This window comes from Babylonia areolata, chromosome 13 (genome assembly GCF_041734735.1).
Source record: "Babylonia areolata isolate BAREFJ2019XMU chromosome 13, ASM4173473v1, whole genome shotgun sequence".
Classification (NCBI taxonomy): domain Eukaryota; kingdom Metazoa; phylum Mollusca; class Gastropoda; order Neogastropoda; family Buccinidae; genus Babylonia; species Babylonia areolata.
This window is the reverse complement of record NC_134888.1, coordinates 13,143,217-13,211,442: the sequence shown is the minus strand read 5'-3', so window position 1 is coordinate 13,211,442 and position 68,226 is coordinate 13,143,217. Positions and strand designations below refer to the sequence as shown.

At 41.7% G+C, this 68,226-nt stretch overlaps 2 protein-coding genes across 4 annotated transcripts; one reads left to right on the top strand and one right to left on the bottom strand.

Annotated features, from left to right (window-relative positions):
* Positions 1 to 9,950: 9,950 nt before the first annotated feature.
* On the bottom strand, positions 9,951 to 25,259 carry LOC143289068 (ragulator complex protein LAMTOR4-like). Of its 3 annotated transcripts, none has more exons than XM_076597890.1 (4): positions 25,165 to 25,259; positions 14,770 to 14,883; positions 13,106 to 13,223; positions 9,951 to 12,038 (listed from the first exon to the last, which is right to left on the bottom strand). In XM_076597890.1, exons 2-4 carry the CDS (start codon positions 14,845 to 14,847, stop codon positions 11,941 to 11,943), a joined length of 294 nt encoding a protein of 97 aa, XP_076454005.1. In that variant the 5' UTR covers positions 14,848 to 14,883; positions 25,165 to 25,259; the 3' UTR covers positions 9,951 to 11,940. The 3 variants fall into 3 exon arrangements, with proteins under 3 accessions (XP_076454005.1, XP_076454006.1, XP_076454007.1); XM_076597891.1 differs by lacking the exon at positions 25,165 to 25,259 and adding an exon at positions 25,100 to 25,163; XM_076597892.1 differs by lacking the exon at positions 25,165 to 25,259 and adding an exon at positions 23,389 to 23,412.
* Positions 25,260 to 25,408: 149 nt separating this feature from the next.
* LOC143289067 (UV radiation resistance-associated gene protein-like) lies at positions 25,409 to 62,985 on the top strand. Its single transcript, XM_076597889.1, has 16 exons — positions 25,409 to 25,568; positions 27,758 to 27,878; positions 37,693 to 37,727; positions 38,290 to 38,353; positions 39,715 to 39,812; positions 40,551 to 40,664; positions 43,255 to 43,352; positions 45,338 to 45,443; positions 47,857 to 47,983; positions 48,996 to 49,080; positions 52,264 to 52,354; positions 53,131 to 53,188; positions 54,501 to 54,666; positions 55,839 to 55,917; positions 56,752 to 56,840; positions 58,069 to 62,985. The coding sequence occupies exons 1-16, from the start codon at positions 25,497 to 25,499 to the stop codon at positions 58,925 to 58,927; spliced, it is 2,262 nt and encodes a 753-aa protein (XP_076454004.1). The 5' UTR covers positions 25,409 to 25,496; the 3' UTR covers positions 58,928 to 62,985.
* Positions 62,986 to 68,226: the final 5,241 nt, after the last annotated feature.

Sequence of the window (68,226 nt, the reverse complement as noted above, 5' to 3'; positions counted from 1 at the left end):
TCTCTCCCTTTATTCTCTTTCTCTTCGATCCCGGGTTTCTCTCTCTCTCTCTCTCTCTCTCTCTCTCTCCCCCCCCCCCTCTCTCTCTCCCCGGTCCCTTGTTTCTATAATAATAATAATAATGATAATGGTATTTATATTGCGCTGAATCCTGTGCAGAGACAAATCAAAGCGCTTTCGCACCAGTCATTCACACGCACGCATAACTCTAGGGCAGGCAAGGGAGGCTATTTTAGGAAGAGTTGGGTTTAAGGCCAGACTTGAAAGAGCTGAGTGTGGAGACTTGACGAAGCGAAAGAGGAAGTTCATTTCAATCGCAAGGTCCAGAGACAGAGAAAGACCGGCGGCCAACAGTCGAGTGTTTGAATCTGGGTATGCGTAAACAGAGTGGATCTGAAGCCGATCGTAGTGAGCGAGATGGAGTGTAGAGGTGAAGGCAGCCACAGAGATAGAAAGGGGCAGTTTTGTGAATACATCTATAACATAGAGTGCTGACGGATCTTGTACTTTATTCGGTGTGAGACAGGGAGCCAGTGGAGATGTTGCAAAAGAGGAGTGATGTGCTCTGATCTTTTCTTTCTGAGGTCGAGTCGGGCAGCAGAGTTTTGTATGCGCTGAAGGGACTGAATGGATGAAGCAGGCAAACCAGACTATAGAGAGTTACAGTAGTCAAGGCGAGAGAGAATGAGAGAAACGACAAGTCTAGATGTTGCGTCAGTGGACAGATATTTCCGGACGTCACTGATGCGCCGCAGTTGACAGTAGCAGGACTGACATGACAGTTTTTGTTTAGTTCCTATGATCATTACTTCAGTTTTGTCCGCGTTCGATTGTAACTTATTTCGAGTCATCCAGTTTTGAATGTCCAGGAAGCAGTTGGATGTTTCTTGCAAGAGCGATAACAATTTTTCAGGGGTATCACTCTTCTGGAGTTGAGTGTCATAAGCATAAGAATGATGACTGATATTATGGCGGTTGATAATTTCAGCGAGAGGAGCAGCGTACAGTGTAAAGAGCACTGGGCCTAAAACAGATCCCTGTGGGACTCCATGTTCGATTTTGGGTTCAGATTGTAAATGATCAACAATGACAGACTGGAATCGATCAGTGAGATAAGATTTGAACCAGTTTAGAACAGTGCCGTTGATACCAAATGTAAAATGAAGACGGGAAAGAAGGATTGAATGGTCTATCGTGTCAAAGGCGGCTGACAAGTCGAGAAGAGTGAGAAGGGAAATTTTTCCTGAGTCGGACGCTATCAGTAGACTGTTCAGAGTGTGTCTCTCTCCCTTTCTCTCCCCCTCCCCTCCTCCTCCTCTCTCTCTCTCTCTCTCTCCCTCCCTCTATCAGTCTAAAAAAGCCGTGGATAACGAGAGACATAGAAGACGCCATCGACTGATTTCAGAGATTTTCTTTTTTCAACTGGAACCCGAGAAGATTTTCAAAAACAAAGAAATGCAGTAAATAACTTGAAACGTTCAGCGAAAAAGAAATATTTTCAAAAGTTGATCACTTCTAAGTCTGACAGTAAGTCTTTGTGGAAATCACTTGAATAATAAGAATAGAGCCACACAAGTTACATCACTTACAGACATATCCACATATAAACTTAACTCACATTTCTGTAACATAGCTACTTCAATTATAAAATCAGACAAATCAAACCTTAACTCTCTAGATGCTCCGTTAGAATTCTGTCAATCAATAATGAAAAAAAAAAAAAAAAAAAAAAAAAAAAAAATCATCCACATTATATATTCTTTTAATGTGTGTACATGAAGTTTATAATGCTGTGATCCATTTAAAACAAACAAGTACAAGAGATCTTGATGGCATAGACGGAAAAATATTAAAACTCTCAGCTCCTATAATAGCAAAATCCCTTACATACATACATAATTCAAGTATTACAAAAAAATAAATTAAAAAAACCGCTCAAAACTGCTGAAGTTATTCCTATGTATAAGAATGGCGATCGCTCTGAACCTTCAAACTTCTATTTCTATTTTGCCAGTATTATCAAATCCCCTGGAATATCATATAAATAACATATTCTTAAGCATTTTGATAATTTTGACTTGTTCTATCCAAATCAGACTGGATTTAAAGCAAATCACTCATGTCATTCTGCACTAACAAATTTAGCAAATTTAGTAGACCAATGGCTTACTAACATTAATAATAATGAAATGTGAACACTGTAAAAAGCATCCCTAACTATAAAAACAAATATCGTGCACATTTATTGAAAAACATGTGATTATTTGACACATATCAATTATAAACAACAAACATGTATGGACTGTCAATATATGCACGCCTCTCTCCTCCCCTGTCAGTCTCTCTCTATGTGCCTTGAGTTTAGTATAGATGTAAAACATTTACTGATAACTCTTAGCAACGAAACTCCTCTGTAGTTGTCAGCTGAATGTATATCCCTTTTTTTGTAGATTGGTACTATGATGGCCTTTGCCCATTCTGTAGGATACACCCCTTTGTCAAAGATGGAGTTAAAAAGCTTTGTCAGGAAACTCACTCCTTTCCCCCCGCTGATCTTAAGCATTTCTGCGGTGATGCCGTCATCCCCACAAGCCTTTCCTGTCTTTAGTTTCCTTTCCGCTTGTTGCACCTCATCTTCTGTAATTTTTCTGTTGAGAATATTGTCTGCTTTATTTGACATCTCGTTTGGAACTGATATATAGTACTCCTTGCTTCAAAACACGCTTTTGAAGTGGTGACTCCATTCGGATATATCAATCTTTTCATTAACCTTTGATTTTGACATACCTGCTATACCCTTTAATTCTTTCCAGAAAGCAGATGAGTTATGTAGATTGTTCATCAAAGATCTGGCTTTATTTCGTCTGAATTTCCGCTTTTTGTCTCGTTTAAACCTATTGTACTCTTTCTTTGTTTCAACGAAATCTTTTCTGACTTCGACTCTTCTGTCTTGCGAAACCATCGTAATTTTTCTCTGCATTTTGTTTTTGCTGCTTTTATCAGAAATGTGTTTTGTTTGCATTTGTTTTGATTGGGGCTGTTGGCCTAAGTCATTAAAATCATTCAGTGTTCAGTGTTCTCTCTCTCTCTCTCTCTCTCTCTCTTGTTGTGAAAGGCAAAAGGGCAACCACGAGCCTTGTGAAGGCTTTTCAAAAGTATAAAGAAATGTCATATGCAGTATTTTTCAAAATATTTGATGTAAAGGTACAGCCTGTTCTGTTGTATGCATCTGAAATTTGGGGTATGAATAGACTAGAGAATGTAGAAAAAATTCATTTATTAGCATGTAAGCGATTCTTGGGAGTGCCAGTGAAAACACCAAACAAAGTGGTTTATGGTGATCTTGGTAGATATCCGTTATTTATAAACTCATTATTAAATGTTATAAGGTACTGGTTGAGAATACTACAGATGGATCAAAATAGATTGCCTTACATGGCTTATCAGATGTTGCTTGGATTAGATTTAAATGGAAAACAGTGTTGGGCTTCTCAACATAGAGAAATATTATGTACAACAGGTTTTAATTTTGTGTGGTTGCAACAGGGTGTTGGTGATGTGAAAGGATTTCTTATTACTTTCAAGCAAAGACTTATAGATATCTTCATTCAAGAATGGTCGGGTACTATTAGTGATAGAGACAGATATTCATGCTACAGATCATTCAAAGTTGTATTTGAAAAAGAAAAATACATAACAAATGCTGATGAATATTGTTTCAGAGTGGCGTTGTCTCAGGCCGATTTAATGTGCTTCCTTTAAATAACAATGTTAATATGTACACTGAAAATGATGTTTTAAAGCATTGTCCTTTTTGCCAAGGTGAACTAGAAGATGAATACCATTTGTTGTTTGTTTGTTCTGTATATAATGATTTACGGACAAAGTTTCTTCAAGACTGTTTAAACATGTCTCTTAGTTCACTTCTCCGATCGAACAACAAGCAGAGAAATTTCCATGTATCAAAATTTATTTTCCATGCGATCAAAAGGAGAAATCATATACTCAGACCTAATTAAGTAGAATTAATGTCAAGTCCATGAATATTATGATATTGTGTCATCTATTCAAGTGTTGTAATACCCCTTCCCATGCCCACCCCCAGTCCCCTGGTTTTGAATTGTGGTCCATGGCCAAAGTTCATTAAAACAATTTTGTTCGTTCTCCCCGGTCCCGGGTCTCTCTCTCTCTCTCTCTCTCTCTCTCTCTCCCCCTCTCTGTCTCTAGTCTTTTTTGTTTGATTGATATGGATACTCATATAGCGCCTATCAACGGTCGGAGACCAAGCTCTAAGCGCTTCATATTTGCACCACAGGCTGCCTACCTGCGTAGAGCCGACTGACGGCTGCCACTGGGCGCTGATCATTCGTTTCCTGTGTCATTCAATTGGCAGATTTCAGGCACGCGGCACACATACACACTAGTCAGACATGTAACATTTTACGTGTATGACCTTTAATTTAAAAAAAATTCATTTACCCTCCTTGTAGGCAGCCATACTCCGTTTTCGGGGCGGTGCATGCTGGGTATGTTCTTGTTTCCATAACCTACCGAACGCTGACATGGTTTACAGGATCTTTAACTTGCGTATTTGATCTTCTGCATGCGTATACACACGAAGGGGGTTTAGGCACTTGCACGTCTGCACATATGTTGACCTGGGAAATCGGAAAAATCTCCACCCTTTACCCACTAGGCGCCGTCACCGAGATTCGAACCCGGACACTGAGATTGAAAGTCCATCACTTAAACCATTCGGCGCCCGTCTTCGGCCACGGGTCTCGCTCTCTCCGTCTCTCTCTGGCTCCGTTACGAAAGGAAGCAGAACAAAGAACGACAGTCCCATCACATCAAGTTTCGTCTCAAATCCAAGTAGATCTCCATGGCAGCTAAGTCACTATCTCCATCCCTATCCATCATGTGATGACAGGGTTGATCCCCTCCACTTCCAGGCCCGTGTGTTAACAGCTCAGTCAGGGCCAGACCTGAAACCAGCTGGATGTAGGTACATAAAAACAACAAGAGAGGCAAGGCCTTCAAGACTCACTTGTGATGAATTAAGTCCCCTAGCATTAATTACAGAGTAATTTCCCTTTTTTACTATCTGCACCAAAACGTTTGCAAAATAAATAAAAATTCCATGCTAAGCAAAAGAAGCTCCTGTTTGAACAAAACATGATAATAATGACTCCTCTTGTTGTTGTGTCAGAATAAGAGGTCAAAGTGCCTAGTTTAGAGAATACAAATAATATAAATATAACAGTAAATGCAGTTTGCATGTAATTAGGCTTCTTTAAAAAAAAAAAAAAAAATTGTGCCCATCCCATAGGCGCAATATTGTTTTAAACAAGATGACTGGAAAGAACTGAATTTTTCCTATTTTTATGCCAAATTTGGTGTCAACTGACAAAGTATTTGCAGAGAAAATGTCAATGTTTGTTTACCACGGACACACAGACACACGGACACACGGACACACACACACACACACACAGACAACCGAACACCGGGTTAAAACATAGACTCACTTTGTTTACACAAGTGAGTCAAAAACAGAAAAGATGCAGATACTCTCTGTGGTGTGTGTTTGTTGTTGGTGTCGTTGTAAAGTTCTGTTTGTTTTGCTGTTCAAGTGGTTGTTGGTTTTTGTTGGTGGTGGGTTTTTTTCGGCCAGTGAAGAAAGACACGTGCAGAGCACGTCATAATTGAAGGACAAAATGCAACTGAGGTTACACACACACACGCGCACACACACACACTGACACACACACACACACACACCTTATTCACAGAATTATTTTGAAAAAATCCACAAGGGTAATTATGATAATTATATTCGATACATAAAGCTGACAAATGATTTGTACATTGTGGTTTATTCATACAAAAAAATAAAACAAACAAATAAAAATAAATAAAAAGATGCTCTATCAAAATCATCAGCATCATTATCGTAGCTATTGGTCTGGATTTAAATCCTGCACACGTGGGACAGCACCGATCGGCAGTGTACTAGTTCAGGTCAGAGGCTGACAGCTCGGCATCGGGCCGGCAACTTCTCCGTCTGTCTGCCTCTCTGTGTGGTAGTCTGTCTCTGTCCGTGGCTTCTCATCAGAAGACGAAGGCCATGCTTCACGAAGGCCATGCTCTGTCTGTCTGTCCCTCTGTTCGTGTCTCTCCCTATCTGTTTCTCAGTCTCTGTCCGTCTCTGTGCGTGTGCGTGTGCGTGCGTGCGTGAGTGAGTGTGTGTGTGTGTGTGTGTGTGTGTGTGTGTGTGTGTGTGTTTCCGAGTCCATCCCTGTGTTCGTGTGTGTGTGTTTCTTCCTCTTTCTGTCGGAGCAACACGGGCTCAAAAACGAGAATGAATGATGGTCAGTCAGAGGAGGCAACTGCTGTCCCAACTATTCGGGCTAAAACTGGATTAAAGCGGAGAATGTCTTGCTCGAGTTATCCCCACTCTCTCGGCAAGAGGGTTTTTGGACAGTCGGCGTTGGGATGGTTCCCACAGGCCAACTAGCCCCCAAGGCTGCAGCACGAAGAGCCAGTGCAGTCTTGCTTCCCAGTTTGAGAGTCATAGCCCTTCACAAAAGACTAAGCTATAAATGACTTCCCAGTGAAATTAGTGGAGAAACCATTGATCATACAGATCTGTCACTTTGCTGTTGGCCCAAATGTAAGCTCATGTCAATCTGTGATATAAGCTGAGCGTTGGGCTAAAAAGAAACAGCTCCAAATTTCTTGCCGAAGCACTCCACTGTAGGCAGAACTGAAAGCATTGCCAGGAGGAAAGGTGAACTGATAGGACATAAAGGAGAAAGTAAACATAATACAGACAGCTTTAAAATGCACAAATAACATACACTAGAAATACTAGCGAATAAATGAACAAATCAATGAATTAATAAATGAATCGTCTTCTTCTTCGTTCGTGGGCTGCAACTCCCACGTTCACTTGTATACATGTACGCGAGTGGGTTTCCACGTGTATGATTGATTGATTGATGTGGGTACTTATATAGCGCCTATCCGCCTCGGTCGGAGACCAAGCTCTAAGCGCTTTACAAACATAGGGTCATTTACACAACAGGCTGTCTGCCTGGGTAGAGCCGACTGACGGCTGCCATTGGGCGCTCATTTATTCGTTTCATTTGTCATTCAGTCAGATTTCAGGCACACACACATATACACTGATGTAATATTTGCCATTTTACGTGCATGCCCGTTTTTTTTATTAAAAAAAAAAAAAAATATTGTTGTTTATTTACCCCGCTGTGTAGGCAGCCATACTCCGTTTTCGGGGGTGTGCATGCTGGGTATGTTCTTGTTTCCATAACCCACCGAACGCTGACAGGGATTACAGGATCTTTATGTGCATATTTGATCTTCTGCTTGCGTATACACACGAAAGAGGTTCAGGCACTGACAGGTCTGCACATATGTTGACGTGAGAGATCAGAAAAATCTCCACCCTTTATCCACCAGGTGCCACCGAGATTCGAATCCAGGACCCTCATATTGAAAGTCAACGCTTTAACCACTCGGCTATTGCGCCATGTAGGCAGCCATACTCCGTTTTTGGGGTATAAGTGAATTATTTATGACCGTGGTGGTCCTTCATGAGAGTGTGCCCCCTCTGCTTCAAGAATACATTTCAAACATAGCATTTTCAAAAACTTCTAATAAAAAAATATATCAATGAGGAAAAACATTGAAAGCTTCTCTACTTTTTGTACACTTGTTGCACACGGTGTAGGCCTATATTGGTTCACTTTGTTTTTGTAGTCCGCCCCAAGCATGCCTACAAACACTTCATTGACAAGACGGCTGTGAATGCTTAAGTCATCACGTCATTTTATGATACCTGTCGATAAGCTTGTTTTTCGCTTCCAGTTCTTCAGATTGGATCTTCAAATTGGAAGGTCAGCCGTCATTACTGACTATTAATGACCTGTGTTCTCTGTGTGTGCGTGTTTGTACATGTGCGTGCCTGCATTTGTTCATGTGTGTGTCTGCTTCTTGCTCTGTCTTGGCCACAGTTTCCCCCAGTGTATCCCTTTCTTATACTGATCAATGATGGATGATACTGATAGTGGCCATATGGTGTAGAACACGGGACTAACGTTTTCACCCAAATTTCTGGAGTTCAATCCCCGGTTTTGGTACACCCGGTGGGTAAAGGGAGGATATTTTTTCTGATCTCCCAGGTCAACATATGTGCAGACTTGCAAGTAGTGCCTGAACCCTCTTCATGCACACACGCATGCAGAAGATCAATTCTGTATGTCAAAGATCCTGCAGACAATGTTAGTGTACAGCGGGTAGTGGAAATAAGAATACAGGGTAGGAATATATATGTATATTGCAAGCATACACCTCAAATTGAGTATGGCTGTCAGTGGCGGGAATAAAAAACCCCAGTCAAACATATAAAATTTGTACATTGATGAGTGAACGTGAGAGTTGCAGCCCACGAACACTTAAGTGTGTTTATCTGAATGTCACTCTGCGTGCGTGCGCATGATTGGTGCTTCAGTTGCCAGCATGTTCTCTCACACTCACTACTTTTCTCTGTTTCTCTCACACACATACACATACAAAACACACATGGCGGACACACACACACACACACAGATGCACACACACAAAGCATACAAATACAAGCATGAATTCATAGAAACACAGAGTGCACACATATATATGTACACATGAACACACAAATACAAACACATGGTCACACACACACATACATACACATAGAATGCACAAACACACACAATGCACAGACACACACACAATACACATACACAGGGTTCACACACATGCACGCATAAAAAAGAAATTCATCACTGGCGCCAAAAATTTAAATTGACTTCTTTATCATAAGCCATCGCAAAAACAGACCACACACATACAAACACTTATGCGGACATGCATGTGTGTGTGTGTGTGTGTGCCATTGTGCTTTTATAATACAAATGATTGTGATTTTATAACTATTATTTTATGTTTATTTGATTTGTTTTTAGATTTGTAGAGCGCTAAGCAGGTTGCTTATGTTTGTATAATGATGCTATATAAAATGTTTTTATCATTATAATTGTTACTCTTCGATTATGGTGAGGGGAGAGAATTCACAGTGTTCCCATACAATCTCAATCAACCGAATCAGTTTAATGTCATGAAAAAAATACATGGAAACATGGGTGACATCGCATCAAAATAGCTTTTTACATTCAAATTTCATATCAATCTGTATTGTGCTGCTAGCTGTCTTCCAGCAACATTTCAGTGTGTACACACATGTCAGTGATCTGCTGACAGCTAGACACCAAGTCAGTGGTTCTGCATCACATACCAGAGGCTCATGCTGCCATCAGGTACTTCAGCAAAAGCAGAGTGGGATCTTTCCCCATGCTGACGTGCATCCTCCAGTCCATTGTTTTCAAAAATGAAAAACCAATCCACTGCTTGAAATTGTTAACAGAAGTTACTCTGCCTATGCCTGTCCTCCAATCCATTGTTTTCAAACCATGAAAAGTCAACCCACCACTTGAATTTGTTAATAGAATCTCCTCTGTCTTGTTGCCCTCAAATCCATTGTTTTCAAGCTATGAAAAATCAATCTACCATTTCAATTTAATAGAAGCTCCTCTGCCTATGCTTGTCATCCAGTCCATTGTTTTCAAACTATGAAACGCCGACCCACCGATTGAATTTGTTATTAGAAGCTCCTTTGTCAATGTCTGTCTATTTCCTTGTTTGAGCAGACACTTCCTGGATTAGTTTGTGCAGTACAGATCTGGCTTTGATCACACCATTGAATGTAACCAAGGCTGCCCATGTTTTGCTCACAATGTAGTTTAATTTGTGTCCTTTCCTGGGTTACAGAATGCAAAATCAGGTTTTAGGTTTTCATGTGCAGATAAGTACATGTAAACACACAACAAAAATGATTTCTTTCATTTTTAATCAATGCAAATCTGATAATCAATGGAATAATACTTACAAATAAATCTGTGAAAAGGACAGGCACACACAACCAGGATGAAATGAAAGAAAACACAAAAATGATTAATTCTCTCCCCTTCTTTAATCATTGGTTTACACTACACTTAAACTCATGTCAGTTATAAATTGTCTCGTGAATGAAGTATGTGAAAAAAAAAAAATGTTCATCAAAAATTTCATAACTGCAAATTTTCTTTTACAAACAAACTTTGTATTCACAGAGAAAAGTTACAGACTTACAATATTTCCATCTTCCACTTTACTCTTTTTTTCATCTCCCAGCTCTCCCAGACATTTCAAGACTTGCTAAATAAATTATGGTGCTCTGAGCCTACCGACCACTAACACAATCTCAAGGCTATGGGAGACTTGCTAAAATTCAACTAAGAACAATTATATAAATATATTTTTTCCCTTCAAATTTAGAATCATTATTTTACCCATATGTTCATAAATTCCAGTTTCAAAATTCTGCTTCATAATATGCTTGTTTAGCAAATTACTAGTAAAAGGAAAAGAGAGAGAGAGAGGGAGAGAGAGAGAGAGAGAGGGAGAGAGAGAGAGAGAGTTTTTATTTATTTATTCATTTGTTAAACCAGAGCAAGTAGTGGATGAACATTCTACAGACAAACCAGCCTATGGTTTAACAAAGCAGCAAACACAAGCCCAGTAAGTCCACATTCGAAGTACAATCAGTGGCCAAGTTGCACACAATACAGACATCCCTGACCCTCCTCATTCCCTGCCTCCTCCATCTCTTCACCATACACCTCACACACACATAGGCACAAACAGAAACAATTCCATTACCATCTTCACTCTCTGCCACCTCCATTTTCTCAGCACACACACAGGCAGGAACAGAAGCAACCACCATCCAGCCACAACCCCCTGTCACCTCCCTATCCCCACAAGAAAAACAGAAACAATAGTTGCAAACACTACAAGTGTAAAACATCCACACACACACATTAAGTCAATCAAGAATAGTGTGTATGGCCAACAGAAACCAAATCCATGAGTCATGAGGACATTGTTCCGATGGCAATAACAAATAACACTTTGCTGAAGCCGAACACTTCACACTAACAAAATGCACACTACTAAGACAGGCAGACAGCACTTGCCAAGTCTTCAGTGTGCAAGGTATCTGTTGACAAACATCTGTGGGAGCAAACGTTATGGAATGAACAGATGCATTTCCTTTGAGCTGCACACACTTAACACCATTGCTCCCAAGCACAGTTTCACATTCTCATTCCCTGCTAACATGCTGATCTCCTAAATCACATGGATACATGCAACCAGTGTGTCTGTTAGTACTGTTATATCATGTTTGACTGTCAATATAATTGCTTTTCTACTACTCATTCAGTTCTTTAGTCTGTTTCTTTTTGTTTTGCTTCATGTTCACATTCAGAGCCAACATGCTATGTGTATAGATGTGTGTGCATCTATAGGTATATGAACAAGCAAGTGTGTGTGTGTGTGTGTGTGTGTGTGTGTGTGTGTGCAAATACATTATAGTCCCAAAAAGTAATAAAGCATGAACATGCATGCATCACACACCGATCAACACACACCAATATGACCAGCAATACCATATCAGCTGTATGTACACACATGTCCATGGCTGCATACACAAATATGTGGCTTCATACACAAACGTGACTGTGTGTGTGTGTGTGTGTGTGTGTGCACGTGTGAGTGTGAGTATGTGTCCGTGTGAGAGTGTGTGTGTGTGTGTGTGTGTCAGTGTGAAGAGTGTGGGCGCGAACGCATGCGTGCATGTGCTCGCATGTGTAAACTTATCCTCTCCAGACATGTTCCTTTTTCAAGACACATAAAACAAAAGCATGATAATATTATGACAATTTATATGAAGCAAAGTGTACAGTGGAAATAAAGCAGTTCCATGACTCTCAATGTTGACTAAGCTGACACAGGGTCCTGTGGCACGTACTTCCGCTTGCTCACCAGGATCTTATGGTTTGACACGGTGGCTGCATACAGGAAGTTGTCGTACACCACTGCAAAGAGAACAATGGCCGTTGCTATACCACTGTCACACAGAACCATGCCTAACTACTTCACAGTGTTTGTGTGAGACAGAGAGGAGAGAGATGAAGCAAAATATTTATACCCATTATGATTATTGTTGCTTACAGTCCAGCTAAACACACAGGGCCATATCAGGGCTGAGAGAGAGGGAGAGGGAGGGTAAATCATGTGACTTCATGTATACTCAGTATTGTTTTTGGCATATATATATATATATATATATATATATAATTATGTACCTTCACATGCAGTATTATTGTTCTTGTATAACAAGTATGACATTGTCAATATAGTTGATAGTTAATCTTTAAAGGGAGAAAACAAAAAAACAACAACAAAAAACAACAACAAAAAACAAAAACAACAACAAAAAAACAAAACAACAACAACAATGGTACAGAAGTTCATTAAACTTTCTTTTTGGTCCGCAAAAGAACCAGACCTAATGAATGACGAGTCACATCATTTGAAGAAAAAGTAACAACATGACTGGTGGCATTTCAATTTCTATTACTGCTGAGGTATTTGAAAATGGTCTGACATGTAAGAACATTTCTGACATGGAGCCTGATCAAAACTGTCACCTCTACGTTTGACAAACTTGTTAGGATGATTACGAGAAAAAGAAAAATGAAAAAACCCCATTAAACACATTTACTTTTAAAGGCACAAAAAATCAAAACAAACCCAAAACTAAACAAGCCAAGAAAAAACAACAAACAAACAAAACACAACACCCCCCTCTCAAAAACAACAATAACAAAACAAAACAAAACAAAAAAAAACCCACCCAAAAAGAAACAAGAACTATCATAACAAACAGATAACAGCAACTTGAGAAAGTCAAAATGAACAAACAATAAAACTACCCCCCCAAAACCCAACAAAAAACATAAAACCCAACAAACAAAAAGAAAATGAAGAAAAATCTAATAATAGTCTAAGCGCTGAACAAAAGAAATGAACACAGACAACACGCATTTCCAACTCCACACACACACCTTGACAAAACAGGGATATCTTTATACTACCTCACCTGTAAGTCGTTTAAAGGTATCCTTTTTGTCATTGGCGCTGATCAGGCGAACAGCAGTCATCACCATTTTGCTGATCTTTGTCGCCACCCCTTCCTCATTCTCCAGCTCACCCCCTGACTGATCACCACATTGAAAGTCACAAATGTATTAAATTTCATGTGATTTTATAGTATGAAAGCAGCTAAAAATGACAAACATACATACATATATATAAACACAACCACACGCAGAGGGACGTATACACTAATTTCACCTATTGAATCATAAAATATATTCAGTGCATACATGTTAGTTCATACACTTTTTTTCTTTAGGGGGTGGGGATGGGGGTGGGGGGTTGCTGCTTGTATTACCCTCTTGCTGCTCATCCTTCTGCATTTGTGGGCTGTATCTACCACATTCACTAAATAATGTATGAGTGGGCTTATAAGTTCATGGCAGTGTTTGCCCTGCCATTCATTGTTTTTGGAGATGTGCATGCTGGGTTTGTTCTTGTTTCCATAAGACATAACCCACCAAATTCTAACATGGGTGATGGTATCTTTAACAAGTGTTATCAAATCTGCTGAATGCACAGACATGCGAAAGGGGTTCCGCACATCTGTTGACCTGGAAGACTGGAAAAATCTCCACCCATTACCCATCAGATGCCATGACAGGAATTTCAAATGCAGGACCCTCAGATTTAAGTCCAATGCTTTAACCACTCAGCTATTTCATCCATAAAGCTGCTCAATCTGACTTTTTCACAGCCAGCCAGATCCAGCCCCCCTCCCCCTCCCTATCCAGCTCCATCCCCAAGTGCCAGCACACACAGACAGCTATCAACAAAGATGAGAGATACAGACAACTAGAGTGCTGGTATACAAACTGGAGCAACAGTCTCAAAGCAGCATTCCTGAAGGGTGGGACACAAATGGCCACGGGCTGACAAACCCCACCATGACATGCTTCTGATGGGGTTCAAACACACAGCTTTCCAGTTTGTCACTTTGTGATGTTCACCTCTTCACCACAACTGCTGGTACCAAAGCTGTTACCTTAGTACCTGTATATAAAAAACATGTGGTGTGACGTGATGTGATGTTTACAACTATTGTACGCTTCCACACCATGGGTCAAAAACACTTTCCCCATAACAAAACACACATGAACACTAACAGTAAGCATGTTTTAACACAGATATGTGTGTGTGTGTGTGTGTGTGTGTGTGTGTGTGTGTGTGTGTGCATGCCTGTGCTTGTGGGTATGCCATTCAAGCATATTAGTATTTTTATTACAATGCATGTAATTCATGCATGTATTCATTTTCAAACAAGCACGACTGACAAGAATATCAACTGAACAAATACTCTAGTAATAACAATTTTTCCCCACTTAAAAGACTGACAACAAACATTTTTTTTCAATCTCCTTGATCAACCTGTATACCCACAACCTCCAAAATGGACTATGGCTGCCTGTATGGCACAGTATAAGTGATCATACAAGTGGAAGCCTTGTTGTACTTAAGTACAACTACAAGTGAACAATTGTTAGCTCACAAATGAGAAAGAGAACATGTGTATGTGCAAACTGACTTAGTTTTGACCACTTTGTTTATGAAATCAGGAGAAAAGAAGAATTGGCCTGAGACAACAGCAACAAGAAAAGTAATACTCACACTGACAACAGCTCCATCTTCTGTGAGGACAAGATAGCCGAGTGAGTCTGGGATTCGGTCAATGCCTTGTCCAGCCATTCTCAATCAACGTTTGTTTGTTTCTTGCAATCAGACCTAAAAGGCAAAGTACACTTAAAGACTAGGATAGTGTTCACCTGAAGGGCAGAATGTGGTTGCCTAAATGTTATGTAGATCCAAGGTGAAGAGCGGCTGCTTTTCTGTGCACAATTTACATTGGAACGTGCTTGAAAAGTTCCATACATGTGAAAGTTGCTGACTGAGTGAATGTACAATAATAATAAAATCATGAATAACAGCATTAGCGTTATCAACTTTCCATCTCTTAAGTCATATGCTTTGCACTACACACACACAAAAGGAAAATAGGATAACCCCCCCCCCCAAAAAAAAACAAACCCCCAAACCCCAAAAACAACAACAAAAAAACAACCCAACCCAACCAAACAAAAAAACAAAACAAAACAAAAACAGAAAAAAACAGACATCCTCCCCCACAAAAGAGTATTATATCATGTAACACAGAAAGGAGGAGTTTGTATTATACTCCATGTTTGGTGATACATATACTTACCATGTCAAGCTGATGCAAACTAGGCCTATTGGTTTACTCTGCTTGGCCAAATTTCGAGCGGCTAACAGTGAAAAGACAAGCCGTCTTGCCCGGTCCGCTCTTAGCCAATCAAACGCCTCTAAAAGCTATAAGCGCTGAATCATTCCGTGGCCATCGAAGAAAATGCCCCATGAGAACCACGGCGGAGACGCGGGGACGGACGGGCGGGCATTCGAGTTTGACATGTTAAGTATATGTATCACCAAACATGGAGTATAATACAAACTCCTCCTTTTGGTGTCATATACTGTACCATGTCAAACTGATGCAGAATTTAAAGCAAATGGAGGAGGGCAACGCCTACTGGTTCGTATGGGGAGCCCTTGTAACCGAGACGGCAGTGTTAGCCGCGACAAAGGAAATCCCCTTGGAACTGTCAGCCCTGGTCATATGGAAATCCCTGAGCTAAAAGTTGATGAAGGGATTCTCAGACCACCAGAAGGCTGCCTCCAAGACATGCTGCAGTGGCACTGAGTGCTGGAAAGCAGCCGAAGTAGCTAGGGCCTGCACTTCGTGTGCTCTGGGATTAAGACAGCTGATATCTCTGTGTGCATGGGAGTAGGCTCTACGAATGACTTGGGAAACCCAGCGGGAAATGGTGCCTGCAGTGATGTCTTTCTTGTAATTCTCACTGAGGGAGATGAGAAGACGCCTCTGAGAAGAACGCCTATGGCGAGACCTATCCCAATAGTATTTGAGACACCGAACAGGGCAGAGATGCCTATCTTCATCATCTTGGGCAAAAATATCAGACAAAGGTCTGACCCTCAGAGAGGGGAAAGGGACCTCGGGGTCTTGGTTCTTAGCCAGAAACTCTGGAAGGAAATGAAGAGTGATGGAACCATCTCTGTGGAAGGCCAGATCTTGTGGCATTCCACTAAGACCATGAATCTCGCTTCTACGACGGCCTGTGGCCAGCAACAGAAGGAAAGTGGTCTTGAGGGTGAGCAAGTCGAAAGGAATAGTCCCCAATGGCTCGAAGGGCTGTTTTCGAATGAAATCCAGCACCAGGAACAAGTCCCAGAGGGGCACTCTTCTGGGGTTTCTAGCTTCCTTCAGAGATGCGCCCCTAGCCACCTCTCTGAGCAGGAAATCCGCTTCAAAGGCGGGACCACCTAGCTGTTTGATTACGGTACAGATGGCAGACCTGTACCCTCGCACAGAACTAGCAGACAGGTTGAGAACCGAGGAGCAGTGAGCCAGAAAGTTGGCCAGCTGCATGCTCGTAAGGTTAGTAGGGGGAATGTCCTGAACTGTACACCACCGCAACCATTTTTTCCAGCGAAAGTCATACAAAGTCTCCATTCCCTCCCTCCTTGCTTTGGTGACTATGGAGAGGAGGTCAGAGGAGGCACCCCCGTGGGTCAGCGCAGCCGACACAGAGGCCGACCGAGGGGTCGAAGGCTTCAATGGTGATGCTGACAGTTCCGACCGCACAGCAGCCACATGTGCAGGTGGAGCAGTTGAGGATTGGAATGAGGAATGCCCGAACGAGGCTGCCTCAGCAGATGAGATTTGGTTTCAAGTTCCAGGGGTGGAACATGTGTCAGGGACTGAAGGTCTGGAAACCAGGGCTGGGCTGGCCATTTCGGCGCAATGAGGATCAGCTGCGGGCGTTCCAATCTGGCTTTCCGTATCACCTTGGACAGAATTGGAATGGGAGGAAAAGCGTAGGCAATCAGACTGCTCCAGTCTAGAGAGAGTGCATCCACTGCCCACGCTTCTGGGTCGGCGACTGGAGAGACATAAGTGGGAAGTCTCTTGTTGAACTTTGTGGCAAAAAGGTCCACCATTGGCCGAAACCACCGTTCCCACACCCCCTGAAGGGTGTCCTTGTCCAGGGTCCACTCTGTGTGGATGATACTCTTGGACCTGCTGAGAGCATCTGCCAAGATGTTGGCTTTTCCTGCTATGTGTCTCGCTGAAAGTGCAATGCCCTTGCTGTGGCACCAACGGAGGAGAGACTCGGTCCGCAGGGAGAGGTCTGCCGAGTGTGCTCCCACCCCTTTGTTCATGTAACATACGACCGTCGTATTGTCCATGAACAAGCGGATGGTCTCCCCCATGAAGTGCAGGAGAGCCCTGCGAACTGCCTCCAGTTCCAGAACATTGATGTGGCATAGGCGCTCCTCCGGGGACCAAGTCCCTGCTGCATGGAATGAGTCCATGTGGGCTCACCAGCCCAGGGAGGAGGCGTCTGTGAAGAGTGCCACCTGAAGAGTAGGTGGGGCTATGGGCACCCCCTGTGTCGGAAGAGCGCTGTTGCTTGGGAGGAATGGCGCAAGTGGCTGAGGAGGCCTGCCAGATGGTCCCAGCGATCTGGCGTCGGAGAGACTATCATAGACCGCGTGTCGAATCTCATCCCTAAGAAGTCGAAGGACTGAACTAGGGACAGATCGCATTTCTCCTGGTTCATGAGGAAGCACAGTTGGAAGCAAAGGTCTAGAAGTCTGGCCATATGACTCTAGCACAGGGCCTGCGACTGGGCCAGGATAAGCCAGTCGTCCAGGTACACACAGAGACGAATGGATTCCGACCGGACGATGGACACCAATTCCTGCACCACCTTGGTAAACAGGAAAGGGGCAAGGGACAGACCAAATGGGAGGGCCGAGAACTGGAACACCTTGTCCCTCCACACGAACCTCAGGTACTGATGGGATGCTGGATGGATGAGGATATGAAAATAAGCATCTTTCAGATCGATAGAGGTAGCCCAATCGCCCTGTTGAATGGTCTCCCGAATCTGTGCCTGTGTGTCCATCTTGAATTTGATTTTGGGGAGGAATTTGCTGAGGTGGGAGGTGGGGGGGGGACAAGTCCCAGACTGGTCTCCACCCTCCCGAGACCTTTGGAATCATGAACAACCGGCCGTAAAAACCGGGGCCCGGGTCCGAGAGTTGAGATATCGCCCCTATGAGGAGTAGGTGTGATATCTCTTTCTCTAAGATGCTCTCCTGCTCTGTCGAGTTGGGCACATAAGGAGGAGGAGTGGATCTTGAGTCCTCTACCCAAGGCAGCATGTACCCTGACTCTAGCACCGATACAATCCAGTCGTTGAGTCCCAGAGCACTCCACTGATGTGCATGCTGGGACAAGTTTCCTACTTGGAGGGGCTGAACGACTGGCGGTGCTGAATCGGGGCCCAGTCATTGGGGGTGCTGCCTTCTGGCCTTGGGCATGGCCGGTCGGCTTGGATGGACATGAGGTGGTTTATTCCTCTGCCGCTGATTCTGCGCACACTGCTTTGACTTAGGTGGTGTGGTATATTGAGGGGCCCTGGTGGCCGGTCTCTTCAATGGCATAGAACCCTGGCGCCCCTGGGAGGTGTGGGCTAAATATGAGGCCACCTCCCTGTTTGTCTCTGCCCTGTGGCTGACAAAATGGGGCACATACTGGCCGAAGAGGGAGTGCTGCTGTGCTGGGATGGACTGCAGGGCAGCCCTCTCCTCTACAGGAATGTTAGAGAGGCGTAGAACGGCATCACACCACGCTAGCGCAGTATTGAAGTGAAGGCTGGTAGCTGTGTATGCAGCTGCTGTGAGACCAGATGCTATCCTATTGCCAAAAGTGTTTAACCTCTGGTCGGTGAAGAGGCCAGGCAGGACAGAGGAAGGAGACCCCATGTCCTGATTAACCAGACGCTGTTCCCACAGCTCATTGGCCCTGTGGAGGAACGCGTCAAAGAAGGTATAAGCTGCGGAAACCTCGAGGAGGCAGCGGCGGGCCAATTTGTCCCACTCTGCTGACGTTTTAAAGGATAGAGTAGCTGACGTGGGGAAGGTGGTGCGCTGTGAGACCAACATCCTGTCCTGCACGGAGGGCTCTGCTTCCCTGTAGGCAGGGTGGTCCTGTGTGTACCAGGACCAAACCCCTCCCTTGGAGGAATCTTTAAGGAACTTGCCCGGGGAGAAAGCGCCCGGGGCAGAGAGGGACTCCCTGCCTGGAGGAGGGATGGAAGCAGCATCCCTGACAGTGCGGGCTGGCTTATTAAGCCATTCCTGTGCCATTTCTGGCACTCTGAGTCGCCATGTGGTTCTGGAGTTAGAGTCACATGGCCTAAGGAGGGTCAAGGGTAACAAAGTAGCCTGAGGGACTGATTCGGCATGCGTGACCCTATTGGGGAGGGTCAGTTCGAGCTCAGCAAAGTCCGAGTTTGGTTCAGGCTGGTCCCTAGGGAGGCGCGGGCTCAATCTGTCCCCCTGGGATGGGGGCGAAGAGTGCTCATCCGCTTGTTCGTCCTCATCCGAAGAGCAAGACAGGGCTCCCACTCTTGTTCGCAGTCCATCCCCTGCTGGGTGCCATCCCAAGTGGATGTACCCACTGGGGTGTCCTGTGAGCTGTGGTCAGCCCAGCGGGATGAGCTGGGACGATCCCGAGCATGGACCATGGCCGCAGCTGTTATGTCCTTGACGCCTGAAGCGGGTGGGGAGCGTGTGGACCGTAGGTCCAACCATGCTTGGGATGGTGGGTGCCACACCTTCTCAGAGAGGGCGTCCCAGGATGCAAGAGGGACCCACGAGTGCTGTGAGGGGGCAAACACCCACTCATCTCCCTGTAGGACCAAGGGCTGGGTAGGTGGGAACTGCAGGCTCCTCCGGGCTGAGCGGGGCCCCTCAGCAGCCGTCGGTCCTGACAAGGAGGCCGTTGTGACCGTGGAGGTAACCTGTGGGTTGACAGAGGACCGATTTGTGGACTGAGTGGCAATATTGGTCGAGGAGCTCGACCTGACCAACAAGAAGTTGATCCCACTTGTCGGGGCTGTGTGTGTCACCCTGTGAGATGTGCTGGGTTGGGTCCGGTGGGGAGCGGACAAGGGGTTGGCCTCTGGTCCTCCCAGCAACTCAGCGTGCACCATAGGTGCGCCCCAGTACGGGTAGAATGGGGGTAACCACCCATGGGCACCAGCCATCCTGTGACCCCAACCCCAAGGGTCACTGGCGCCTTGTCCTCCATGAAGGGAAAAACCTGGCCAAGTAGGAGGGAGATCAGGTCCAACTTGGGTGTCAGTCCCGCCCGAAGACGAGCGGGCTGACTGCCCGGAACCGCCTGACATGCGCAGGCCTCCCCCAGCAGGGGAGACCAGCTGGATAGTGGGAAGACCTGCAGAGCAGGTTGCCATGCGCCCCGAATCCCCTCCCGTGATGACTGGGGTGGCTTGGCCCGGGGTGGGCAAAGTAGAAGTCCCCCCCCCCCACACACACCCCCCCCCCTGAACCAAATTTTTCTCGCCCCCAGAAGGAGGTGGGGGAGGGGGGTTGACAGAGAAGGGAGGAGGGGAAACAGCAATGGGGCCCCTGAGGGCCGTCTCCGAGTGGGGACCTGGTTAACGGCCGGACGTGGCCTCCGCTTGGGAGTTCGCGCCTAGCTGCGAGTCCCCACCGCCAAGAGAGGACTTGCCACTCCCCCCATCCCGGCCTCGCGCTGGGACACCTCGGGAGGCAACGCTTGTACCCCTTTCCCCCCGGTCCCCTTCATGGCCGTTTTACTGGTACGAGAGTCGCCTCCGCGATCAGTGTCTAAAGACACATCGCCGCGGTCCGTATCGGGAGGAATCATGAGCTCCAGGCCTGGGAGAGTCTCTTGCTGAGTCTCAATCCCGGCCTCATGATCCCTGCCTTCGTGGGATGGCATACGAGGCATGGCACCCGCGCTTAGGCACCCAGCGAAAATCCAACCCCCAACAGAGAAAGGAAAGACAGGATCGACTTAGAGGTAGAGAAAAACGAACGAATCGTGGGGGCCGAGTCAAATCGAGTACACAGAATGTAAGAATACAATACAGACAAGCCGCATGCAGCAAAGTAAGGCCAAATGAATACGCATAATAGCAAGAAAAAGCGTAAGACGAGACAGAGCATAAACCTGACAAGATGGCGTAGAGAGCCTTGGCCAAAGGAATGATTCAGCGTTTATAGCTTTTAGAGGTGTTTGATTGGCTAAGAGCGGACCGGGCAAGACAGCTCATCTTTTCACTGTTAGCTGCGCGAAATTTGGCCAAGCAGAGCAAACCGATAGTGGTACATGGTACAGTATATGACACCAAAACAGTATTCTGATGAATAGTAAACCACTAAATACTTATGAAAGGCAGAGAATGATATGTCAATTAGCACAGATCTTTGCTAACCTAGTCAGTAGGTAATGTAAAGGAGGGGTATATATGGTGTTACTGTTGTCTGTGTGTAGTATATAATACAAAAAAAAAAACCCACTGACTTTCAGTTTCAGTGAAAGAATAGTCAGTGATGGCTGTGTTCACTAATTCATATACTGGAAGGATTGAAGGGGGAAGGAAAGAAGGAAGTTATGCTTGTCAGCAGATATGAGCAAAACTCATTCTCAGATGTAGCTACTTATAACAATAATAATAATATTGTACAATTATATAGCACCCTTTCTCTCTAAGAGCTCAGAAAGAAAAATATTACAAATTACATAAATCATTCATGACCCACTCTTTCTCAAAACCTCTCCCCTCACTCTCCTTTTCCCACTCTTCATGCATCCAAAGTGATCTGACATGGCTGGTATTAGAGAACAAGGAAGCTGAGAGTGCTTATAGATACGCCTGTTTTAGACAGATGAGTTTTTAGTGATGAGTGAAAAGCAGAGATAGAATCAGATGCACGGATATGATGAGGAAGGTTGTTCCAGATGTAAGGAGCAGCAAAGAAGAAAAAACCTTCACCATAGGTTCTTGTATTGACACGAAGTTTCAAAAGGTAACAGTCAGAGGAAGAGCAGAGATTTCTTGAGGGAGCATAAACACTGAAAAGGTCAGCAAGATATGTAGGTCCTGCGGAGTGGAAAGCAGAATAGCAGAGACACATAGCTTTGTATTTAATTCTCGCTTCATGGGGAGCCAATGTAGAGCGCGGAGGTGGGGAGAAATGTGATCAGTATGAGGGACTCAGAGTAAGATGGGCAGCATTGTTTTGAACTTGAAGTTTTTGAATTTGCTGAAGAAGATTATTTGGACAGCCTATGAGAAGAGAATTACAGTAGTCGATTCGTAACAGCACAAAAGCAGAATATGAGTTTTAGTGGTTTCAACAGAAAGGTACTGACAGAGTTGATGTAACCAAGTTCACAACTGACTATGCATCTCTGCCTGGGCATGCATGCTGAGGTTTGAGCCAAGAATGACTCCAAGGCTCCTTGCTGATTTAGAAAACTGAACTGTGGCATCATCAACCACATAAACAGAAAAAGAAGTGATGTGGACATTCTTGCAGAGGAAATAATCGTAACTTCAGTTTTGTCATCACTTAACTTTAGTTTGGATGTCATCCAGGATTCAATATCGAGAATGCAACCCTGCATTGACAGAATCAGACTGTGTACTTGGTTTGGTTCTGCAGATTTTTGTAGCCAAGTATCATCAGCAACAGAGTGGTGAAGAACAGAAAGGCCAGAAATGACATCAGAAAGAAGAGCAGTGTACAGAATGAACAGAACGGGGCCCAGGACAGAGCCTTGTGGCACACCATAGGAGATCAGGGTTGAATCAGACTTACTGTTGTTAACAGAGACAATCTGGAAACCACTGGATAGGTATTAAGAAAACCAATTCCGATCTGTTGAGTAAATCCCTAAAACATGTAAGTCTGGAAAGGAGTATACTGTGGTCTATTATGTCAAACACAGCTGACAGATCGAGCAAAGTTAACACAGACACTTTACCTTCATCAACAGACAGTAACAGGTCATCTACTACTTTCAACAAAGCAGTTTCAGTGCTATGGGCAGACCTATATGCTGACTGAAAAGAAGACAGGTTGTTCAATGCTAAATGGTCTGAAAGTTGGGTGAGAACAATTTTGGACACAGGGCAAAAGTTTTTGAGGTCATTGTGATCATGAGTGGCTTTCTTTAGCAGGGGTTTAACAAATGCAGTTTTGTACATATCTGGGAAGACACCAGAAATTAAAGAATCATTTATAATTTTTGTTAGTGCAGGCAAAACAACATCCAAACACTCATACAGTAGTGGTGTGGGAAGGAGGTCCAGGTCACATGTTTTTGGAGCAGACTTTTTCAGCACACTAAGTACATCTGTCTCTGATACAGGTGTGAAAGCAACAAAGGAACACCCTGAAAAGTGAAATGCAGACAGCACACATTAGTAGACTAATGGGTAAGAAATAAAGAGTGTTTCTCTAATGTGACTTGTGAGACAACTGTAAAATAGGTTCTATTCAACCTTATTCTATTTTAATCATCATCACTGTTTGTTGCCCCCCCCCCCCCCCCCTCCACTCCCCCAACTGAATCAGCAATTGTCGTCAAACTCCATGATGATTTCTGTTGAACTTGAAGGTAGGTAGGTTAGGCTGTTGTCCCAAAATATCAGTTCCAAACTAGGTGGTGATGGGGCAGGGTATTGCGTGAATTTCCGCCCCACTGAATCAGTAAATATCCTCCATAAACTGAATGATGATTTCTGTTGCAGGTAGGTAGGTTAGGCTGTTGTCCCAAAAGATCACTTCCAAATTTAGGTGGTGATGGGATAGGGTATTGTGTGAATTTTCCCCCCATTGAATCAGTAAATATCCTCCATAAACTGAATGATGATTTCTGTTGCAGGTAGGTAGGTTAGGCTGTTTTCCCAAAAGATCACTTCCAAATTTAGGTGGTGATGGGATAGGGTATTGTGTGAATTTTTTCCCCACTGAATCAGTAAATGCCCTCCATAAACTGAAGGATGATTTCTGTTGAAGGTAGGTAGATTAGTCCGTTGTTCCAAAAGATCAATTTCAAATGTAGGTGGTGATGAAAATCTTCAAAATGTCATTTACATAAACCAAAGATATGAAATCTCCATTTAGGCCAATGATTGATTACGCTACCGATTCAGTTAGCACACAGGTAAATAAAAGGTACACTGGAACAAACCCAGACATGTCAAATGATCGGTATAAGGGCAGGCCCGGTGCTTCCTTTTTTGCGGAAGTGTCTGGATTTGTTCCAGTGTACCTTTTATTTACCTATGTGCCAGCTGAATCGGTAGGGTAAGCAGCACTGACTTGAAGTTGTGTACCTTGTGAACAGAGACAGTTACCACTCTTTACTATTTGTTAATCAGTTCATTTCCTGGCCTCATTCTTTGTTAATATATATATATATATATATATATATATATATATATATATATATATATAATACACTGCCTCTTGAGGATGATAGAAAATATAGTTTTGTAGTTAAATGCTGGTCCCGAATTCTGTTCCATGACATTTCATCAACTAGAATCACATACTGACGGGTTTCTTCTCCAGAACAATTATGCACAAGAATGGAACATGTCTGGAAGTGTCTGAAGACACAACTATCACAACAACCGTGGCAGCCTCCACGTGAAGAGTGGCTCTCCTCTTCCAGGATTATCAAATGTACATCATCAGGGGCAAGGGGTGATGGATGGACTTCGCCTTTTCTTTTTCACACCCGAAGTTTCTTTTAAAATATATTCTTATGTATCATCTTCTCCTTAGTGCAGGGGATTCTTTGACATGTTATTGTTGGCTGCCCATACCCATGAAGAAGATGAAACGTACTTGGATGGTAACTTTCCATCAGTTCCAAAATATATTTTCTGAAAGAAACCCTCCCCCCAACCCCCTCCACACACAAATATGCATATCAGTAGCTTCCACTTGAATTAATATCTATCATAAGTATCAAATTACAAATCACCATTTAGTCTTCTTTCTTCAAAGCGAAGGTAAATATTAAATCTGAGAAATTTTGTCAGCACATACCCAGACGGCAGGAGGAACAGTGTTCAGCTGACCACAATCATGACAGTTATTTCCCCTGGATTTTATCACATGAACAGTGAACGAAAAAAATTGAGTTAGCCAGCAAATGATAATTAAATAGCTTGTAATGCGCATTTCTTCTAAACGAAAACTTGATACGAATAACATTAATCGAAAAATGTGTGCTGTTTTTAGTTGAGGTTTGCACTAGTCTTGCTCATTAGGTAGTCACGTGATCAACTGGGCGTAAACATGGCCGCAAGCTTGTGATGTGACATCCTTTGCTACTGTGGATACAACATACTGTTCTCGTGCCTAAGTTGTGGTTTGCAATGGCACAAACAACTAACAGTACCGGTGACTTCATGACTGTTCGCAATCCGTACAATCTTCAGACGCAACAGGTATGTGCAACCAAGTTGAATGGTGCTCGCACTGATTACTGAAGCAGACGTTTCATTCACAAATAATCGCATTTATTGTGTTACACTTTATACAGACAGTTGCCGCGCTTGTGGAGTTTGTCCTCTGCACTCAGTTATGTTATAAGCTTTAACAAATACAATAAGCGGCAAGACTTCCACCCACTCACCACCACAAAAAAATAGGAAAACGAAATTCAAACTATATTGAAAATGTTCAAAACAGTCATAGTTTATTTTGCTTTCCTTGCTGAACTTTGAACTCTTGGACGATGACTTTTCCCCCAGACAGTCAGAACAATGTTTCTTTTCGTATTTCAAATTGACTTCTTGAACGGGACATCAAACAATATACTTGTGATTATGTAAAATGTGAATACGACGCAGTTGCACATGACGCATCTTATGCATTCTTGGGCAACATCTGTGTTGTTCACTGGCTGGCGCTGGGCATCGATCCTGGATCGATGTGCAGTGAAGAGCTCGACATCGGTCCAATGATTAACGGATGTGAAGTTGAATTCTCTGTCAATGAAAGTCGATGCGGACCTTTCTTGATTCTTGAGTTTGTCCAGCATGAACTTTTCACCAATGGCTAACAGTAATAGAACGGTGTACAGAAAAGTCCAACCAGAAATCAAAGTCTTGATCCACAGATTGGTCACATGACCCACAACACATCTTCCTAACTCGCCAAATCTCCCACCAAAACTGCCAACAAACTCCCACTATTTTCTTCTTTTTTTTTTCTTTCTTTTTTTTTTGTTTACTGACAAGCCCCACCAAAATCGTTGTATGTATGTAATGATTACCGATATCATTCAATGACATTTTTGTCGGAAACTCCATAAAACACCAAGCTTCATATCCACCAAGGATTGATGCTCAGCTACTTTGTAGATAAAAGTACTATGACGGGGTGTTTGCATACAAAATGTAATCACGGCTGATTTACTCCTTTAGGGAAAAAAAAAAGAGAAAAAAAAGAAAAAGTCAGCCAGGCACTTTTTCACGGGTGCATATTGTTAGGTATACAAGCTGATGTAACATTCATAACCAACTGGATGATGACAATTATCTTCTGCATACATGTCATTCTGGACATGAATTCTAAGGGGGGATTAGCATGTCTGCTAATATGTTGACTTGGGGGATAAAACTGATTTCAGACCTTAATCTGCCATTCACTACTATTTGGATTCAAACCTGGAGCGCATGAATGAAAACTAAAGATTCAGATGCTCTAAATTTCTTATACTTAGTTTTTTTGCAGTCAGACCCATCAGTGCCCAAGTTATACAGGTTATAGTAATGGCTTGGAGTGTGACACACCTGTTACCAGGGCCAATGAGTAGAACTTTGATTTATTGGGGACAGGTGTTCCTCACGTGGCAGCTCGGAAAGAACAGGTAGATTTATACACGTTTGCAATGCCCTTTGAATGAGAGATATTGCATGGTAAAATTTTTTTTTACAAAAAACAGACCTTCTATTCACTGATTCAGATAGGAATGGAGGTGAATTTTGCCGAAACTGAACTGAATCAGAAATAAAGGTATTGGGCAACCCTTCACCCTCTTCCTACCCCTCTGCTCCTGAAAAAACAACAAACAAAAAGCAACAGCAAAATGAAAAAAGCTGCTGCCATCACCAGAACATTGAAGTGTTTTTAAACTAGAGGGAGAAACAAATTTTAACTTTATCTCAATTGCCACTATACTTACATTATGTATAGTGTTCACAAGCCTGTTATTATTCTGCAGTTTAGGCAGAACTCTAATTCTCTATTCTTTGTTTTCATGGGTTAAACTTAAAGTGTAGTCTGAAGAAATGACATGCAATGATGAATGTATACCAAAATCAAAGTGATCCATCTTCCCTCATCGTCTTGCTCCTTCCTTTCCGTGATATTTATTATTATGATTTATATAATACGCCACAGATTGGGTTTGAAACCATATTCTCCCAGTCTTGTGATGCTAACCATTTCACCAAGTGCTGTTTATTTGCTTTGGCATGTTCTTTTCATCATCTTTTTTTTTTTTGGTGCCCTCTTCTGTTTTTGCATTCTCTGTATTATATAAATTTATAAATCAGAGAGAAAAATAAAGCTAATGATTAATTATTTATCATAATAAATCAACCTTAAAATTTTTTTTACCTTCTGACAGAAACGTGTACGTCATCTTCGGAGCATATCAGTGCGGAACTTGCACAGTGGGGCTCCGGGCAATAAACCGCTCAGCCGTCTGCAGTGCTACTTCACTCTGCACACCCATGTGGATGCACAAGGTAAGACTGGTTGTGTCACTCATACTGTCTCCATGTCAGTATTAACTCAATAATTATCTGCCATAAAGACGTGGTTTGGGAAGGCAAGCTTGGGACATAATGTAGCTGGGTAGCTGACTTTCTGATTTAAGTAATCAGAGAAGAATGGCTTGATACAACATTATAGATCTATTGATTATTAGTACTATAATAATAGTAGTCTGATGGGATTATTGTGAGTTTTATTTTACCTCATAAGTTTTTGTGTACATGTATATGTAATACATACGTGTGTGTGTGTGTGTGTGTGTGTGTGTGTGTGTATCGCGTGAGTTTTATTTTACCTCATCAGTTTTTTGTGTACATGTACATGTAATACATGCGCGCGCGCGCGTGTGTGTGTGTGTGTATCATGTACACATACAAAACTGTTTTGTGTGGGTGTGTGTTCTGTTGGCTTCTTCATCTACTTGGTCTTCTGCATACATGTGCAAGCTGTGGTCTGTGACAGTGTGTGTGTTTGTGTGTGTGTAGGATGGGTGGGGGTGGGTGGGTGATGGGTTCTTTATTCATTTTCTGAGTCTGACACATGACACAATTGACAGACTGACATCAATGATCAAAGACATGCACATCAAGAAGGAAACAAATTACTATAGTTAATTAAAAACTGTATGTGGTAAATCTTTCTGACTGCTCAACAATAGCATCTGATAGATTGTGGAAACAAAAGAATGCATTATTTTCATTACTGAACAGTTAGGAAGTGTTGAAAAAGCTTCCTGTGATTCTGTTTTTCACTCAGCACAGCATAGTTATTGTGGTATATAATGTACTTATAGGGGTGCAAGTAGTCCAGCATATGTCTGAAATCTGGCACAGAACATCTTGACTTTGGGTAGTTTCTGGCATGGAGAAATTTTGTTTTGGTAGTTTCCAGCATGCATGAATTTGTGTTGCCTGGTTGCTCTCTCTGATTTCTCTGTCATGTTTATGTTCAGTGATGTCAAAACCAGTGTGTCGTTTACTAACACATGCATCAATGTCTTGAAAAGTACGGGAGATAAATGCATCACCTTGCTCTCTGGCAACTTAGCTATGAAAAGTGCGTTCACCAAGATTTATTTTGTGACAGCATAATATCAGTCAAGTCTTTTTTATGAAAAAGTATAAGAATATTGTGTCACAAACCTGACAAACCTTCCTTTCTCGGGGAAATTTATCACTCACGGTTGCACTTGATACGGTGTTTCCGCGTGCCTGGAAAAAAACATAATAACAACAAAAAAAACCTCGCTTCCACTGTGGTATGCGCACGCGCACACACCTGAAAAAAGAAAAACGGGTCATTTTGCAATTGTTTATTGGTAACACCATTTGAAAAGCCCTGCAGGGGATGTCTTTCCTTAGGTTTGTGCAAATCTGGAGAGAGAAAAAAGTGGGGTGGGGAGTATGAAATTTAAATGTGATTACGCCGACTACTGCTGTTGCGATGCCACTGCAGTTGTATTTCAAGATGAAGTGCCGGGGTGGGGGGATGGGGGGCGGGGGGGGGGGGGGGGGGGGGGGGGGGGGGAGTGTTGTGCATGCACGCGCACATCCACACACACATAGTGACATACACACACTCACACAAAATCACAGTTACACGCTCGTAGGCATGGGTGCTCTCACACTGACACACACACACACATTATTCTGTAATACACACGCACACACACACACACAAACACACACATGCGCACACATCATCACCATCACCATCTGCCTCAACCCTTGGTCGGGCTACAAATATTGTCACTTTTTGCAACCGTACTTTGTAGCAATTCATTATTGTGACAAAAATTTTGTAGTAATTGATTTTGAGTCTGTTTCTGAAATTACGTAAGCAAGGATGTGGCAATGCCTTTTATGGCTGCAGTTTTAGTGTACGTTATTTAGATCTGGGGATCATAGCTGAAGTACCAAAGATTCATTTACATCACTTGCATGAAGTAATTAATGATGTTCAAAGTGCTGCTTGTCTCTCACAGGCCTGCCTAATACTTCGATTTGTCCGTAGTTTCTACGATTCAAACCCCCAGACTACAGGACTACAGCCAAGTAAAGAAAAACAATTTTGCTGACTGCGAAACCTAACACACACAAACACACAGACACACACACACACACACACACACACACACACACACACACAGAGCAAATGCCAAGAAGTGCCGCACATATTCCTCACTGAAGATAAACTTTTGCAGCATTTGACGTCAGTGCCTTGTTTTTTTTGTCCATATTTAGGATGATTGTGTCAGTCGATGATGTGATGATGCCGCTACACTTCTCAGCTGCAGTTAAGATACGTTTATTAGATCAGGGATCTATAGCTGACGTTTCTTAGATTCCTTTGCTTTACCTGCATGTAATGTTATGTTTTTTCAAACGTGCATGTGGCCTCTGTCAGGTTGACACACAGACAAATGTATAGTTGTGCATACACATTTTACCATCACTACATACATACACAGACATGCGCAAACATGTACATGTGCGTGCAGACACACACACACACACACACACACACACACATACATGCACATGCACACACCATCCATTTACGCAGGCATACACACACATATGCACGCACGCATGCGCATACACGCACACGCACACAGTGACAGACAGCACACTTAATGATACAGAGATTGACACACAAACATACATTTGACCATTGCTCACATACATACACAGACGTGTGCACACACACACATACATGTACACGTACGTGTACGTGCGCGCGCGCGCGCACACACAGACACACACACACACACACACACACACACACACACACACACACCATCCACACATTTATATGGGTGTACACACACACACACACACAGACACACACACACAGACACACACAGACACACACACACACACACACACACACACACACACACACACACACACACACACACACACACACACACACACACACACACGCACGCATGCATGCATGGATGCACACGCACACACACACACACACACACACACACACACAGGCTTGCATTGAAAACATTTCAAGCACACACACACACACACACACACGCATACTTACACATGCACGTGCGCACATGCACACACACACACACATGTGCGCGTGCAGCACACATCCCTTCAGGTTCTTTCTTTCCTCAATTGCTCCAGCTTTGCAAGAAGTGTTGTGTATGGCCAGTTGAGAGTAAAACTATATATTATTATAGTTTGTTTTCATAACAAAAATAATGTGATTTGTCTTTTGCTTTGAATAAAACTGTAATTCACAAATTGACTTTTGTTTTACTCTGAATCTGATGCATTATACTTTGTTTTCTCCATTATTAGATCTTTTGCTATGCTGGATACTGCAGTCATCACCACATTCCGTTTTTGGAGGGTCCATCCTGTAAGAATGTTCAGTATGGGTGCCAGATCTTGTTCTTTAGAATTATGTTTAAGTGTTTACAGGTAAAAATCCCTCCTTTTTTGTCTGCTTCTTGATTTTCCCACAATTCACCATTATTCTCCCCCAAACAAGTCTTTAGAAAATATAGTAGTGTGGTAATCGTGTTCAGGCTTGATGCTCTGTTTTGTTGAACCTGCGTAGTATTTGCAGGCTTTGGTCTGGGCAGAAAAAAATTTCAGGCTTTAGTAGGTCTCTCTGCTTGCACCCCTGATATATTTTAGACCAGATATAATTTTTATAAACTAATAAACTTTTAAAGTGCATACATGTGCAATGTGTTGCATATATATATATATATATATATATATATATATATATATATATAATGCTATATTCACTGTTTACAGTATTGTTAATAATTTATATCTTTTTCACAATAGATTTCTTTGGTGTGAAACTGATGAAGAGCATGATAATGCAGTTTCACCATGTTTTTTTTCATCAGTTCTTGGCGAAAGTATGAAAAATAATCATTTATAATGCCTCTTGATCAGTATGCTTTTTTCACATCCAGAGAGCTTTTTAAACTTTTTTTATTTTATTTCTTATAACATTGTCTTGCCAGGGCACCTTTGTAGTTGTTTGTTTCAAGTGTGTGTGTGTGTGTGTGTGTGTTCGTGTGTGTGTTCTAAGCAGATGCTGGATATGGGACCTCAGTTGATTGTCTCATCTGAAAGACTAGCACCCAGACCATTATTCAAGCTCTGTTGGGGGTGGGGATGAGGAAGATGTCAGTTCTTGGATCTGTGGATGATGGCTTGAACATGGCACCCATGCTTCCCCATTTGTCCTGGTTACACTTACACCCTCTGTCCACTTGGCCACAGCTCTCACTGTGTCACTGAAACTGTCATCCTTAGTGAGTTAGTCTGTCACTATTGTAGTAAAGTACTGACTGGAAGTGGAAAATTGATTAAAGCCAATTTGAGCAAATTTGACATTTGTTTTAGATGCAGGTATAAATAAATAATTTAAAACATTATAATCGTAATATTAGCTGGGGGCTTGGATAAATCCAAGAAAGAGAAATTAAGAAATGTGTGTGTGTGTTTGTGTGTGTGTGTGTGTGTATGTGTTATTTTTTCGTATAATATTCCTTCTAAATGTGAATGGACCATGGATATCATATAGTTGTGTGAAATGTGGTCGACATCAAGGGGTATGTGACCGGTTTTTGCATTGAGAACAGATTGTTCAAGATGTCAGCCGTCAGTTAATCTGCACTTATTGCCGTCTTTATTTTTTCTGTTGTGCAGTTTTGTTAATCTGTTTAGCTCAGATCAGATACATAAACAATTGCATAACATGAACTTTTAATTTGATTTGATTTGATTTGGCCAGTGTTTAAAAGGAGGTTGTAGAAAAAAATTCACAGTAGGCCTAAACTACAGTGTGCAAATGGTGCCAGCTCACAGACCATCGTCATCATCATCATCATCTACTTCTTCTTCTTCACAAAAACCTACCACGTCGGCCGGTATCGTTCCGATGGAAAAGCTCATTGAAGATGCACTCAACAACAAAAGCTTTGGTTTTCGTGACACTCTGGAGGATTGTGTCTTTGACAGGATAAATAGTGCAAAGGGTGGCAAGGGGAAGGGGAAGAAAGGTTTAAAAAGTCCAGTGACGATTCTGACAATGACGCAATTGCTAATTGTGTCGCAGAGTTGATTGTCTCTTTGTTGTCGTCATCGTTAAAAATTATATTGGAACAAAGCCTAAAGAACATTTTATTAACTATTGGCGGTGCTGTCGCCAGTTTAATCAAGATGTTGAGGTTTTGAAAAAGCAAAACCTCCTTCTTCAGTACAAAATAGACAAACAAGAACAATACAGCCGACGAGAGAACGTTAAAATCATCGGCATTCCAGAACAAGACAACAAGGACCTGGAGGAGGAAGTCAGTAAAGTCTTCCAGGCTGCGGGCTGTACCATCAAGCCCAGTGAAATAGCTGTTGTCCACAGGTCTGGCCAGAGGAAGACCAACAGCCACAACTCCACTGTTTCCCGTGGCAACGCTCCCGCTGGCCGACCTGTGCTGGTGAAATATGTGTCTCGGCGGACAAAGGCGACGTTGATGGAGAAGCGATGTGCTCTGAAAGAGACCCAGGAGTTCAGGAAAGTCTTCATCAATGACAACCTGACTCCTCTCCGCTCCAGACTGCTACATGTAGCAAAGCGCAATGAGACAGTTGACAGGGTGTCGACAACGCATGACGGTCGGATCCGCTGTGTCCTCAAGAAGACGCCGGGCCAAACTACAAACGCCAAGGTCATCCTGATTGACAACCCTGATGATCTCTTCCACTTTGGTGTGGACAGTGTAGATTGACAACCCTGATGACCTCTTCCACTTTGGTGTGGACAGTGTAGACTTTGAAGCTTTGGGTCTTCAGCATGTCGTGAGATAGGGAGGGCAATGCAGTTTTCTTTCAGAAAACGGTCAAAATTTGTTACCTGACAGTTTTGTTGATTGTTTTATTTCACGTGATTGTTGTTCTGCTTTACATGATTCTTCTGTGAACTATTGAAAAAGCTCAGCTGGTGAAAGACATAACATAAGCTTTGTATCACTCAATGTTTGTGGGTTGCGAAGTAGGTTAAAACATAGTGAATTTGTTACACACGTAAGTCAGTTTGATGTTATTTTATTAACAGAAACAAAAACAGACAAGCAAGATCACTCATTCCTTGAAAATGTTTTCGATGAACTTGGGTATACAATACATGTTTTCAGTCGAAAATGTTCATCGTACCAACGTTCAGGTGATGTTGCTTTTGCATACAAAAAGAAATATTGTAATGATATAACCACTCTTCCAAACAAAGACAGCAACTCAGCATGGTTCATGATAAAATCATCTTTAATGGGAAATGATAAAGATGTGTGTGTTGGAGTGGTTTATATCCGTCCTGAAGGATCAGTGTATAGTAGTGTTATGTTTGATGATGTTGAAAGCATGCTCTTTGATATACAAAGTAAATATGATTGTTATAATTTATATTCTGTGAGCAGGTGACTTTAATGCTTATACAAAAAAAAAAAAAAAAAAAAAAATGAAAGATTTTATTGATCAACATCAGAGTGACAGTAAAGGTCCATTCCATGATTTGATCAATGTTTTAGATGAGTAGTTATATCCAGTTAAGTGTAGACATAATCAAGATAATTGTCGACCAAACAGCTATGGGTATAGATTGATTGACTTGTGTAAATCGTCTTCATTGTATATTCTTAATGGAAGAGCAGGGAGAGATGACGGAATCGGAATGTTCACTAGTAATGGCTGTACTGTGGTTGACTACATGATTGGATCCCCCTTTTTGTTCACAAAAATAACAGATTTCACTATTTCCCCATTTGATGCTTTATTATCTGATGTACACAGCCCGTTGATCTTGTCTCTGGCTACTGAGTGCCACAAATTGAACCATATAAATCATACTGATACGGCTGTCATACCATGTCATAAAAAATGTGCCAAATCAAATTTAACAGGTCAGAATGAAATAATACGAAAATGGGAAGATGAAAAGGCTGCTTCTTTTCAAGAAAATTTGTCTAACGCTGAGCTTACACACTTAAATGACGCAATCGATGCTGATGATATTGACGTCATAAATGATAAGCTCGCAAACATTCTGATTCAGACGGCAAAAGATACTCTCGGGACATATCAAATTCGTAATTCTAAGATGAAACACAGAGATAGTCACAGTTGGTTTGATTCCAAATGCAAACGAAGCCAATTAGAATATTTTAAAGCTAAACACAGAGTAAAAAAAAGAAATTCTAGTAAAAATAGAGACACGCTCGAAAGAGCCAGCAAAAGTTACAAGTCCATTTTAAAGAAAGCAGAAAAGACGTGGAGAAATAAATGGCACAGAGAACTACGAAGTTTACGCAAAAGCAGTTCAAGAGAACTATGGAATAGAATTAAAAAGAAAAAGAAAAAATCATGTCCCATAAATTTAGAAGACATGTTTCACCATTTCAGCAACCTTAACGTTAATGATAATGAACATATTGACAGTACAACGGCAATACACATTATCAATTTAGAGGATAATGATGATATTTTAAATGCATGTATTACTGAAGATGAAATTACTTCAGCCATCAAAAGACTGAAGAAAGGCAAAAGTGCTGGTGAAGACATGATCCGTAATGAATATATCATTAACAGCGTTCCTTTGCTTACAGAAACATACTGTAAATTATTTAACAAGATACTGGACGAAAGTGCTGTACCAGAAAAATGGGTATCCGGCTTGATATTGCCATTGTATAAAGGCAAAGGTGATACACTTGAGTCTTGACTGATAATTATAGGGGAATAACTTTGCTCAGCTGTGTTGGAAAACTATTCACTACAGTGTTAAATGCTAGACTGACTGATTATATCAATGTAAACAATATACTTTCAGGAGCCCAAGCAGGATTTAGACAGTCCCATTCTACATTAGATCAAATGTTTGTTTTGAAATCACTAATTAATATTTTCTCCATGAAAAAGAAGAAACTTTACTGTGCTTTTGTTGATTTTAAAAAAGCCTTTGATTCAGTTTGGAGAAGTGGGTTATGGCAAAAACTTGTTCATGAAGTCGTGAATGGTAAAATTTTGCGTGTCATAATGAACATGTATGATAGAATTAAGTCGTGTGTTTTTAAATGGTGAAAAATCTGATTTCTTTAGCATTTGTAAGGGTGTACGACAAGGAGAAAATCTCTCACCTTTGCTTTTTTTGCTGTATCTCAGTGATTTAGAATTGTATTTGACTGAGCATCAGAGTCCATCTGTTGATCTTTTATTGAATGTTAACACTTCAGAGCTAGATAATTACATGCGATTATTTGTACTGTTGTATGCAGATGACACAATTTTACTTTCAGAGACGAAAGAAGGATTACAACAGTCCCTCAATGTTTTTCACAAATATTGTTTAAAATGGAAACTAGTGGTCAATGTAAAGAAAACTAAAATGATGATATTTAATTCTACAAACAAGCTAAAGCCTGTTTTTAAGTTTGATGATGCATGTTTGGATGTTGTCAATTCTTTTAAATATCTTGGCATCAAATTTAGTAGAAACGGAACTTTTTACAAAGCTAAAAAAATTATTTATGAACTGAGCCAAAAAGCTTATGTTTTCATTACTTCAGTCAGCCAGAAATCAAGATTTACCTTTACATATCATTCTGGACATGTACCAGTCTATGATTGTTCCTATTTTGTTGTATGGTGCAGAAATATGGGGTTATGAAAATGTAGATATACTTGAAAAATTAGAATTGAAATTTTTGAAACGCTTGTTCAAACTGAACAGAAATACAATGACCCAAATTGTTTATGGAGAAACTGGTATTTATCCAATTAGTGTGTTAGTGAAAATGAGATTAGTTCGATTTTTTTGGACCAGCTTAGTGATATCAAAGACAGAAAAATATTCTGGGAAAATATATTTGATATTACTTGACTTATATCGAAATGGTATTTATTCTTCAAAATGGATGAGTTGTATCAGACAAATTTTAATAGAAGCAGGGATGCTCAATTCTTCTTGGAGAGGGAATCTTTCTGCAAGAATGTCAACATTGCTTTGAGAGATAGTTTTCAAAATCTATGGAGACATGCTCTAGAGGCGAGTAGTAAATGTTTGTTTTATTGAAATTTCAAAAGTGGATTTAGTTGAGAAAAATATATATAAGTCAAATGCCTGATAATTACGTTATCAGCTTCTTCAGATTTCGAAGTAGTAATCATAAGCTGGAAATAGAAACAGGGAGACAGAAACAGGGAGACACAAAGGCATACCACGAGAGTTACAGCTTTGTAAGGTTTGTAACATGTCTGTGATTGGTGATGAGTTTCATTTTATAATGGACTGTCCCAATTATGATCAGCTACGAAATAGATATGTTCCTAAAAAATATTTGTCTCCAAAATCGGTTTTTAATTTTGGTAATATGCTCAAAGGAGGCAAAAAAGTCATTTTAGCTGTAAGTAAGATGATTAGATTTGCAAATGTTGCCCAGCTATACTTTTGGAGTTAAAAGACATTTGTGGTTTCTCAACTTTTATGTGACATAGTTGTGTATTTTGAAATGTTTGTTCTGGGCATGAAAATATTATTTTGCAGTAATCCTCCATACTCCAATAGGAGTGAAAGGATAATTAAACCTTGAAACCTTGAAACTTGTGTGTGTGTGTGTGTGTGTGTGTGTGTATGCGTGCATGTGTGTGCATGTGTGCGTGCGTGCGTGATGCAAGGACAGTTGAGTTTGAAAATTTATCATTGCGTCTGTACAACTGAAACTGAATTTTCTTTTCTTTACAGCCTTTTATGAAAGTGAGAAGATAACAGGATCAACAGTAAGTATCCCAAAACAAATTAAAAAAACCATCTGATTGATTTTAAAAATTCCTCTATCTTAAAAGCTATAGTATAACATACATATGATACAATAATATCTGTGTTCTGTGACGTGTTTTCCATTCAGTTCATTATAACTTAGTAAGCTTAGTTTATTGAATAAAAAGTGTTATGAAAACAGTGAAAGATGATTAAGTGATTCTAGTTAGAGTACAATTCTCATTAAGTATTTTAGAAACCCCACAACAATCAGCGAGCAAGCTGATTCACTGTTCTGTGTGCCTCACTGCTTGAGATAGTATGTGAGAAAAATTTGATGTATTATACACTTTATTCACTGTTTATATTATGTGCATGTTCAGTACATGTATGCTTGTGTGCATACATAAGTGTTTACGAGCTCATTTATTTATTGTGTGCCTGAGCATATATATATATATATATGTGTGTGTGTGTGTGTGTGTGTGTGTGTGTGTGTGTGTGATTATTGTATTAGTGTGCATGTGTTCCTGTTTGTATACATAGAGAATGATATCATTGAATGTTGTCCTTGTGTTCCAGAATCCATCATGGCAGAGTTTTGACATCAGCCAGTTTGAAGATGAGATCAACCTTGCCTCAAAATGTATCCTCGATGTTGTTCCACAAGATAATGTGATATGTCAGATCACTGTTAAGTATACCACCACCATAGCTTCCCAAGCCACACCACACCATATGTTGCAGCATCTCAAGTCTCACTGGAGTACACCATACCACACATTACAACAGCACAACCCAGGTTACCTACATGAATAACAGAACAATATGGCCCAGTACTAAAAAGCAGTGTAGTGCAATATAATAAAGCAATGCAACACAACAGTGCTAGGCAGTACATTGCAGAACCATGCAGTGCAGTACAGTTGGTACAGTATCGTGAAGCCCCTGGGCTTACTATAATACAACTATTTCTGGCAATCTCTTTTATTTTTTTAAAGTTATTTGTATCAGTATCAGTAGCTTAAGGAGGCATCACTGCATTTGGACAAATCCACATATGCTACACCACATCTGCCAAGCAGATGCCTGACCAGCAGCGTAACCCAACGCGCTTAGTCAGGCCTTGAGAAAAAAAAGAAAAAAAAAAAAAAAAAAAAGATTAAAAACAAAACAAAACAGTTATTTGTAGAACACTTTAGTCTTAGTAGTATGCAATTGATATTACCAGACAAACATCCGATATTAAGATTTCAGAAAATGTTATCATTGAAAAATAATTATCAAACATATTTTTGAAAGTACAGGTAATTTTTCATGCAGAAACTGATAGAAGATGATGTGTATTTTTTACTTTGTTATTGAATGAATATGAAATGAGATTGGTTTTTACTCAGTGTTTACCCACCCATACAATGAAAACATGATTAATTACAAGTATCACTGTGGTCATTAGTGCAGTCAGTATGAGTTATTAGCTGTCCTTCTTGAACAAAGATAACAGTCAGCTCGAGGTGTAGGTAGCGCCATTCAGATCAAGGAAAAATAATCCCATCAGATACCAATTCTTCTGGTGCATCACTGCATGCCTAGTTAACTGCCTCTTTCTTTTATTGTTTTAAACCCATGTTCTGTTTGGTAGATTGATAATATATTTTTATTTCTTCATTTGCCAAATTGTGAGTCAAACTCCTGCTTTGTTATAATTTATAAATTATTGAAAACAGGTTCTTGTAATAATGACATTCATACTGACATAACAGCTGTGAAGAGACAGACACAAACCTGTGAATCAAGATAACCTTTACTTTGTGAAATTGAAAGGCTTATAGATTAAGAATATATATAACTGATAATTGATCTTTTTAACACTTTGCAACACAGGTCAGTATTCAGTTCAGTCATTTTCATTTGAACTAAGTAGTGAGAAGCAACAGTGACACATTTGAGTGTTAATTATGTGAAGAGGATTGACGGCAGCATGAAGAGTCCTTGACAGGAGTGCAGTCATTGTAGTGCGTGTGTGGGCGGGTCAGCAAGACAACTACCATCTGCTGATTGTCATGGAGGTCCATTTATCCGGTCTGCATTTCCTGACGGAAAAGGTAAACTGTTTTGTGTTCAGTTGTGTGATTGTGATTGTGATTGCAAAAAGATTGGATACTGGGAGGGAGGGCAAAGGCAAGCAGTGTTCCATGCAGGCTCCATGCATTTGAGAAAGAAAACAAACCTTTAATTCTCTGTGTGTGTTGTGTGTGTGTGTGTGTGTGTGTGTGTGTGTGTGGAGGTTGTGTGTGTGTGTGTGTGTGTGTGATCATACGCATTAAAATGTAATATGTCTGTCTGAGTGTGCATGTGTGCGTGCCTGAAATCTGATTGAATGACACAGGAAATGAATGATGAGCGCCCAATGGCAGCTGTAAGATTGTTCTACTCAGGTAGGCAGCCTGTTGTGCAAATGACCCCAACTTTGTAAAGCGCGTAGAGCTTGGTCTCCAATCGAGGATAGGCACTATAGTGTATAAGTATCCATATAAAATCAAAAATCTCTCTCTGTCTCTCTCTCCCTCTCTCTCCCCCTTTCTTTTGCTCTTGGTCTCACTCTCAATTATCATTAATTCATATTCTAATTTCTTTTCTTGCACATGCTGAGATAGCTGCGTATAAATTTCTTACTGTTGTTTTTGTGAACTTTGTTTTCTGTGGGTTTTTTGTTTGTTTGTTTGTTTTGTTTGTAAAAAGACCATTCATACACATACACTCACAAACTCACATGCACACATAAACATATGCACATTACTCATAAAACTGAGTTTATATGCTGTGATGGTTCTGTGTTGTAGCTGCAGCAGCTGGTGGTGAAGCAGAGTCCAAACATGGTCATCTTTGGCATGCTGGACAAAGAGTTCATCTTCGTCAACAAGGAGCAGAACCGTATCAGAAACCTGGCGAAAAGGGTCTGTATCTTTATCTACTTATTTCCTTTTTTTGTTCCTGGCTAATAACCAAGACCCCGTGGTCCCTTCCCTCTCTCTGAGGGTCAGACCTTTGTCTGATATTCTTGCCCAGGATGATGAGGATAGGCATCTCTGCACTGTTCAGTGTCTCAAATACTGTTGGGATAGGTCTCGCCATGGGCGTTCTTCTCAGAGACTCTTCTCATCTCCCTCAGTGAGAATTACAAGAAAGACATCGCTGCAGGCACCATTTCCCGCTGGGTTTCCCAAGTCATTCGTACAGCTTACTCTCATTCTCACAGGGATATCAGCTGTCTTCATCCCAGAGCATGTCTTGGAGGCAGCCTTCTGGCGGTCTGAGAATCCCTTCATCAACCTCTTCCTCCGGGATTTCCGTATGACCAGGGCTGACGGTTCCAAGGGGATTTCCTTTGTCGCGGCTAACACTGCCGTCTCAGTTACAAGGGCTCCCCATACGAACCAGTAGGCGTTGCCCTCCTCCATTTGCTTTAAATTCTGCATCAGTTTGACATGGTACAGTATATGACACCAAAAGGAGGAGTTTGTATTATACTCCGTGTTTGGTGATACATATACTTACCATTTCAAACTCGAATGCCCGCCTACCCATCCGTCCCCGCGTCTCTGCCATGGTTCTCATAGGGCATTTTTCTCGATGGCCACGGAATGATTCAGCGCTTATAGCTTTTAGAGGCGTTTGATTGGCTAAGAGCGGACCGGCCGGGCAAGATGGGTCGTCTTTTCATTGTTAGCCGCGCGAAGTTTGGCCAAGCAGAGCAAACCGATAGGCCTAGTTTGCATCAGTTTGACATGGTAAGTATATGTATCACCAAACATGGAGTATAATACAAACTCCTCCTTTTAGTAGAGTATGTGAAAAGTTGAAAAAAATTCTAAATAAAAGCAGCTTTTTGGGTTTTTTTTCAAAGTTTCAGTTTCAGTTACTCAAGGAGGCGTCACTGTGTTTGGACATTTCCATATATGCTACACCACATCTGCTTCAAGTTAAATGCCTGACCAACAGCATAACCCAATGGGCTTTTACCTTGAGTGCATGCATATGCATTTGTGTACCTATCCAAGTGGATTTCTTCTACAGGATTTTGTTCCAGAGGATAACCCTTTTGTTGCCATGGGTTCTTTTTCAGCGCGCCAGGTATGTGCTACACACATGACATTGATCATCTCTTCTGAATGATATTAGTTGCTTGGGAGAAAAGGCGAGAGCGGGAATCAAACCCAGGCCCTTACGAACACTGTATCAGCAAATAAACATCTTGTTTTTTTCAAAGGCAGCAGGCATGCGTTTGTTTCCCTTCCTATTTTCTGATGATATTTGTATTTCTTTTTATCACATCAGATTTCTCTGTGTGCGTCGCTACATCACAGCACCACCCATTTTTTTTTGTAGTTTTTTTCCTGCGTGCAGTTTTATTTGTTTTTCCTATCGAAGTGGATTTTTCTACAGAATTTTGCCAGGAACAACTCTTTGTTGCAGTGGGTTTTTTTGCGTGCGCTAAGTGCATGCTGCACACGGGACCTTGGTTTATCGTCTCATCCAAATGACAAGCGTCCAGACCACCACTCAAAGTCTAGTGGAGGGGGAGAAAATATCGGCGGCTGAGCCGTGATTCAAACCAGTGCGCTCAGATTCTCACGCTTCCTAGGCTGACGCGTTACCTCTAGGCCATCACTCCACTCCACTCCATATGTGTTGTTAACATAACAGAATACCCCACATAGCTTATGATATGCTGTATGATTTAGATGCTAGAGGCAGAGTGAACTAGGTAACCAAGATCCGTCATTGTTTGAATATGGATTCGGATTTGTTTGGTTAAACCAAGGTGTTGGTAGCATCCAGGCGTTGATTGGTGTGTTTCCACAACGTCTGATTGATTGTAGATGGCAGAAGTGGTCTGATCATATTCAGAATAGTGAAAGATTTAGTTTCTATAAGAATTTTTGCTGTGTGTCTGATCTGAAACCTTACTTAGTGTTGAATATGGATAGACATTTAAAATATATGACAACAAAATTTAGATTCGGTATTACAGAATTAGCGGTCCATCACTACAGATACAGAACATGTAACGACAGTGATCTGACCTGTCCCTTATGTAAAGAATCACAAGAAAATGAGATACACTTTGTTCTTTGCTGTCCAGCTTCAAGGAACATTCGAGAGGAGTTTATTCAGCCTAAATAATATAGTAAACCAACGTTGTTTAAATTGAACTTATTGATGTCATCTACTTCCCCTGAAGTTGTTAACAAATTTTCACTATTTTTATACAAAGCTTTCAAATTCAGAGAAATGGCTACTTCGTGAAAATGCTGTTTGTTTTCTTTTTTTTTTTTCTTTTATTGTTCTACACATTGAACTGTAATGCAGGTATATTTTTGTTTGACTGTGTTTGTTGATGCTCACAGTGTCATGATGTATTGTTTGTAAAATAATGTTCACATTCCCCTTCTTAAGGGGCCTAGGCCTATACATGAATAAACCATCTTGAATCTTGAATCCATATGTGTTGATGTGTACATTGGTGATTTTCCCTCATGACAGGTATCAGACCTAGAACTTCCCTCCACCCTCCTACCTGCTGTGGTGAAGGTGGAGAAAGCCAATGTGAGGAACACCTACACCACCAGCGCCCTGTGCAGGTCAGTGTTCAGCACATTAAAGATCCCACAGCAGTGAGAGTTGTCCCTTTCCCTGTTGGAAAATAAATCCACTGCAACTGGTTAACAAATAATCCGTAAAATATACACATGCAAGCAGGAAATGAATGAAAATGGGTGGCGCCTGATTATATGAATTACTCTGTCCCAGGAAGAGCAGCTTGAAATTTGCCCAGATGAATCTGTTGGACTGAAGAGTAATGCTATATGGCACAGCACAACACAGAGTGCTATAGCCATTGAAGAGGTTAAGCCAGAGCCAAATTATTGTCAGAACATTGAGTGCAGTTATTTCACAATTCCTTAACCCTTTCGCTGCCAGGAAAATAAGATTTAAGTGAAATCTATTTGCCAGGGTTTTTTCACAAAAAACGGGTATAAATTTTCAAAAAATTCTGTGCTCTTTGTTATTGGAGAAAGACCCATAAAAGTATATATTTTCTGAAAGGTAAATGAATAAAGAATACAAAACACATGCTGTTTTCCCATTTTATATATTTTTAGTGACATGCTGTTGTTTTGAAATCAGTGTTTTGTTTTTTGTCACATTTTTAACTTGTTCATTACAAACATTAGTCAGGTGATTTGCACAAAAACATCATATTTTCTGGACAAATGGATATCTGCATACACAAAATCATACTAGAACAACCACAATATATATATATATTTTTAAGAGATAGATACACAATACATTGTGACTTCTCCAAGTGATAAGATGGATGTGAGGCCACGCCCCCTCAGTCTGCACCCCCTTCCTCCTCACCCCTCTCACACGGTCACTTGATTCAGTTCTCATCAGACCGCGTTGGCTGCGTGCCAAGAATATCGCTCTGCTGCTAATTCGGTCATCTGTCGTCTGCTAACATCTGTACAGCCGGCATCACTCACTGACAGTCGCATCTTGGCCACTCTCTTGATTACTCCCTTTATTTTCTATCAGATCGTCCTATAAATGTTCATCACTATCTTCTCCTTCGAATTTACGCTTCAATTCCTTCTGAGCATCAGCTAAAGAAAGAAATCTTGGTTGATTTAGTTCATCACGATCGCATGTCTTGAGCACGGCGTCAGTCCGACATTTTGTTGAGCGAGCGAGGAGAGAAGTCAGGCAAACACTTGGACAGTGACCCGACCAAAACGTTCAAATAAAGGACTGCTTCATGACGTAGATGGGGTTTCTAGCTATGAATAGAATCTAGAGAGATTCCCCAGGCTAAAGCTACCACTATTTTTGCCAAGGAAGTGAATGCAAACCAGGGAAAAGTCAGAATATTTCGATGACGAGTTATCTCGTCATGCAGGCAGTGAAGCATACATGCTTGCCATGACGAGTTATCTCGTCATGCAGGCAGCCTAGGGGTTAAATTGATTTTTCATTTTCAGGAGTTTGTTTGTTTTTGTTAAACATTTCAACAAATGAAATCTGCAGACTTCAGATAACTTGAATGTTGACTGCTGGTTCTTGTGAGGAAAGCATACAAAGGAGAATGAGTGATCTTCATTCAACAAGGTTCATTATCACTCATTCTCATTTTCTTTTGTAAATGTTATTTGTTTTTCAACAAAAATTGTATTTTCCCAGACTTTTTTTTAAAAAGCATTTTGAAAAATGATATCTGTGGAATTTGTACTTTTATCATGACTGTAAAATCAAAATGGGAAGGTATCCCCAGTTATCAAATGAACAGAAAACAACTTCCTTGAAACAATCCTTGTCATCAGTCACTGGTTTGTCAAACATGAGCAAAAGAAAACCCTTTATGGACCAACATGAAAGCTTGATGAAAGACAGTATATTGTTTGGAGGAGGGAAATTTATTTAATGTCCCCAAAAAACAAACCTTTTTCTTGACCAACATGAAAGCTCGATGAAAGACAGTGTATTGTTTGGAGGAGGGAAATTTGTTTAATGCCCCATCACATGTGCTGGTGATTGTAGACGTTGTTTTCATGTGATGTCACAGAATCCAGACGGTGTTGCGCGCCATCAAACAGATGCAGACCCACGCCCGGCGCTATCGCAGACAGATAGAAGACAAGCTGCTGGAGTCGCAGGAAAACTCTCAGAAGGTGAGTGCAAATAGTTTTCAGTGCCAGCTCAAGTTTGGTGAGGCTGGACAACTGTATCGAAAGACAACCTCTGTTGCTAATTTCAGATTTTATTCAGTAACTGTAATTTTCGGCCTACAAGGCACTAATTTTATTATTATTATTATTATTTATTTATTTTTTTTTACTGAAATATGACCCCTGCCTCTTATCAGCTGGATGTACCCTATCTGTTTCTGAAAACTAAATTCTGACCACCACCTGGGTCCACCTGACACAGTAAACTCAGTATATGACAACATCGTTGATCTCAATAAACACTCATGATTGTGCTTAACAGCAACACTTAAGACTTAGCAATATTCGATTTAGCATGGCTAATGTTCAACATCAAATCAAATTGAAACCCAATTGCGTACTACGCCAATTTCAATTGAACGTGATCACATTTCACTCATAGGCCATGAAAATAGAGCAGTGTCTGAGTTGGGGATAAATTGATGGTGTGAAAGTAGAGAAATCGGAAGTAAACTGATCATTTTTCGATAGCAGAACACAAAGCAAAATGGCGGATTGGACTGAAAGCAGGGCTAGCAGATTGGATTCTGATTGAACAAGTTAATGAACTGAGGCTTTACAACAGTTACAGTAGGTATTAGTTATGTGGATAGACAGCTCCTCTTGTTCAGTCTTTGTTGACTCACTTGTGTAAACAAAGTGAGTCTATGTTTTAACTCGGTGTTCAGTTGTTTGTGTGTGTGTGTGTTTGTGTCTGTGTGTCTGTGTGTCCGTGGTAAACTTTAACATTGACATTTTCTCTGCAAATACTTTGGCAGTTGACACCAAATTAGGCATAAAAATAGGAAAAATTCAGTTCTTTCCAGTCATCTTATTTAAAACAATATTGCACCTCTGGGATGGGCACAAAAAAAAAAAAATAAAAATAAAGCCTAATTATATGCAAACTGCATTTACTGTTATATTTATATTTTTTTGTATTCCCTAAACTTGGCACTTTGATCTGATATTCTGACCTAACAACAAGAGCAGTCATTATTATCATTTTTTGTTCAAACAGGAACTTCTTTTGCTAAGCATGGAAGTTTTATTTATTTTGCAAACGTTTTGGTGCAGATAGTAAAGAAGGGAAATTACTCTGTAATTAATGCTAGGGGACTTAATTTACTTTAAACTGATCTTTCTCATCTTAAACATTACATTTTGAAATTATACAGAACACATTTTAATGATTAGATTTTTTTTTGATTTTTTTAAGTGTATCAAAAGTGAGTCTTGAAGGCCTTGCCTCTCTTGTTTTCTATTGAATCATCCAATAAAAGTTCATCACTGTCTTCTTCTTCAAGTAGATACTTCAATTCTTTCTGAGCATCAGCTGAAGAAAGTGATCTTGGTTGTTTTAGTGCACCACAGTTGCATAGCTTGAGCATGGTGTCTGACATTTTGCTGAGCGAGCGACGAGCCTGGCAAAACACTGATGCAGTAAGCCAATCAAATCGTTCAAATTAAGGACTGCCTCATGATGTAGATGGGGTTTCTAGCTATGAATAGAATCTAGAAAGATTTCCTAAGCTTAAGCTACCAGTATTTTTGTCAACGAACTCTAAACAAACCAGGGAAAGTCAGAATATTTCACTGATGTGTTATCTCGTCATTGTGGCAGCGAAGCGTGCATGGTTGTGCTGACAAGTTATATCATCATATAGGCAGCCTAGGGGTTAATGTATTGCTGTGCATACACAGATGTGTGCATATGAGTGAATGCGCACACACAGGCATGCATGCATGCATGCACGCAAATGCATTTTGTTTCTATTATATTATTGCAGTGATGAATATATGTGATCATAGACTCGTTTCCAGCTTGCATCATTGCATCATCACATTCACTAACACCCACTTTTCCTTCTTTTTTTTTTCTTTTTTCTCCAGTTCTGATAACTGAGAAGAAAAAGGAAATGTTCTTTCTGTTCCTAATCATTTCCTTTCAAATGAGGAGATGCACATGCATGTGCAGTTTGTACAGTGGGACTGTTTTGATGATGATGATGTTTCCTGAGAAAATACAACCTTCAATGCAAAAGACAACAATAACAAACAAAACAACAACAAAATCTTCGCATAGAAAGTGAATATTAGAGACATTTCATTTGTGGTAGACATTTCCTTGAAATGCTGCTTTGAAGGTGAAAATTGTAAGGAAATATATATTCTTTTTTTTTATTTTTTAGTTCAGTTGTTTTCTAAAATGACCTAAAACTATTAAGAGTAAAAAAATATGTTGATAAGGTTCTGTTCTGGTACTATTTCTGTTATAACTTTTTACACATGGAGAAAACTGTGTGGTATTTGTTGAAACGGTCTTTGTTTTTGATAGAAGGATATTGATCTTTTTATCTCTTTTTTGTTTGTATAGTTAGAGGAGAGGGAGAATCTTCAGATGTCAGTGAGTCAGCTCCGTCAGGAGTTGCTGCGTCGTTCCACCCATCTTCATCAGTGTCAGGAAAAACTCCTGGCCCTTAAAGAGGCCACCACTTCCAGAGGTATTATGCTTGTGTTTGTCATAGTGCAAGTGTCCGTATTTTTGTGTTTTAGTGCAAGTTTGTAAGAGTGCATATGTCACACATCATCATCATTGTGTGTGTACCAGTGCATTTAAGAAACCAAGTAGTCTATAGTCCCTAAACATTTTCAGATTGTTTTGCAATATGCTATAACAGGAAATATCATTCAGGTTCATTTGGTTTACTATGCAGTCATGGTATTATTTGCATTGAATTGAACTTTCCAGTTTTAGGGAAAAAATATTTTTATGCGAACATGACTAATTAAATGATTTAATTTTATGTTATCTTAATAATTTATTTTAAAATATGTATGAACCTGTCCTGTTCTATGTCACAGGTGTTTAGACTTTATGTACTTATTTTTTTCCCAATCTGTCAGGAGCAAAAAAGAAAAAAGAAAAAAAAAAAAGTTTGAGATGAGGACAGGACTCATGGATTTTCTTTTTTTTCTGTATTTTTGTTGAGTGATCCAAAAGAAACATGCTTTTTGTTACCATGTCCCACTGCTGACATGAGTTCTCTTGTCTGTGTACTGAAGATTAACATTGCCTATGCTGTGTGAATTACCTTGCTGACCTGTCTGTTGTCTGTAGTTTTCTTCTGGGTTTTGTTTTCATGTGTATACATCAAAAATGATTCTTAACAAAATTTTGAGACACTGTGTGTGTATGTGTGTATATATATATATATATATATTTTTTTTTTTTTTTCATATGTGTACATTGAAAATTTCCTTTTAATAAAGTTTGAGACACTGTATATTTCCTTTCTCATTTACATTAAAAATGAATGATAAGAATTGAGACATATTTTCGTTCTTTTTTTTTTTTTTTTTCATGTGTGTACATTAAAAACGGATTTTAAAAAAAGTTTGAGACTGTGTATTTTTTTTTTTTTTAATCTTTTTGTCTTTTTTCATGTGCATACATCGATAATGAATGAAAGAAACCAACAGTTTGAAACAAAGAATGTGCTTTTGTTTTGGCAGAAAACGCGTTACAGAGCGACACACAGCAGTTGACGAACCATATGCAGCTCTTGAAAGAAGATAATCGTGATCACATTGTTAAAAGGTGAGAGTAGTTTTCTGCTTAATCAAGCCTGTCTTTACCTCACAACCAGTGTCATTGTTGACCAGTAAGAGTGAAAAAAAAAGGATGGAAAAAGATGAATGAATGCTTATTGATATTACATTTTGCAGTTAAGAAGCTAGGGATATGATATAGGGGTGCAAGTCCTCAGGCATATGCCTGAAATCCGGCACAGAACATCTTGATTTTAGGTAGTTTCCGGCATGGAGAAAGTTTGTTTTGGTAGTTTCTGGCATGGAGAAATTTTGTTTTGGTTGTTTCCGGCATGTGTAAATTTGTGTAGCCTGGTTGCTCTCTCTGATTTCTCTGTCATGTTTATGTTCAGTGACATCATTTTGTATGTGATGAAACTTGAACTAAAAAGAAATGTCAGAGAAGTACTCCAATTCATATTTGTAAAAACCAGTGTGTCGTTTACTTGCTCATGCATCAATGTCTTGAAAACTATGGGAGATAAATGCATTGCCTCACTCGCTGGTGACTTAGCAATGAAAAGTGTGTTCACCAAACATATTTTGTGATAGCACATTATTAATAAAGTCTTTTTGACAAAATATTACAAGAATACTGAGTCCCTGACTGGACGACCCTTCCTTTCTTGGGGAACGTTATCGCTCACATTACACTTGATACTGTGCTTCTGCATGCCTGGAAACAACAACAACATAAAAACGATACAAAAAATAAAACGCTCCCACAGTGGCGCATACACGCACGCACCCACCCACCCACACACGCATGTGAAAAAAGAAAAATAGGTCCTCTTGCGATTTTTTATTGGTAACACCTTTTGAAAAGCCCTGGATGCCTTTCCTGAGATTTGTGCAAATCTGGAGAGAGAAAAAAGTGGGGGTGGGGAGTGTGAAACTTAAATGAGATTATGCCGACAAGGCTGTTGCAACGCTACTGCAGTTGTATCTCAAGACGAAGTGGGGGTGTGGGAGGGCCCAGGGGGAGAGGGTTACACGCGTGTGCGCACACACGCACACACGCACGCATGCCCACACACCACACACCACACACACACACACAAATGAAATCACACGGTTACACATTCGCAGGCATGAGTGCTCACACACACACACACACACACACACACACGCAAATGCACACATGCGCACGCGCGATCACCAGTGCCATCTCTGACTCAATCCTGGGGCTGCAAACATTGTCACTTTTCACAACAATCACTTTGTAGCAATTGCGACAACAACTTTGTAGCAATTGACTTTGAGTCTGTTTCTGAAATTACGTCAGCAAGGATGCGGCAAAACCCTTCCATTATGGCTGCTGTTTTAGTGTATGCTATTTAGATCTTGGAATTATGGCAGAAGTACCAAAGATTCATTTACATCACTTGCATGAAATGATTACTTGTGTTCAAAGCGCCGCCTGTCTCTCATTTTGACATCGGTTCACAGGCCTGCCTAATACTACTATTCGTTGGTAGTTTCTATGATTCAAGCTCAGACTATGGCACTACGGCCGAGTGAAACTGACTGTGAAACCTAACACACACATATGCACACGCACACACACATGCAACACACACAGGCACGTGTGCCTTGACAGACACCACACATACACAGATAGACACGCAGACAAAGGCATAGATGTGCACACACATTTTACCATTGCTTACATACATACACAGACATGTGGGCAAACACATTTACAGGCAAGTGCAGACACACACACACACACAAACACACACACACATGCACATGCACATACCATCCACACACTTGCACGGGTGTTCACACACACATGCACACACGCAGTGATGGAAACCACACATAATGATAGACAGATTGACATACACATGACATACACACACACATTTTACCATTGCTCCTATACAAACACAGATGCGTGCACACACACACACACACACCACACACACACACCATCCACATATTTGTACGGGTGTACACACACACACACACACACACATTCAGACGCTTGCATTGAAAACAGTTCCTGCATGCACATACACACATATACACACGCATGCGTGCGAACATACACACACACACACACACACACACACACATTCGCGCGGAACACACGTTCCTTCAGGTACTTTCTTTCCTCAATAGCTCCAGCTTTGCAAGAAGTGTTGCTTATGGACAGTTGAGAGTAACACTTGCATATTTTTCTTTACAATAAGATACAGAATTGTATTATAGTTTGTTTTCATAACAAAGATAATATGATTTGTCTATTGCCCTGAATAAAACTAATTGACTTATGTTATACTCTGATACAGTATGCTTTTTTTCTCTCCATTATTAGATCTTTTGCTATGCTGAATGCCCTCCTTCTTTGTCTGCTTCTTCATTTTCCTAGAATTCACCATTATTCTCCCCCAAATAACAGTCTTTAGAAATTATAATAGTGTGGTAATTGTGTCCAGGCTTGATTCTCTGTTTTGTTGAGCCTGTGTAGTATTTTCAGGCTTTGCTGCGCAAAAAAAAAAAAAAAAAATCAGGCTTGAGTAGGTCTCTCTGTTTGCAGCCCTGTATGATATGTATTTTTGGCAGTTAATTAAGGAATAGAATTCATGATAATGAAAAAGGGCATGTGTGTGTGTTTACGTGCATGCTTTTTTGGTTTTGTTTTCGAGCATATTAAAGAAGGAAAACCACTGTGTAAGCTTTGAATGATGGAAATGATGGTGCATGTATATTTGTGTAGGTGAACTGATAGTGTCTGTGCAGTGTCAGTGTATGAAGGATGGGCCCAATATAAATAAATAGAAATGAATAAATAAATATTAATTATATAGTGCTGAATCTTGTGCAGAGACAAATCAAAGCACTTTCACAGGCATGCTTAACTCTAAACTAGGGAAACTGAAGTGATGGAGGAAGCAGGGGAGGGAGGCTATTTTGGGAAGAGGTGGGTGTTAAGGCTAGACTTGAAAGAGCTGAGTGCGGAGACCTGACAAAGCGAAAGAGGAAGTTCATTCCAAATGCAAGGTCCAGAGACAGAGAAAGAATGGTGGCCAGCTGTGGAGTGTTTGAATCAATGTACATTTGTTTGCCTTGATAGATTTCTGATATATGATTTAAGATAAGATAACTGCTTCTCATGGCTTTTCCTTTCCTGTTAATGGAAGCAGTTGTGTGATGTGATTTTGTATGATTTGTGTTACTGCGGCAGGGAACAACTGGTGAAAGAGAATGCCTTGTTAAATTTACGACGGAAACAGATGCTGAATGAACTGTTCAGCTACATTTACCCCATCACTGAGGTAAGTGGATAATTTTACAGCGTGCTTGTTGACAGCCGTGCATTGAATAGTTCTGAAATTTGATTTTTAGTTGGTCAGAATTTTCTTACTCATCAAATTTGGCATGTTTAATTTCCATTGTTATTTAAAAAATTGGTTGATGATTCATCTCAAATGTTAACAAAAAATACTTATAAATTAATACTTAGATGTTTTTAGTCATGTATGTCTTTTCTGTGTATGAGTTTGTGAAGTTTTGATCAGGTGCCGAAACCAATATTCATCACTGTTTTTATTTTCTGTTTGTTTTGATCACTTGTATCAATTTCATGTACGGCTTTGTAGTGTTTTCGTAAGTCTTCATCAATTTTGAAAACATGAGCAGGAAACTGTCAGTTTGCCATTATCATAATTTTTTTGTGTTGAAATTGATAAACTGAAACTTTGCAGTAACAGCTTTGAAAATATCAAGAGAAAGAAGTCTATGTACAGAGTATTTTTATATTGGGAAGGTACATTCCTCTCTCTGCTCACAATGAGAGTGTGTGTGCTCTGTTCTCTCTGTCTCCATCACAGTGTGTGTGTGTGTGTGTGCGTGTGTGCGTGTGTGTGTGTGTGCGTGTGTGTGTGCGTGTGTGTGTGTATTTGTGTATGTATGCATGCATGCGCACTTGTTAAGATCAGTTCAGTGCTTTAACATGCTAAAAGATAGATTACTGTTATTATTTTTTATACTGTGAATTTGGGGAAGCTTCTGGAAGTTGTGCATTACTTACGAAAAGTACTTCTACTTTCAGGAGAAACATAGATACTTCATTAACAGTGTACGGCTGCCACATGCTGAAGAACTACAGGGTAGGTGAAGTAACTAATTAATTCTATTTAATTTGCAGTTGGATTAATGAAAATGTGAATTGTATTCAATGTTGACTTTCATACAAATACTTGCACTGCCATCAACCTTTCAGGTCTATAACATATGCACAGGTAATATTTTGCCTGCATTTGTTATCAGTATTATTGATTTAAGTCAATATATAGACGGGTGCAATAGCCAAGTGGTTAAAAGTGTTCGACTTTCAATCTGAGGGTCTTGGGTTTAAATCCTGGTAATGGTGCCTGGTGGGTAAAGCGTGCAGATTTTTCCGATCTCCCAGGTCAACATATGTACAGATCTGATAGTGCCATGAATATGTACTGGAATAATATAATGTTATGTCTTTTGGGTAATGGGATAGAAGAACTAGATTTTTCTTGTTTAATTCTTATTGATCAAGTTTTTTTGTTTTTTTTTCTAAACATTAACAACAACAACAACAACAACAAATTGTGGTGGAGGAGTCTGAGAGAGCCAGTGAGGGTTTTAGCAGATTTAAGTTTTATGGGCATGATAGAAAATGCTTGAAGAAATGCTGCCAGCCTTATCTGTTAGTACTATTTTTTTGGTTTTTGATACACATATGAAGTTGTTTTTCTTGTTCACAGTGCATGTGATTATGTTAATGCAATCAGTCATCCATAAGACAGTGACTTGAACATGTTAAGTGAATTTGTTCCTTTTTTTTTTGTTTGACTCCTGACTTAATAAGCACAAAAACGGCGTGATGCTTAGTGAGACAGGTGTATGTGCTGTCAGGTCATGCACCCTACCACCTCACCCCCCACAGGCCTGTAGGGTACTGGGGTCTTTCAGAAAAAATAGCTTCTTTGCATTCTTGAAATTCTGTGCTAGAAATTTCCTCTTTTCTCTTGTTCTCTTCGTTTCTGCGTTTTTGATCCTACTGCAGTATTGTCTGCTTTTTTGGCCTTCTCAGTCTGTTCCCCTTTCTTTTTTCACAAATGTCTTCAGCACAGCCTTGTCTTATTTCCCTATTTCCCTCAAGGAGCTTACTGGTTATGATACTGATACCAAACTGTTTTGTTTTGCGGTGGTTGTTCTTCCTCCCACCCCCCCTCCATATGTGACAGTTTTGTGTTTAATGTGATTGAAATTTTTGTTCCCCCCCTACCACCTCCCCCCCCCTCCCCCCCCTTACCTCCCCCACTCAAATGTGACAGCTTTGTGTTTAACGCAGTTGAATAATTTTTGTATTTAGTTGGGTAATCCTGATATGGCCCTGTGCAGTCAGCTGAAGCATAAGCGCCAGTGTGAAATGTGTGCTGTCAGGTCAGGACGAGACAATGATAGCAGTGGGGCTGGGGTACAGCTGTCACCTGACTCTGAAGGTGGCCCAGATCCAGGGCCTGCCCCTGCGACACCCCATGGAGAACCGGGGCTCCAAGTCCGTCATCTACGACCAGGTCCACTCCAAACTGGCTGACAAGGACAGAGAGTGAGTTTGAAGGGCAGTAATACCTTTTTTTTGTTTTTTGTTTGCTGCCCTGTCTTCTGCACTGTCAGTGGCATTACTCTCACGCCGCTCACCTTCATCCCTGCATGCACAGCCACACCTGGGTTGGTCTGTTGCAGTCCATTGGGAACCATCAAGATTAGGTCAGCAAGAGGCCACACTGCATTTACTTCTCTTTCTGTACTTTGCCATTTGCAGAGACGCAGGTTTTCATACAAAACCAACAGACCTTGAGGAATCTGAACACTTTTTCCTGTGTGGCTCCCCAATCACAGAGTTAGGGGAGAAGAAGAAGAGAAAGCCCCATGGTGCAGTTCATTTTACAGAACAAAAGCAGTCCAGTCTTAGGAGGAAGAAGCCCAGATACATAGTGATGACTGGAAGCTGTGTCTTATCTCTGTAAGCTCACACCCCTTCACTGACAAACGTATTCAACAGCAGCAGTCAAAGGGTTAAATTAAATAGTTTATTTTGAAATGAAGGAAGTTTGGGAACATGACTTTTAGTTTCACTGCTCCCAAGTATTTGGAACTCGTTGTCATCCCTTTTTTTTTTTTTTTTTTTTTTTTTGATAAGGCTCCCAACACTGAGTGAATTCAAAGTCGGCCTCAAGATGTATTTATTTTGCTCAGTGTTCTCTTTGCTATGTTACAGGTTTTGTTCATGGAATGCTGTTTGTGGGTGTGTATTGCATGCATTGTGGGAGTGGAGTATGCAGTGCTTTGATTTGCATTGTGCAGATCTACACCCTGTGTAAACATGATTCATTATCATGATAATAATTTTTTTGTTTATGCAGGGATGCAGGACGTTTACATAAAAAAAAAAAAAATTGTGTTTTATTGACTGGAAATTTTGTAAATTCTTTATTGCCTGTTTCGCTATGTTGTGAACAGGAAGTTTTCTGTACATTTGCCTTTGGCAGCATTGCCAACAACTTGGAAAGACTGACTTTTGGGTGTATTGATTAGCTATCACACCTCCTTTTATTACACATTGAGAAATCTGTGAATATGTGTGTGACTATCTGTGACCATGACATTTTGTGTGGCTCTATCTCTTTGTTGTTTTGCTGCTGATATAATTGTTCAAGCTGCATTAACGGGCAACCTTTGAGGAAATGGGAACTTGTGACACACTGAGAAATGTTTCAGGTTTCCTTTGTATTCCAAAGGCAGGGACAAAAACCACTTCAACTATGGTGTCTTTCTCCTCAACAAGAACATCAGTCAGGTTAGACCACTTTGAGACAGTTGTGATGGAGAATGATAGAGGAGTTATGCATGTGTTTGTGCCCGTTAGAGAGACAGAGAGTGTGTGTGTGATGGAGAGGGGTGGGGGTGGGGGGCGGTGGATGGTGAGAGAGAGAGAGGGGGGAGGCTCGGATGTATGGGGGTGTATAGGGAGGGAGATTACATTTTTTTTTTATATTGCAAATGAATATTTCAGTGAGCTGTAATATTGGAATTAAGATTGATTGATTTATTTTTTTAAGCAGGTTTTTAGTACAAGGTAGATTATCTTTAGTGCAAGATAGATATCTTCCTTAAAAATAGGGTACTTTCCCCTCATGTTAATTGGCTGAAAAATATACTGATTTCAGTTGCCAATCAGAATTTATTATTTCTTTTGCTGCCAAGTTTCTGTGTGAAAAACAGTCCCTGGCACCAAATATTTTAGACTTGATGCAATCAATGTGATGATTCAGTTCATGTTAAAACAATACAGTGGACTTGTTCACTTCAAGGTCAAGGGGGGGGGAGGTAACTCAGTTTCCTACTGCACGGGAAGGTTGGCTGCTGCTGTCAGGCTTTGTTACAATGTGAAAAATGGTTCATTTAACATGAACCCTCAGTGTGGGCTAAAGTCATCTGTGACGGTGAACTGTCTGGTCAACTAAAGTTGCCTATCGCAGCGAACGAGTTAAGCATAGACATGTGTACATGCAGGTGTGTCAAAGAGAAAACTAGGAAAAAGGGCGTGGGGGTATTGGGAGAGTGGGGGGCGGGAGGGCAGGCAAGCGTTCAAGAGCCACAGAATGATGCCAGTGGTGTTGGTGTGTTGCAGTTGAGGTACCAGTGTTCCATGCCCACCCTGGATCTTCGACAGACGCTACAGAACCTGTTGACTCTGATGCACAAACTGGGAGTACGCTTGTGAGTATTTTGTGTGTGTGTGTGTGTGAGAGAGTACAGGAACATGAGTAAAATGTGAGTAAATGAGTGTGTGTGTGTGTGTAGAGGCACATTTGCTGGGTATGTGTGTGTGTTTGTGTGTGTGTGTGTGTGCGCCACCCCTTTTTTTTGTATTTTTTCCTGTGTGCAGTTTTTCTACACAATTTTGCCAGGAACAACCCTTTTGTTGCTGTGGGTTCTTTTACGTGCGCTAGGTACATGCTGCACATGGGACCTTGGTTTATCGTCTCATCCAAATGACTAGTGTCCAGACCACCATTCAAGGTCTAGTGGAGGGGGAGAAAATATCGCGACTGAGCTGTGATTTGAACCAGTGTGCTCAGATTCTCTCACTTCCTAGGCGGACGCATTACCTCTAGGCCATCACTCCACGTGATGTGTGTGTGTGTGTGTGTGTACAGGAACATGTGAGTAAATGTGTGTGTGTGTGTGTGTGTGTGTACAGGCACATGTATGTACAGGCACATGTATGTGTGTGTGAGTGTGTGTGTGTATGTGTGTGTGCGTGTGTACAGGCATATGTGGGTATGTGGTTTTGTGTGTGTGTGTGTAAGAACATGATTGATTGATTTATTGATGTGGATACTTATATAGCGCTGATCCTCGGTCAGAGACCAAGCTCTAAGTGCTTTACATACACAGGGTCATTTGCACCACAGGCTGCCTGCCTTGGTAGAGCCCACTGACGTTCGTTTCCTGTGTCATTCAATCAGATTTCTTACACGAACACATATACTATCAGACAGACATGTAACATTTTACGTGTATTACCATCTTTGTTTTAATTCCCCATCATGTAGGCAGCCATACTCTGTTTTCAGGGTTGTGCTTGCTGGGTATATTCTTGTTTCTATAACCCACCAAGCGCTGACATGGATTATAGGATCTTTAACATGTGTATATGATCTTCTGCGTGGGCATACACATGAAAGGGGTTCAGGCACTAGCAGGTCTGCACATATGTTGATCTGGGAGATTGGAAAAATCTCCACCCTTTACCCACCAGGTGCACCAAGATTCGAACCCAGGACACTCATATTGAAAGTCCCAACTCTTGAACCATTCAGCTGTTGCACCCGTCAATAAGGAACATGTAGGTATGTATGTGTGTGGATGAGTTTGTGTGTGTGTGTGTTTGTGCCTAATGGAAACGGTCACCCTTGACAGAGCACCACCTTGCTGATTTCAGGGAAGGGGACACGACTGTGGTGCCCCCCACCCTCACCAGCACCCCGGAGGGCACGGCGCTGTCCCGGCCCTCCCCCAACGGCAGCAGCAGCATCACCACCAACCTCACCCCCTCCTTCCTCAGCCCCTCTGCCAACGGAGACCTCATCAAGGCCCAGGACTCCACAGCCCACAACCAGCATTCCAAAACCAGCGACTTCAGTGAAGGCAGCACCGGACAGAGTACCACGGCAGACAAATCGTCCGGGAAGGCACGTGACGCAGGGGGAGAGCACTTTGACGAGGCGGAGGACATTTTCAAACCGGCAGGCGACGACCACTTCTTCCGGGTCAGACGGTCCTTCATGGAGGAGTTCAATGCCTCCGCTGGGGAGGAGGGGGAGAGGCATGGACTGACGGACCTGCAGGCAGGGGGGGAGGAGGGGGACGACTCGCAGCGTGTCTCTGCCCTCCTCCAGACGGCCTCGGAAGGCAGGGCACTGACGCCCAAGACTTTCCAGCTGCTGAAGGGGAAGCGCCCAGGCAGCAGGCGAGCTGGTGGAGGGGAGTGGAATGACAACAACTCCGGGGGGGAGAACGGAGTGGACGCCGACGCTGAAAATTCGGACGACGAGGACGTGCGCGCAGGTGGTGGGGAAGAGGTTAGGGTGGGGGGTGTGCTGTCGCATGACCCTGACCTGAATGGAGGCGGTAGGAGGAACAGTGGCAGTGATGGAGAGGAAGACAGTCCCCGGGTGGGTGGAGACGACTCTGGCATTGTTGCCCACTCACAGGCATCCTCAGGGCCATCAGGTCACAATGCAGGCGGGGTGCGGCAAGAGTGTTTTGCTGACGATCTACTGCTGACAGAGGATGGGTAGATATGGGAGAAGTTAAACTCTGTGTGTGTGTGTTTGTGTGTGTGTGTTTTAGGCAGTTGTGATACAGTGTGTATCTCAGTATGTGTAAGGCAGGGGGAATGTGTGTATTGCGGTGTGTTTGTGGAGACTTTGAAAAGAGTCCCCACAAACAGGAGTACACACATACATCTCTGTGTGTTGGGTCATATGCACTTTGTTAAAAGTATCCAGAAAAAAGTTTTCACACATTCCCTTGAGCGCATAGACAGGCAGACAGACATAGATGCACATACATGGGTTCACAGACAGACAGACACAAATTCAATATGATTCAATGTAACACTGCCTATGCATGCAATCACAGTAGACTTGCTTAGAGTACATGTGAGTACACATGCACACATGTAACTCATACAAAGACACATTCACTATTTTTCTTGGTTGTAAGATGGAGATCAATATAGATATACAAAAACAGAAAAGAAAAAAAACAAAAAAACAAGAAAAATATTTGAAGCACATTTGCACCTTTGATTTGTTTAGATCTAAACAATCTTTTTGCATGCCTTTAGTTTGATTAAACCAATAGAAAACTGATTTGGAAAAAAAAAATGCTGATATTTAATGCAGAAATCAGCATATTTGCAAACATGTATTTTGATAGAATGCACGTTTAATGTACTGCTATGTAGAAGACCCATCAATGAATTTTGAAAACTTTTTTCAAAAGCCCTGTTGACATTGTTTCTTGAACATTCTTGGTCAAAATGTGGTTGAGAATTCCAGAATCTAATGGGAGTCATATCCCATATTTTCATTTAAAATCTGTTTGATTCTGTGAGTATGTTTCCAAGACAAAACCACATTTGAAGTCATGCAACATGGAAAACAATTTTCAGAACACTTTACACTTTCCACTCATTTAGTGACTTGAATTGGACCAGAACACAATCAGTTTCAGCTTGACTGCAAACTGCAAACATCAGTTGGAGTAAATCGCATCTGATCCATAAATCGCACCATCTCTATAAATTGAGCAAAAAGTACACTACTTAAATCTGTGTTCAGATTCTCATATCGCAATCATTCATTCATGTACTGGGTTGTTCAGCCACCTGTTTTCAGAGTTTCCTTGTCTGCGAAATCCTTCCTCCCTTCTTTCATTCATTCATCTGGTTACTCACTGACTTTGTCACTGGTTGCAGCCACACAGAGAACTCATTGTTTGCTTTACAGAAACTGATGCCTTGACTTGACTGTCCTCGATCACAGACTTGAGATATTTCATAGATCTTACTGCCCTTTTCAGAGTCTTTGTTTATGTGTACATGTGTGTGTGCATGCTCGTTTTCTCCACAGCATTTTTCTTCCATATGATGGTTAAAATTGTCATAATGTTCCAGTTGTGACATTGTTAAGTGGGTCATGTTTCAGTTGTTTGCTTAACAACAATACTTGTTTAGTATTCACTTGGTAATCCCAGCTGATGATATGTTGGGATTTTAAGGTTTAGATTTACTGTGTGAATTCAACAAACAAATGTGAAATGTTAGTGGTTCAAATCTTAACCAGTTATTTGACTTGATATTTATTGTCTTTTGGCCATTAAAAACAAAAGGAAATATAACAAGCAAACAAAAAAAAGTGTAATTGCTGCAGTTGAGTTAATTTGTGGCCATTGGCCCCCCCACACCCCCTCCCCGCCCCCCTGTCCCAGTAATTAAAAACACCAGTAAAAAGAGACTTCTCAGATTTTAAAATTTCTTCTCTGAATGTGTTATGTGCCAGACAGTTCTTTCTCCAATTTTGTGTTTAAAATTGTGCAATATTATGTTCAGAAAAGAAAACAGTCCATTTTCGTTTCACAATTGTACATTGTTACCTGCATGCATTTTGATTTTTTATGTGGAGATAACAATTTTCATTTGCGCCATGCGTAAATGTTGAAAATGATGCATTGTTTGAGTATGCTTTGGGTTTTTTTTGGTGTGTGTGTGTGTGTGTGCGTGTTAAACTTTGTGTAATTGTCTTCTGCAGGTGAATGTGTCAGATTTTTCTCGTGAGATACCTGAAGTACTGTTGTTGGCTGTATTCACAAAGTGAAGCTTCGACCACAACTTCTCTAAATGTGAATACCTGTTTCATGCACAAACAGTAATGATTGCGAAAACATGATTTGAATTTTTTTTGTGTGTTTATATATATATATATTTTTTTTTAAGCAGTGTACAATGGGCTGTGTTGGAATGCATCACTGCCAAAGAGCAGTGTTGCTTCTTGAGAATGGAAAATGGCTGTCTGAATATGGGATTGGGGAGGTGGTTAAAATGGTCAGAAGAATACATGTAAAACAAAACCATCTTACAGAAACCGGTGAATATGTGAATTGTACAACATGAACTCAACAACAAAAAGATAGAACTGGCACAGAGTAATTTTGCTATCATTGCCTGCTTTTTGAGGTACCTGTTGAAAAATAAAACATCAAAATGAAGTTATTCGACAGTAAATGGTGAGAAATGATTAATTGTTTGGCAGTTAAGATTGGAATCTGAAGCTTTCATAGGAAATTAAAAGCTGGCTGAGAAGATTGGACAAAAAGAGTAGGGCACAATGGCTGAATGGTTCAAGCGTTGGACTTTCAATCTGAGGGTCCAGGGTTCAAATCTTGGTAATGGCGCCTGGTGGGTACAGGAAGGAGGATTTTCCAATCTCCCATGTCAGCATATGTGCAGACCTGCTTCTTCATGTGTATATGCATGCAGAAGATAAAATATGCACATTAAAGATCCTGTAATCCTTGTCAGCATTTGGTGGGTTGTGGAAATAAGAAATATACACAACATGCACATCACCGAAAATATAGTATGGCTGACTACATGGTGTAGTAAATAAACAGTCATACAGGTAAGATGTTACATGTCTGAATGTTTTGTTGTGTGTGCCTGAAATCTGATTTAATGACACAGGAAATGAATGATGAGCACCCAATGGCAGCCATCATTCAGCTCTAGCCAGGTAGGCAGCCTTTTGTGCAAATGACCCCGTGTTTCTAAAGTGCTTAGAGCTTGGTCTCTGACTGAGGATAGGTGCTTTATAAGTATTTGTATCATCATCAGCATCAAGTTTTGTGCAGGAAACAGGCATTCAATGTTGAGTGTGGTTTGTAACATGTTGTGGCTCAGAGGTCAGTGGAATGAAAGCGCTGATGTAAAAGTGCTATTTATGTATACTACAAAGTACAATAATTATATTGTTGTTAGCCATGAAGTGAGTTGTGTGTCACAGGTCTTGTGTAGGATCTGGCTGATGCCATCATTGTCTGTGATATCTTTGAACAGGTGCCCTTGGGGAGGAAGGGTGGGGTGGGTCAGGGTGGTGGGGGTGGGGCTGTTCAGGGATTACCGGTCTCACTTGTCATCTTGTGTGTGTGTGTATCTGCGCGCATGCATCTCTGTACAGGTGTGAATGTGTATGTTGTTTGGGCATCAAACAGTGAAGTTTTGATCCGATATGGACAGGGCTGTGTGGCTTAGATGGAATTGTTCACACTCACAACACATAACTTTTGCTTTGACAGAAACTTGTTTTCTTATGGTGAGCAGAAAACTATTTGGGATCGGTTGACAGTTACCACACTGTCCTTATCCATGATTCAGTTGATATTTATCTTGTCTATGTTGCTTTTGGTTTAGAGTGTTGGACAAGCATTTGGACTTTTTGTTATGAAGTGTCCAAGTCGGAATGTCATTGTGAAAACAGGAAAAGGTTGAAACTTTGGTAACATTTGCCATGAAATTTGCTTGGATCAATGGATGTGAAAAAGGTGAAATGCTGGTAGGTGGGGGCTGACCACATATTTCCAGTTTGAGAGAAATTTGTTTCTGAACAAACTTGATTGATACAGTTTACACTTTTTTTTTGTGGGCAGTAAGTGTATGATGTATGGACATTTCATTCCTTCTTCTCCAGAGAATGTCAGTTATATTTACCACTATGTGTGTGTATTTGTGGTGTGTGTGTGTGAATGTCAGATGCTTTTTCAGTTTTATTCTTCATGGATGGCCATGAACTTATATATATGTGGTGGTGTGTCCATCGAGATCGATGATGACCATCGTTGTCATCCAGATGGGGGATGGGGGAGGGTGGTGGTGGGGTGGGGGGAAGGATGCTCATGAGTCTATCTGTGAGTGCGCAGATGGCTGAATAGTCCAATCTGCGCACGAAATGTTCGCTGACAGTTGGGGCAGACAAAGACAGGCATATCATTGTCAGGGAGCTTGTTTGCCCGTGACTTTCTGGCCTGCCTCTTCTGAACAGCTGCAGCAGTCCTGTTGGCCTCGCACAACTTGGCGCCTTTGTGCACAGCAGCGCGCCATTTGTTACGGTCCACTGCAGATTCCTCCCAGGAGTCAGGGTTGATATCAAACGCTTTCAGAGAGACCTTCAGAGTATCTCTGAAGCGCTTCTTCTGACCTCCGTGTGATCTCTTCCCTTGTTGCAGCTCGCCATAGAAGAGCCTTTTGGGCAGCCGATGGTCTGGCATGCGCGCCACGTGTCCAGCCCAGCGAAGCTGGGACTGCATCAGGATGGTGAAGATGCTGGGAAGGGTGGCTTTTGCGAGCACCTCTGTGTCTGGGGTCCTGTCTTGCCACTTGATGTTCAGTAGCTTCCTGAGGCATGTTGTGTGGAAGTGGTTCAGCTTCTTGGCATGTCGTTGGTACACTGTCCAAGTTTCGCAGCCGTACAGTAGTGTGGGGAGAACTACTGCTCTGTAGACCTTTAGCTTGGTTTCAAGACTAATGCCTCTTCTGTTCCAGACATTTGCATTGAGTCTGCCAAAAGTTGCACTTGCTCTTGCAATCCTGACATTCACTTCATCGTCGATGGTCGCATTTCGTGACAGTGTGCTGCCAAGGTATGTGAACCGCTCCACCGCACTGAGTCTCTGACCGTTGACTGTGATGTTGGGCTCAACGTAGGGTTTCCCTGGGGCTGGCTGATGGAGAACTTCAGTTTTCCTCGTGCTGATGGTAAGGCCGAAGTTCCTGCTGGCAGTGGCAAACTTGTTGACGCTGAGTTGCATGTCAGCTTCAGATCCAGCGTTGAGGGCACAGTCATCAGCAAACAAAAAGTCTCTGATGATGTCTGTCATGACCTTCGTTTTTGCTTGAAGCCTTCTGAGGTTAAACAGCTTGCCATCTGTTCGGTACTTTAGGCCAATTCCAACATCGCCATCTCTGAAGGCATCAGTAAGCATTGCAGAGAACATGAGGCTGAACAGCGTTGGAGCCAGGACGCAGCCTTGCTTGACACCATTTGTGACAGGAAAAGGAGCAGATGTTTCACCATTGTCCTGGACTCGAGCCTGCATGCCTTCATGGAATTGGCTGACCAAGGAAATAAATTTCCGAGGGCATCCGTACTTGGCCATGATCTTCCACAGTCCCTCTCTACTCACGGTGTCAAAGGCCTTAGTGAGGTCGACATAGGTGGAGAACAGATCAGCATTTTGCTCCTGACATTTCTCTTGCAGCTGCCTTGCAGCAAACACCATGTCGGTGGTTCCGCGCTCTTTCCGGAATCCACATTGGCTCTCAGGCAAATGACCTTGGTCAAGGTGTGCTGTGAGGCGGTTTAGTAGGATCCTGGCAAGTATCTTGCCTGCGATGGAGAGCAGGGAAATGCCCCGATGGTTATCACAGGCTTGCCGGTTCCCCTTTCGCTTGTACAAGTGAATGATAGATGCATCTTTGAAATCCTGGGGGATCGTCTCTTCTTTCCACATGAGTGAGTACAGCTGATGAAGCTTCTCAGTCAGCACAGTGCCTCCATCCTTGTAGACCTCTGCTGGTATGGAGTCTGAGCCAGGTGCTTTGCCACTGGATAGCAGACGGATTGCTTTCTGGGTCTCAAGAAGTGTTGGCGGATCGTCCAGTGCTTCGTTGGTGGGGACTTGTGGGAGACGGTCTATGGCTTCATCATTTATGGAGGAAGGGCGATTTAAGACACTGTTGAAGTGCTCAGCCCATCGTTCGAGAATGTTCTCCTTCTCGGTGATCAAGGTATTCCCATCTGCACTGAGGAGGGGGGATGATCCTGAGGATGTGGGGCCGTAGACTTCTTTTAAGGCATCATAGAACCTCTTCATATCGTGCCTGTCAGCATATCCCTGGATCTCATCAGCTTTGTCACTCAGCCACTTATCCTGCATCTGGCGTAACTTTTGCTGAACAGTCCTGCGGATGGCATTGTACGCATCCTTTTTTGATGTGGACTTTGGGTTGCTCAGGTGGGCTTGATGCAGACGGCGTTTCTCATCCAGAAGCTGCTTGATTTCATCACAGTTTTCATCAAACCAGTCTTTGTGCTTTCTGATCATGGGTCCCAGGGTCTCTGAAGCTGTACTATAGATCAGCTCACGCAGGGTCCTCCAGTCAGACTCCACATTCTGGTTGTTCAGAGAGGCGGATTCCAGACGATCTTCCAGCAGCTCCACAAAGGACTGTTTGATGGTGATGTTTTTCAGCTTAGCGATGTTGAGCCGTTTTGGAGCCTTCTGGCCTTGGGGGCGTCTCTTTGGCTGGATTCGAATATTCAGCTTCGAGACTACAAGGCGATGGTCTGTCCAACACTCGGCGCCGCACATGGTCTTTGTTACACGTACATCTTGCCTATCCCTTTTCCTGACGATGACATAATCGATGAGATGCCAATGCTTTGAGCGAGGGTGCATCCATGACGTCCTGTTACGGGTAGGGAGGCAGAAAACTGTGTTGGTTATCAGCAGTTCGTGCTCTGCACATGTCTGAAGCAAAAGCAATCCATTTGGGTTGCAGTGGCCCACACCGTGCTTTCCAATCACTCCATCCCAGGAGATGTAGTCAGAGCCAACTCTAGCATTGAAGTCCCCAAGAATGATGAGCTTGTCTGCTTTAGGGATGGCAGCAATGACAGAGTGAAGGTCCTCGTAGAACTTCGCCTTCACTTCATCCGGGTTGGTCATGGTTGGGGCGTAGGCACTGACAATGGTGAGGTGCTTCTGGCCAGATGCCAGTGGGAGTTTCATGGTCATAAGCCTATCGTTGACTCCCTTTGGGATTCCAGCTAGCTTGCTGACAAGTGCTGTTTTTACTGCAAAACCAACACCAGCCTCACGTCGCTCTTTGCTTCCTCGTCCACTCCAGAAGAAGGTGTAACCAGATCCCCGTTCACAGAGCTCGCCTTCGCCTGCAAGCCGAGTCTCACTCAAGGCTGCGATGTCGATATTGTATCTGGCGAGTTCGGATGCAACTAGTGCTGTTCTCCTTTGGGGTCTGTCTGCGTTATCTCTGTCCAGGAGAGTCCTTATGTTCCAAGCACCAATGGTGAGAGGAACGATCCTTGTTTTTTTCTTTTCTTTCTCTTTGTTTCGACCGCTGATGTAGGGTCCCCGCCAGCCGCGGTATGCTGGCCAGGGTGATATGGAGCAGGCAATTTTTAGGGCACCTTTTCTAGCCCCTTCCTCATGCTAGGGAGGTGAGCAGTGCTTTCCTAAAGAGGGCTGCTCAGACGCTCAGACGGCTGCCGAGCTCCATCGCTGCTCCTGTCGACGAAGAACGACCCTATGGCCTGAGCCGCCTGCGTGCAGGTCTGCGGCTGCGACTGCCAGTGTACCCACACCTGTCGTTTCGTCGCTCGCCTGTCGCCACAGGACTTGGGGGTGATGAAATGATGAAGGATGAAAGGTCATTTTGGATGACTGATGACTTGCGCGATGAGTTTGTTTAAAGTGAAGAGGAGTTGCGCAACGTCGACCTCACTCTCTCGTCCGGGTCCACCAATTTCCAGTGGCAAGACTAAGTCGAGACGACTGGAGGATGAGCACGGATGCAGTGGATGACCAAGATATCCTTTCGGTGTCTCATCTTGCTCTCTGCACTCCACAGTGCGTTGCTGTAACCGCCTTCCTCTCCGTTGAACCGATAGGTTTCTTCCGCAGATTCTGCCGGATCCAGACTTCGCATGCATGGGTAGACACACCCCGGGGGCCAACTGCGTGTGGCATGCACACAGCACGGTGGAGCTAGATGGCCGTCGGTGGCTCTCCTGAGCCGACGCCCTTTTATGGATCTCCATAAGGGTGTCTAGCCACCCGCCTCACCAGTCCCAGAAGGGAGTGGTGGGAGTGCCGGTTTAGTCGTCGGCAACCCGACCCTGAACAGGTTGTACTGGATTACAGGTTACCAGTAGCAGATCTAATGACCTGACCTGACTCATATATATATGTACTCATATATATATGTACACACTGGGTTAATGAGCATACATGCACACTAATGTGTCATAGGGTTATTACTTAGAATCACCTTGCTTGGGTGAGTTGAAAACAGTCACCTGCATGACCATTGGGTTCAGAACATGTTTGCACCTATGTTGACTCAGCAGATTAAGGAAAAAAAATGGTGAAAAAGAAATTTACTTGGCTAGCACTGCCATGCTTTGAACCTCATTATGCAGATGGACATTAGAAACAGTCCACTAGTTTTTCTGTCCTTCATTTTATCCATCTTAGATAGAAAGACAGTAAAGTACAAAAATGTGTAGCTTTAGGGCGACAAGTGAATAAAGTAAGACTGAACATGATGATCTGAATCCCCTGTAGGGATGCTGGGGGTCTTTCAGTATAAATACCATCCCCGCCTTCTGGAAATTCTGTGCTAGAAATTTCCTCTTTCCTGTCACTCTCTTTGTTTCTGCCTTTTTTCTATCTTCACTGTTATCTCCTTTTTCTGCCTTCTCAGTCCATTCCCCTTTCTTTCTTCAAGCAAGTCTTGACACTTTTTTCTGCAGTCTATAATGTACTGTTTTGCTCTGGCGATTAGGTAGTGAGATGTAAACACTGTGATGGGCACTAGCTGCCCATTCTGCATTGTCATTTGCCTATAAGACCTTTTTTTAAAAAAAAATCTGGCTTTGAAGTATTGATTTTTTTCTTTATGATTTTTTGTAATCTGGGGATGATAAATTAAGCAGATTGGCTGGCGTCCTCAGCATGGCCTTGTCTTATTTGCCATGAGGAGCTAAATAGTTAGGATACTGTGTCATGAACTGTGTTTTGTGGGTTTGTCTTAGTGGGTTTTTTTTGTTGTAGATGTGACAGTTGATGCGGTTGAGCATTTGTATGGTTTGACAGTCCTGATATGGCCCTGCGTGGTCAGCTGGACTATGAGCAACAAGAACCAGAATAAGAACGAGTGAATAAAGTGAGACTGAACATGGTGAACTGAATGTTAGCAGCTGATGTGTGGATGTGTGGCATGCTTCTCTTTAGACAT

Bases quoted from the DNA above. Each gene is read 5' to 3' on its own strand.
- LOC143289068 (XM_076597890.1), bottom strand. From the start codon at position 14,847: ATGGCTGGACAAGGCATTGACCGAATCCCAGACTCACTCGGCTATCTT. The intron at 13,224-14,769 runs GTGAGTATTACT...TGTGGTGATCAG, and splicing joins AAGATGGAGCTGTTGTCAGT to TCAGGGGGTGAGCTGGAGAA. The intron at 12,039-13,105 runs GTGAGGTAGTAT...TTCTCTTTGCAG, and splicing joins TACCTTTAAACGACTTACAG to TGGTGTACGACAACTTCCTG.
- LOC143289067 (XM_076597889.1), top strand. From the start codon at position 25,497: ATGGCACAAACAACTAACAGTACCGGTGACTTCATGACTGTTCGCAAT. The intron at 38,354-39,714 runs GTATCCTCGATG...ACAGGAGTGCAG, and splicing joins GATCAACCTTGCCTCAAAAT to TCATTGTAGTGCGTGTGTGG. The intron at 53,189-54,500 runs GTAGGTGAAGTA...GTGTGCTGTCAG, and splicing joins ACATGCTGAAGAACTACAGG to GTCAGGACGAGACAATGATA.